The sequence below is a fragment of the Homalodisca vitripennis genome, unplaced genomic scaffold (genome assembly GCF_021130785.1).
Source record: "Homalodisca vitripennis isolate AUS2020 unplaced genomic scaffold, UT_GWSS_2.1 ScUCBcl_3281;HRSCAF=8724, whole genome shotgun sequence".
Lineage (NCBI taxonomy): Eukaryota > Metazoa > Arthropoda > Insecta > Hemiptera > Cicadellidae > Homalodisca > Homalodisca vitripennis.
Window position 1 is genome coordinate 7,165 of NW_025779411.1, and position 72,089 is coordinate 79,253.

General features: G+C 33.6%; 1 protein-coding gene and 1 pseudogene across 2 annotated transcripts; one reads left to right on the forward strand and one right to left on the reverse strand.

Annotated features, from left to right (window-relative positions):
* The first annotated feature begins 14,256 nt into the window (after positions 1-14,256).
* LOC124372459 (NHL repeat-containing protein 2-like) lies at positions 14,257-47,460 on the forward strand. The gene is given in 12 exon segments (XM_046830860.1): positions 14,257-14,574; positions 18,961-19,127; positions 21,402-21,561; positions 22,678-22,955; positions 28,368-28,505; positions 30,715-30,920; positions 33,667-33,892; positions 35,578-35,640; positions 35,642-35,767; positions 36,206-36,313; positions 38,760-38,940; positions 45,389-47,460. Coding segments are annotated over 12 exon segments (2,043 nt in total). The 5' UTR covers positions 14,257-14,423; the 3' UTR covers positions 45,628-47,460.
* A 10,468-nt stretch (positions 47,461-57,928) lies between these two features.
* On the reverse strand, positions 57,929-60,378 carry LOC124372457 (annotated as a pseudogene). The gene is made up of 3 exons (XR_006923335.1): positions 60,144-60,378; positions 59,695-59,998; positions 57,929-58,893 (listed from the first exon to the last, which is right to left on the reverse strand). The product of XR_006923335.1 is annotated as a tubulin alpha-1 chain-like (transcript).
* Between the last annotated feature and the right edge of the window lie 11,711 nt (positions 60,379-72,089).

Here is a 72,089-nt window from a genome sequence, read left to right on the forward strand (position 1 = left end):
TAGATTTACAATGTAGTACACGAAAATGTTTGAGTTGACAAACAAACAACTCCACAGACGCAAGTTTGCAAACGCAATACATCCAGACATTCGATTTGAACATCGCAGCCCGGATCAGACGAAGACAGCATGGGCGCTTTCATCTAGGTACTTTTGCAACGACACTTGCCATGACCATAATGTAAATATCTTCATAAACAATAAATACATAGAAACGATCAGTGCAATAGTCCATGCCAATGTACATAATGTAATACTTTCGCAATACATTACACAAGTTCAACCACACATAATATTTATGAAATCGTCCAATGTTTCAATGACGATGGTTGATTAATTGTAACCTGTTTTCTTTCGTTCTCATACGAGTAGAATTATAGGGTTAAAATTAAGATTATGCAGTCTTTATATACTCTAAATCTTAATTGTAAGTTTCTAATTCATATGAGATTAGGAAATCCATATATTTACCAACTTAATAGTGTTGTAATTCATGGAACAATTATAATTTCTTACGTTAAACAAAATTAACTTTACTGTAATTTCTAAATCAATATGTATAGTTACAATATACATATGAGAGCAATTGGATACCAGTATCTGTTTTATCATAGAGATGATATATTATATTCAATACATATATGTGCTATTACATTTGCAAATCGATTATTAATCACTTTAAAGCATCTTCAATAGCTTGTATTTTTATAAATCTTGTTATCTCATAAATGATTTTTAGTACCGTAATTCCCTTTTGCAATATTATTACCTTGATTGATCCTTAGTGTTAATTTTCCATTCAATACTTTAAGTTATCTATATTTTGGTCATGATAAACTGTTCTGCATATTTTTTTTTTCTCATTTAATAAGTTACACTTATTGTACTCTTATTTAAAAAAAATCTTATAAAAATGGATTGTTGTTACTTCTAAGTGACAAGTAAATTACTGCTATTGTTGTTTCCTGATTATACTCAGACAATTACCGCGTGTCATGTACAGGTGTGAGGGTATTAGGCGTGTGATTAAGTTTTGGAGAGTCTATTGGCATACAGTCAAATCCATCAACTCTGCCAACATACCAGGTGCCTCCTTACGTCTAGTTAAATGCCTGCAGTCTTGTATCAATAACATTTCGCCTTATCCTGGAAGACACAAACAGACGCGAAATCTTCTACAGTCATATTCGTTTCTTAAAACAAGCTTTTGAACATTTGAATACTGTTTTCACTTAATCTTAATAGACTTGTATCGATATGACTTCCACTCTTTTTATATTTATAATCTCGCTACAGTAGCAATAAAAGTGGCAAATACTCAAAAGTGTAATAACAAAAAAAATTCACATCATGAAAACCTGTATTCATGATTGTGTACAAAAATCATACGTTATCTGCGTTCCTCCACGAGCTTTCGATTGCATCTTTGCAGGTGCTATATACAAAGATAATGACTGTTCATTAAAATATAATATCACATTTGTTAATTAAGAATAAATTCTGTTAATCTGACTTGCACAATAAATTATTTAAATCTACAGTATAAATGTAAAACTTATCCTTAGGCACAATTTGTCATCAAATGGTTGGATACTTTACTGATTAACTATCAAGGTATTTTATTAACTATTTTTGTTATTATGAATCACAGCAATATTTATCCTTAAGTACAGTAAAAGAATTGAATTTTATGCCCTGTTTAGAACATATTTTCCGGTCCAATATGAACTGTTTCACCGGTAAAGGTAACTAACAATATGTGAATTACAACTTGTATAATAAGTTTTAATATTTGTTAAATACCTGGTCAATCTTGATTATATGATTGGCATCAATTAGGTGACATATACTAGAATGTGTCTAGTAAATTTATTTCTGATATCAAGTGTCACTGCTCTACCTTAAGCTCAGAATGTTTTGTCAACATGTACAGGTGACATTCATATTTGTTTCCTTGTTCCATTATAGCCCAGTACCACTGTGAGACAGTTTATTTCAGATTCATCTGCAGTGAAGAATATGAATTTCAACCGAAGTCTAACTGACACACAACATTCAACAATGTCATCTTAAATTTTCAAATCATGCAAAGTTTTCTAGATTGCTCCAAATGAATCTCTAGAGTTAAGAATATTTATTACTTTACACACACTAAAATATCAATATCTATGAATATTCCTGACTTTGAAGACCGCGTAATTTCAGTTCAGACGAATTCAAGGGTCAGTCCTTCATGAACTCACGTGCGGCACTCGAACAAAGTTTATCTACATTCGGATTGTGGTTTGAAAAAAATAGCAGTTGATTATAAAATCTTGTGTATGCAAATGCTGTGATATCTTCATCAACAGTGCTCACACCGTACTCCACATTGCCATTACCAAATTTACAGTGGTAGAAGTCCCAAACTTCCTCTTGTCACTCATATGTAGTGATGTTGTATCCTACCGAAACAGACATGAAATGCTATAAATTGTGCAGTAGTTAACCCTAATTTAAACCATTTAGTGTTTCCAAGAAGATGAATCTTTTATACATCTATCTTCTGAATCCATTTTGAAACTCCGCTATGTAGATATCCAACTATGCTCAAAAAAATTAAATTCATTTACAGTATGCAGCTTTGATACAGATTTTACAAGAAGTATTGTTCTGTACTGTTTAAGAATAAAAAACAGTTTGTTACTATAATAAAGTTATGGTATAGACCATCAAAAATGTAATCTTATAGAATCTATACCAATAGAGTATATATTTCTTTTCTAAGACCAGACTACGTAATTTCAACAGTTTAGCCGTTCTATGTACAGTACGATATACATAATTCCAATACAAGATCTAAATTGTTGACTTAGTGAATTGATTTATATCTTCACATGATAAATCTTCATCTTACTGTGGTAAGCTCTGCAAATACTATAATATGAGCAAAATATACTTTCATTAAAGAACAATTCCTTTTATCCAATATATGTGCTAATTACACGGTACGCAGAGGTTTGGCATAAAGAAATCGAGCTTTTGTGACTGTGCCACGGATATGTCATGCAATCTGCATTATATTCAGGCAAGGACTTTTTGGAAGGGGCAATTCAGATCCATTTACCCAAAAAGTTGTGAATGACTTGATGACGACTGCTGCTTATACTGTAAGTATTCCACACTGTTCACCAAACAATTTTTACACTGAAGCCCCCTTGCAAATTTTGTGTTGGCAAGAAAAAACCTTCCTAACTGGCATAAATTAGTAAAGAAAGCAGATTTATTTCAAATCTTGTAAAAGAGTCCCAACATTTCCCAAGTTGGCAAAATCTGTATAAATTTCAGGAAAAACGAAGTGCTTATCGTGAAATATAGCAGCACAAAAAAAGAAAACCTGTCATGCTTATCACTACGGGCCTACCACATGCAAGGATCAGGTGGTGGTAAGTCATTAGTGGTAAGCGCAGGATCAAACCGGTGGTTATATCAGGCTCACGATCAACACATGGGGGGTGTTGATTCCAAAGACAAAACACTAGTTTTTCACTTGAAGTTCCAGCTGCAAAAACTAAGCGGTATTGGAAGAAAAATTGTGTACAATTTTGTTGACATGGCGCTCCTAAATGCTTAAATTTTATTTTTAAGATACCACTCTCAAAAGCCTATGAGAAGATGGGAGTCTTATTTAGAACGACATTGTGACATGTCCTTGTTTCAGTAGCTGGTCCAGTTCCAGGACCTCAGTGTGATACACTTCTATATCAGTGCCCCCCCCATCCCCCTATCCACCCAATCATAACCTTGCAATACTTACCGGTTGGGGTAAAAACAATGTAAATGTGCTGTGTGAGAGTGTGAGAAAACAAAACCACAATCTGGTGTGGTGTGAGTGCAAGTGCAAATTCGCTGTTCTACCTACGAGTGCCAAGACAAATTTGAACACTTCCTCCGCCCGAACAGAGAAGACGTCGAGTGGCCCGCTCGCCCTTCCAGTGAGTCTGTCTAAGTTTTTGGGTTGGAAATGCCATGAACTTTCATGTATGTAAATATGTTTTCTTATAATAATAAATTTTACTATAATTGAAGCATTTTCCAGTCAATATATTGTGTTTTATCAATCTTTTATTTCTTGATAAAAACACTTCTCCGGTCATTTCATTCCAGTTCAACCACACAATAATATCCACCATCTCAGATTTTAATGAAACTTGGCATGGTTGTTCAATTCATTTATGTAACCATGCCAAATTTTTCCTTGTATCTCTTACGGTTTAGATTTTGCAGGGTCTTAAAGTTGAGAAGAATTTTATGATTTTTATTCTTCGGCCTCCAGAATGCAATTGTATATGTATGAAATCTTATTCATATAGATGGATAATTGCATAAATGTTATAATTTAAATTGGCCCCAATAAATAAATACAGATTATCAATTTATCTTATAAATTGGTGATCAGTTTTCAAAGGGTTAAAACTTTATACTATCAAATTTACAAACATTAGTCCCACAAATTATGAGAGATTGGAAAAGTTTTTTTTTTTATTCCATAAGATAACAAATTCTCTTTGATTCAATCTATTATGTGACTATACATCTTGAACTAACTGATATATTTACTTTTGAAAAGACTATATTACAATAATTACTCTGATATCGTAATTCAATTATACAATCAGTATTGTAGAAATGCCTGACGTCCACAACACTGAAATGATTACAGTATCTCAGGGGGTTTTCCTTCTAGGTCAAAGTAAAGCATTCAAATCATTCCTAAAGTGGAATATACATTTTCATAATCACTTTAAAGCCTTCCTGCACGATAAACTGTCCTGTCATGATTTTTTTTTATTTGCTCACTTAATAACAATGGTATCTACACTAATTATTAAACAACAAAGATTTAAAAAAAATAAACTTAACAACTGGAGTTTTTGTTAAAAAGAACTGAAGGAAGAATAAAATACTGCTCATTGATATACACTTTACTGTACTGCAACAACTTTACTACAGGTCAGCTACAACACCGACAAAGTCCGAGAGGCTGTGCAGGGTAGTTTGGCCTGTGATTAAGTTTTGGAGTTCTATGGCAGGGACAGGTCCAACGGCTGTCTTGCCCACCACTGCAGCCAATGGATAGCCAGTCCGCCGAGCCTCCTGTAGCCCGCCGTCCAATAGTTAAATGTGACCTGTCGTCTATGATCACTTCTCCCTCCAGCCCTCTCACCTCCTGCAGACTCCAGTACAGCTCTTCAGAAAGATGCTCAGTGCTATGGCTTTCTTGCTTCCTTCCTGTAAAACATTTGAGTCTGAGTTAGAGATAGCGCAGGTTCGAATCCTGTCTGTGACCCTTGCACTTTTTATCAGTACCATCAACCTTGTACTGTATCGAGACTCTCCCTCTTTTCTATTTGATAAAATCCTCGCACAGACCATAGGGCCCATGAGGACGGGCAGAAAAGGCTTAAAAAGGGGATCGGCTTCTTAAAAAAAATCACTCCTTTCATGAAAACCCAAAAGAATATACCCAATTTATGATGTTTTAAATCAGTGGGCATCATCATATTTATTGGTAACTACTACCACAGTAACTTTTCATGCAATTTCCTGCTGAAACAACAGGAAAGTCACAGGCAAATCCAATACAAAGCACTCCTGAGCTAAGTGACTGTCATTAGAAGATATTCCAATCACAATATTTACTAAATCTAAAACCACATCTGTTTTCTACCAGACAATAAAACAATCCCACTCTACACGAAATAAATGTAAACTAATATAACTTAGCACAGATTAGTTAAAAAACCGGCTCATCACACAAAATAATTATTCAAAACATATTCAATATACTCAAGAGCAACTGTCAATGCTTTTAAGCAAACATTTCACTAGATGTGCGTACAGTAATGTGCTAAGGAAAAACGTTTATTAAGGGATACTTAATACATTGGCTACATCAGACTGAGCAGTGCTGGTCAGGATCAACAGTATGGAGCAACAATGAATATTTCAACTTCCTTCAAACACTTCTGAATAGAAACAAGATAGTGTTATTGTAGTTTACAGATAATTTACCTTGAATGTTCTAAAGCAACAATTTACTTACTTTATAGCTTTTTGAGAGAATATCTTTATTTTTAACTTGGGCTCCAGCTGGAACAACATTTGTTGGTTGAAACAATCTTGATACCTTGTGACAAAAAACCTAACCGTTTAGCCATCTTCAATTCCTGTAAAAAAAAGTAGTACATGTATTTAAAGAAAATGTTAAGCCAATAACCATAATTCTTACAAAACAATAAAATATTATATTTAAATTATAATTCAAATCACTATTTGTACATTAAGAACAGAGATTAAAATAGGGTCACATGGCTTTCATTCTTGCATTCATCCTTTTACTTAGTTCTAACAGTACATTTAATGAAAAAAAACAAAAAAATAACCTAAACCTCACTGCCTTGTAAAATTACTCAAATTTACAACTATTAATAATATTATACATAAAATAAGTTTGGAAAAATGTAGGTAATTCTGAGCAATTATTGGATAATTTTTTGTACATATTTTATTAAAAGGTAAGAGTACGCTACACCACATGTCATGTAACAGGCTTTCGCTGAGGTTACATGTAAATTTTCAGATCTATAGCTCATTTCATTCTCGAGATGGCTCAGCCAAATCCCATCGAGTGACATAAACTATCATCAAAATCAATGTTGTTAATATACATGAAGCTTCAGGTAAAATTTCAAGTCTATTTGTCAGTTAAATTTAGATATCATATGGACAAATAGACATACATACAGAAACAAAATTTGTCTAAGCTCAAAAATCACAGGCTTCACTTTAGCTTAAGCTTTAGCTCAGCCAATGACGATCAGACAGTCCATAGAAAGTGAGAAACGTGAGTTGGTAAACCATGCTTGGTGACACCAAGCAAAAAGGAATCACTGCCTGCGTGCGCAGTGTTACTTCATATCTCGTCCAACCTGAAGAGGAGTTTAGGTGCTCACATGATCTGAGCTCAATTTTTTTATACTATCTAGAAAGATGTTTTTTTCTGCCTGCAATGAGTGACATCAAAAACACCCCCAAAGCAGGTACTGATGGAATTTGGATTTTTTTGGGCCAGAGGAATTTGTGAACGGTGCTTTTCCAGGATCAGATCACGTTGAATGATTTGGCATGAGAAAGTACCAATCACAAATGCTCATAGCTATCAGTGCTTGTGCCTACGCCACTACCCCGTACTGCTTGAGAAAAAATATAATTCCTATAGTCCCTTGATATAGTACCTAAATTATTAGTGCTCCAATCTTGATGTGTATTTAATCAGTGAATTAAATAAGGTAAGGATAACTCTACACTTTTATTCATGTACAATATGTATTTTAGTGTTACCATCATGCACAGGATATGACTGTGTCCCAAATGACTGTTATAATACATGGACTGTGAACCTTTTATTTGGTTGGCAACACAATAATGACTTTCAAACACTTCATTTTCTTATTTTCTAAGGATTGCCTCATTATACTAAAATATGAAAGAAATTAAAGTTAACCCTTTAATGGCTCAGAACTACTAAATTGTATTCAAAACTGAACTGCTTCCTACTCCCATTGATTTGATGTAGTTTGATAGGAAATTCCATCTGAAACATATTCAATGAAGGATTTATTGAATAGGTACTACAGTCCAATAATGACAAGGAACTTATAGTATAAGATTTTGCAAACTCTACTGATACGAATTTTCTACTTTTTGCTGATAACATCAACATTCCTACTTCTTCTTTTGATGATTACAGTTGGCTTTAGAGTACTGTGGACTAGTATACATAAAGTTGCATGAAGATCGTAAATGTCTGGTTAAAACCCTTTATTGATCTGTGCACTTAACCCTCTCCCGGTCACATTAATTTCAGGCACTCACGGCAGAACGAGACCTATTAATTCGCGGCGGCGTGTTACGGTGAGCGCTCAGCGGCCTATAAAATATTCTACGACATCAGAACCAACAGGCAAAGTGTGAGATGGCCCAAAATCACTGTAAAATAAATTTGGTTCTGTGTAAGTTATTGTGCGAGACCAGGGAGGGGGCACACGGCCGCATGTTTGTCGGCGACAACTAGTCGTCGGCTCGCCAGGCTCAAGGTCAGCAACATCGTTTGACTCACCAGCACTCTCCGAATCACTTTTTTCAGTCAGTAATATATTATCACCAACATCATTCAAATCACCAACACTTGATGCATCACTAACATCACTAATATCACTATTACTACTACACACCTCCCGATCAATCTCACTGTTGCGAAGCGAACACCTAAAATCAGCCATATTTACCACTCAACTACTGCCAAAATAATAGATAGACATAGACATAGATATTTATTTGTACAAAACGTTCTTTACATGTTTTTTTACAATAGTGAACTGGTACATTGTCATAATATACAATACATACTAAAGCCTTATAGTAATTTTATTATGTTACAATAAAATTTAGTCAGAAAAATAACAAACACTTGATTTTTATTTAGAATTAACTAAGGAGGTTTAGCTGTAGTTCATCTATTTCATATATAGCTTTGTCAATAAGAACAGTCTTTAATTCATTTTTAAATTTTCCTATGGTCATTGACTTAAATGTTAAGGGTAGGTTATTGTACAATATCAACCCCCGAATACAAAGGGCTTTTTTCATAGAATGTTGAGCGATGGAGGGGTATTCTAAAATTAGCGTTATTTCGAGTGTTATAATTATGTTGAAATCTTAGATCTTCTATTAGTTGGTCTTTGCTTAAATGGATATAAACCAACAACTCATATATGTACAAACTGGTTAAAGTTAATATTTTTTTATTTCTAAACAATGATTTGCAAGGTGCTCGAAAATGAGAATTTGTCATTATTCGGATAATTCTTTTTTGTGATAATAATTCGTTGTAATGGTTTCAATACTAAGAAGTAGGACTCCGTATAGGCTAGAAACTGTAATAGTTCAAATTAATGCCGATGGGAGGCAGCACCAGACGGACACAGTTGGTAATGTAGATCGTGGCGATTCGTGGCGTTTGACCTTCAGTGGCTCGGAGCAGTGCGTGGCGATTCATGGCTTGTGACCGGGAGAGGGTTAAACTTTGACAACCTTTTAAGGTAGTTGGCTGCAGTATAAAAAGCAGCCACCACCACAATCGAATCATCAATATTCATTGTAACAAGTATCAGATAAAACTTTTTTTATCTCTCCAAGGTAAATTTTTTTACACTTGATAGAAAAGTCTTTGATTGGTTTGCATGTTTTTTCTAGTCTTAAAATTATTTAATGTTGACTATTGGCAAAGATAGACAAGAGAATACTTTCTCAAATTATTTTTAAAACGGTTTATTAAATTACAGCATTAAAACTTCAAAATTAAAACTGGCATTCAATAAAGTAATCTTGATCCAAAATGTATTTAGATTTAATCAACAATCGGTTACAGAACTAGTTGTGATCCAAAGGCTTTCTCAAGAAAAGACTTTTATAAAAGAAAATAAATTAAATATTTCTTGACTCAAAAATTAAAAATCAAACTAAAATTAACTTTCTTATAAAATTCAATTAAAATAAAACTTTCTAAAATAATTCAATACAAATCAACTTATTCTCTATTAAAAGCGTAACTAAACAAAGTTGAAATATAAAGTTTGTTGAAAGCTTCTTCGTGCCACGTTAAACTTCCCATTACAGTTGGCACAGATTCAAGTTAAAACTATAATTATTTACTTCAAACCTTGAAATTTTGATGTATTAATTTATTCTTACTGTAGAATATCAAATTTCTATTGCAAACCATATTTAAATTGAAAAATTGAACATAATCTTACTTGAACTGGTTATATCTTGCAATCCTGTGCTAATAATTTAGTTTTACTTTGAATAAATTTGGATCAATATCCTATCAGGTACTTTGGGATTATACCGACCACACCAGTATGAAGAACACAAAAATAGAAATTTATAGAAACAAACATGATAGAACGAAAAAACAACTCTTCAATTACAAAATTACAAACTTACAAGCATTTCCAGGTATTGTGATCGGTATTGTTGTCGCTGTTAGCTTATCTTTCTCGAGAATCCTGATTACGGCAGGCCTCGCGGCATCACGTGATTTGCACGGTACATCATTGCCTTTCCATTACAATTCAATTTATATTTCTGATTAGCCCCTCTAGAATTTGATATTTTACTGATAGGTACTATCTCGAGGGATGTTTTTCTTTCGTCGACATCAGCGCGGGGCAGCACCGAAGGTGCTGCCGAAGCCCACGCTGATGGCCGGAGGCACTCGCATTTTGGGTGGCGGAATGTGATCAAGAATAAAAACAAGTTTTGAGTGTTTTTTTTAATAAAAAGTTTAGTTTGGTAAATGTTTGTTTTTGTTGAATTTTTGTGTTTGGAGAAATGTAGAGGTAAAACACGGAAGTACAACAAAGCGATGCACCAGCTGAACGGGCGGCGAGACTCTGCAATCACGTTATCTACTAGACGCTCGACTTTGACCTCTGTCTGAGGATGGGGAGGTGTTTGCGATAAGACAATTCCTGTTTTATATTGACGAAATATTGTTCTACGCTAATCTAGTAATCAGTAGAAACGAAATGTGAAATAACGATTCATGTCTGGGTGTGGTCGGTATAATCCCAAAGTACCTCCTATCATACTCATATCATATAATATTTTTCATATCATATTCTATACATAAAAAAGAGCGGTCAATAAATTAATTGTAAATATCTATAATTAGAATGTTTTTGTATTTGATAGTTTAAATACGGGTAGGGTACGATAAGCAGACCCAGTTTTTTATATCGAAATTGGCAAACTATATTACTTAATCATGACCATTGATATAATCAATCAATACAGATTAATTATTTTGAACAATTAACTTAAATAAACTATATCAACAGCTCTTAACACTTTCAAATAATACACATAGGGTAATATTTCAATTTTACATAAGTAACATTTGATTATTAAAAATGGCAGTCAATTTATAAAAAACTACACGGCACTGCTTTGAAAGATGATAAGACATATTTTTCGTGGCTTCAACATGTTGAACTCGTACTGAAAAACCCATTATGTGAAATTGGTGTGAAAGAAACAACTGTGTACTGTAAGAGGAGCAAATATGGTCGTCTTCAGTCTTCATAATTTAGGTTATAAGAATAATTTGATCACTGTAAATATTAAATTCATATTTTAATTTAAAACACGATTGTTATTGAGGACTATAGATACTTTTATATCGAGTGATAGTCTAGGATTTGAGATGCGAATATTAGGTATCGATGATTACATTCTTTGATATAAAAAACCGGGTCCGCTTATCGTACCCTACCCTTAAGTACTTCTAATCAATAATTAGTAACCTGATTCCATTGTTGTAGTGGCCACTTATTATTATACTGCAGCTTGACTTTTATAGTAAGGGGGGAGGGGGTTGCATTTATTTGTCTAACCACAATGTTGAAAAACTCTTATGCAATGAATTTAATTCATTACTCTTCAAAATAAAGTGTGGTTTTATCAATATAAAAGACCAACAACAATCAGCTATTAATAAATTATAGAAGTTGAAAAAAATCATAATTGAGTTGATTGTAAGAAACTAACCTGAATTCTATCTCCTACTTGGCATTAAAATTATAAATAAATTAATAACTTTTACAGTATAATTAATTGTGCTTTGTCAAATTGTTAATGCTAACCTCACTTCATCGATACAAGGTTATAACTTAGGCTAATTCAGCTTCCTTTCCTAACCCTAACCTAGCCTGAGGATAATACTAGGTCTCAACCAATCACCAGTTATTATCACTCAGCTGTTCTGTTGGTTTTTTTCATAACTGCTTGACAGCTGACAGCTTAGTAAATCTTGCAGCATACTCAGTTGAGGATTAAGAGCATTGCTCTCTCTTCTCTTCACTTCACTTTAAGATCAAGTACCATCCCAGACAGTGCACTAAACTCTAATTCTAATAAATCTTGTCGAGTATAAGAGCACGGATTGACTAAAATCGTTACTATAAAATTTTATTTTGGAATATATTAAAACAACGGACAGTTTCTGTTACATGTTTTCAGTTATTAATATAAATAAAAATGACTTGGTTGGCTGATTTCAAGATAAGTGATTACCAAGTCAATATTATAGAAAAAAGTCAAATTTTACTGTAACAGATAATCGGAGCTATTTTTAAAAGTATTAGTTTAATGACTTTGATCTTTTTATATTCTGGATCAATCTTATTACATTATAACCACAACACATTTTCAGATGGCGTAAATTTTGATTGATTGAGAGATTAGATTGGGCCATTTAGGAGCAATAACTTCATAACACTATTCAACACTTTCTTTATTGTTGGCATAAGTCTTTTGACTAGATTAAGGATAAGTTCTTCGATGTTTGAACAGAGTAAATCGTCATTTTCACCATTTCTCAATGTTGCAGGTTCGTCGGTAGCCCTGGTAGATCAGTTTGTGTTGCCGCTTGAGCGCAAGACCTCGAATTACTGGAAACCACGCGAGGTTGATTGGGATGTCTTGAAATATTAAGTGATATCCCCTTTAAACTTAGTATAGCCAACGCTGTTTGCACGAGGAGGATCTTTGATATACGACGGAGAGGGTGCGACAAAGGGTTTTATTTAGTTTTTTCTTTGATATTTTTATTGAATTTTCAGGCTTTGTAGTTAGTATGGGTCTCTCGGCAATTGACAGGGTATTGGTCTTTTTGTACAAACACTCCAAGTAATGATGTTGTCCTGTGTATGTGACGCACCTCGAGTCTAGTTTGTAAATGTGTGTTAGGTATACCCAAAACGCTGAAATCAGGTACATCTAAGTATATTCCAAGATTTTCATTTCGTTTCATTACTTGTATCAGTGTAGCACAACCTGGCCAGTGTGTATATTTCACTAGCGTTCTCGTAATTTTCGAAGGAAACCTTGCACAGTGGGATGGATATTTTTATCTTAAACGAGCTACCTTTTTTCTAAGAATCCTAAAGATACTGATTTTGATTGAACGTCTTCGGGATTTGAACCCGTGATTTCTCAGTTAGAGAGCCGTGACTATATCCATTAGTACACGGATCAGCGCTATCTTCCATTCCAACGTTGGCTGTATTTTCATTTATTGTAAGTATAATTATGTTCTGATAAGAAGAATCCATTTTTTCGACATAGTTGATTACAGCCCAGAGCATATTTCTTACGTTGAATAACGGTATTTGAACTTTTCAATTTTTGTTTATTTAGGGAGAACCCTTCCCCTTTACTCTTAGAATCTTAACGTATAATAGGGATGTTTTAGCACCAATAGTATGTTATTTGTTTGCAGTTCCTTGTTGCCATTTTACAGATCACATAAGGTCTAGAGATATGTTTGAACAATGATGGTTGAATACATTTTACAATGATCAAATATATAGAAAAAAGTAAAACAAGCTTTTAGTAATTAAAAAGAATGTCAAAGAATATCAGTATATATTAAAAAAACGAAAAATAACCCAATTACTAATTAAAATTAGTATTTGAATCAGAAAATATATCTTATATATATAAAAACAAACTTTTAGTAAATACTCCTCAGGTGTTACTGTGATTAATGATAACATGGCGTATAATAAAAAGATAAAATGGTCAGTGTGGTTTTTAATTAGTAGTCTTATGATAAAATTTCATTTATCACATACTTTCACAAGAAATCTTGTGGTTAGTTCATTATTAATGACTCTTTTTGTTTGTTTTTCATTTAACCAAGTTTACAACCTACAGCCATAATTCCTATTATATTATACATTTGGAAGATGGAAAGGGGCATTTTCAAAATTGGAGTTTCTAGCTAATATAACAGTACCGTTATCAAATTAATAAATGGATCGATGATTTTAGTAGAGTTTGACATAAAAACCGTAACATTTTTTAACCAAGCAGGTCTTTAGGTTAATCAACAATAGAAAGCAGACATGTACGGTATATAAAATGATGCCAGGGTTTGATTTGATCAAATTATAGGTGCATAGATATTCTTACTATAATTTTATTTTGGATATTGGTTTCCTGGCTGTATATAGTTTATTGAAAGAATTTCTACGAGCTTTAAAACAAACATCAAGCCTACATAATTACAATGTGACGTCATTTTTATTATGTTAACCTAGCCTTGTGTCAAAGTGATATTTATATAATATCGCTTAATAGGCAGGGAACGGCAGCTCTAACTTTATTTCAGTTTGTTTGTATGGTCTGTGGTACCGGGGACGATTCTTCTGCTTTCTGCTATCAGCTCAGCTGCTCTTAGATATCAAACAAAAATATATTTGTTTGTTATTTATTATACATTTGAATTAAATATGATAGTGCAATAAATTATAATGGATTTGGTTGATATTTTTGAAATTAGTTCCATGTTAATTGAAGAACTGTCCACACAAGAACAAACGTTTCACACAGATATTGTTAAGAAGTTTATTGGAGGTAGAATAAACACTAAAGGAATAGTTATTCCACAAGAATTTAAAGCAGGTTAGTACACATGCTCCTTTTATTATTAATGGACAATATTAATATTTTACAGTCAATCCTTTTTTCATCCCCAAAGTAGGGTTCACCAGCAGTCGTATATTGCCAACCCTAGATGGTGCTAAAGCAGGGTAAATAGACTCAGTAGGCACAGGCCTAGGGTGCAAAGAATAGTAGGGTTTTTTTGGAGAACAATCAATAGATTGGTTGGACTGAAACTTAACTAACTACAGTTTTATAAAGTTTTTACCGTACCAGTAAGATTAAACGCCGGGGCGGCAAATCACGAATTTGACGTTACCAACATATTCTGCTCACCCTCCTGAACAAAAAATATATATAGTACTATGGGGTGCAAATGACAAATAACATGATTTTAGGGGGTATATTGATAAGTGGTTAAGTTCCTAATGTTTTAATGTTCAGTTTGTGTGCTGTGTTTGGATAATCTGTTTACTTGAATATTATCTGCGGCCGGGACTGATAGCAGCCTGATAACGTACCTGTTATCTGAGTTCTCTGGGGCATGGGTCAGTTCTACACAAGATATCGTGTTCAGTAGGTCGGATTGAGTGAGTGCGTTTACAATGATGAATCAACCATCCACTAGTTCAACCAACCCTAGTGAATTGTGTGTGTCGGAGTGTTTCGTAGGGCACGTAAAGAGTTTACGTTTTAACCGAAACGAAATTATCTCTTTTTTAATTGAACATGGAATTTTTAAAAATGAGTGTATGTGTTCGTCGTGCGGTCGAGTGGTGTTTTTAAACCGGGAGACTTTGTCGTTTTGTTGTGATAGACGACTTTTTTGTTGCTGCTGCTCAGCTGTATCCGCCAACACACTAATGGTATGTGTTCTCTGATCCATCTATATATTTGAGTTTTTCATGATTTATTTAGTTTTTTAACTTTACATAATTAATTGCCTTTGCATTAACTTACATTTCAATTTATATTTTTGATCAGCCCCTCTAGTATTTTATATTTTACTGATAGGTACTATCTCGAGGGATGTTTTTCTTTTATTGACATCAGCGCGGGGCACGAAGCCCGCGCTGATGGCCGGAGGCACTCGTAATTAATTTTTTTCTCGAAATTAAGAAAAACATTATTTATTTTGATCAAAATTCTGCTCATTTCTGTATTATTTTTCATTTACGTTTGCAAAGATGGTGGCGCAACCGATGACGTCATCACGAGGTTCAATCATTGGCCACAAAAGGTCACGTGACGCTAGACGTGGATGTAGAACATGGAGATATTACTGAAAAGTTATTTAATTTTTCATTTTCTAGAACTTCGTTATTTCTCATTTCCACCCCATCAAACCTTATACTTTTTTGTTCTATATGACGATTCCAATAAGTTTTTAACGCAAAACTCGTATTTTTCCGCCCCGGCCGTTAAAATGATAATTACCGAGCACTTTTTCTACACTTACTGTGAAGTGTTTGAGACAGGTCTTGTCTGTTTATTAGCAATGGTATATTCTGCTTTAGCCTATTTATGTTTTAAAATGCTATTTCACCAAATAGCTAGAATGCAAATCACGTTAGTACAATATTTATATAATTAGCCTATATGCAGTCATGCACAATATTGTAGTGCTGTGTTTACTTTTAATAGGATAGCTATCATTATAGCATTGCTGTGAAAATTTTTAAAACAAAATATAACAATCAAAAATAATAAAAATTATTTTCTTCAAACAGTAAGTGTGATAGTAACGGCCGGAGGGGAAATACGAGTTTCCTACTGTCCTACTGAACAAACAATATAAGGTTTTACTGGATGGAAATAAGAAATAACAAAGTTGTAGAACATAATATATATATAAAACTACTTATCACGGGCGGAGCAATATTTCCATGTTGTACATCCACGTCGGGCGTGACGTGACCTTTTGTGACCGTGGTTAAACCTTGCTGACGTCATCGAATGTGCCGCCATCTTTGGAAACATAAATGAAAAATAACACTAAAATGAGTACAATTTTAACCCAAATGAATGATGTTTTTCTTAATTTCGGGCTAAAAATTAATTAGTTGTTATCAGGTTGAGATGATTGCTTCGGTCATCAGCGCAGGCTCGGCAGCTACCCCACACTTATATAAACGAAAGAAAAACATCCCTCGAGATAGTACCTATCAGTAAAATATAAAATTCTAGAGGGGCTGATCAGAAATATAAATAGAAAATTAATGCAAAGAAATTTATGTAAAGTGTAAAAAACATAATAAATCATGTAAAAACCCAATATTAATATATAAATGGACAGTAATAGAGAACACTTTCCATTAAAAGGAAATAATCTCGTTTTGGTCAAAATTTATACTCCTATCATGTCCAACAAAATACACCAACACGTACAATTCACTACAATTCGTCAAACTAGTGGATGATTGACATGCATTCAATTGATCTGAACAACAGTACTGTACAGATATCTTGTGAAGCATTGGCTACAGCCCCGGAGTGCTCAGATAACAGATACGCTATCAGTCCCGGCCGCAGATAACATTGAAATACACAGATATCGAGACACAGCACACAAACCGAACATTAAAATATTAAAAACTTAACTATTTATGAATATACCCCCTAAAACCATATATATATATATTTCTGTTCAGGAGGACGAGCAGAATACGTTAATAACGTCAAATTCGTGATTTGCCATGTCTGCCTTTAATCTCTTTGATACCTTTCCATCAAGCATGTACATGATGTTAAACTATAAAGTAAGATTGCACAGTACAGTTAGCCTAAACCTAGACATGTTTTTAAAATATATTCTAAAGTCCATACTATTTTTACTATTCTTTACAGAATAGCAGTGTGAAACTGCCCATAGGTTCCACCCTTAGAAAGAATAAAAATTGACATACAACTGATATGAAGTGTTGGAAAATTTTTATTTTAACCACGTTACCTGAAACGATCTAAAACCACTGTTGAAAAATTGTCAAACTAGTATACTTTCGTTTCTAGAAAGAATTTGTAAGTGCTGACAAACCATAAATTGAACAAAAATTATTAATATGTTTGAATTTAGGTTATAACTCAAATAGTACATTGATCTAGGGGATCGAGGTTTCTCTAACTAGTACGTACATTGCAGCATTTGCATGCAGAAGCATGAACATTCAAATTGTTACATGTATAATATTGATGATTACTTTGATTCTCTAAAATTGTAGTCACATGGTAAGTGGCTCAATTTCCTAGATCTGGTCGTCGGATAGCGCTGTAAATAGTGTTTTATTGAGACTTCTGCACTCTATCTTTTCCGTGATTCTGAGTAAACATAAAATATTCATCTTAAAATTGTTTAAACAGTTTTGTGATATCTGATCAATGTAAAGTCTCTGATAATGGTGTTTTCTTGATTTATTATCACAACATTTATTATAAACACTTTTTAATACCAACTGAGCTCTAAAGCTACATTTATACTTGCAAGTAAAGTTACGAGAGAACCTTAATAAATACTCTCACATAATGTGAACAAAGATAATCAATTTTACCCGTGAGAACTGTCCCAGATACTTGTAGCAGCTTTATCGCTGGTTGTTGCGTGAGTCAATACAAGATATGTTCAAACATAACAGTGATATCTTGGCAATATTTATAATTATAATTAAAATTTTAATGCCCAACACTGCTCTCCAGTTGAATTGTCTGATACTGTTCTCCAACTCTTATGTACAACTGTGTAATGCCGGTTGTGACAGGGCTCGTGAAAGCTCTTGTGTGTATTTATAGTAATTTTTACTTGCACAACTTTTTACCACTATAAACACAGTTTTACAATCTAGATGTGCTTTTTATGGATTTTAAATACATCTGACTGTACGGCTCTGCCAAACAGGCTCCCAAAGTTACAATGTTGATCTTATTAAAGTACTTTTTTTAACAGCTGATGAGGTATCTGCTGCAGCAGTCAACATGAAGTACTGTAAAATCTCTATATAGCTACAATGCATGTAGGTAACACCTTCACTGCGGCTCTATAATGAGTGAGAGCGAATAAGGTCAATCTGAATATGCACTTTAAGGCACCACAGTCAATCTACAGTACTTCACATTATGTTCTAGATTTCTTACATGACATTTCATGTGTACGTTACCAATGTCCAATATATTGGAAGTTAAAGACTTTTTATAGTAAAGATAAATATAACAGTACTGGAATAAGTATTTTAAAAAGGAGTTGTTATTAAAATAGTTTGTTTCTGGTTATTTTTGTCTGGTGGGATCCCTACTTTATTTTATTAAACGTTTATACATTTTCTCAGAATATTCAATATAAACTATTTAATTATTATTTTGTAAGCATTAGGTGTTCTGTAGTAAACATTTATCAAATTAATGTTGGTCTGTTTTTAGGTTTGGATTGGATTAATGTTAGTAAGACTTTGACATTCAAAAAGGATCTCAAAGGAAAGGTCATTGTGTTAGATTTCTTCACCTATTGCTGCATCAACTGCATGCACATACTTCCTCAATTGAAATCCCTGGAACACAAATTCACGGTTGAAGATGGATTGGTTGTTGTAAGTACTGCATGATGCAGACTTGTTAGGGATTAACTCATCGGAAGTAATTACAGTTTGTGTTATTGAATCAAAATCATGTATAACACTTGAAATTGTATAGCATTCTGAGAAATACAATAGTTCACATTGTAATCTGTGGTAATGAACATGTTAAATGTCAACACTTCTCTAATTACAATACATAATTGTTACACTTTTATTTTTAAGCTATCTGATAGCAAATATTTTGTGGATTGTTAAAGTCTACTTGCATAAGTTGTGATTGCAAATGTGTTTTTAAAGAATGGCACGAGAGAGGAATTCTCCTAAGCTAAACGTCTTTTGTGCTGTCTTAAAGCAAAAGATTACGGGCCTTTCTTATTTCAAGAAAGTATGGTCAGAGACACATTCTACTCGGCGATGATGTGTAATTGGAATATCCCTTAACCAGAAGAAGACAGGAATTACTACATATTGGTTCAAGATTGAGCTCTGCCACATTGGTACCTTGATGTAAGAGAATACTTCAATGAGAAATTACCGCATTGCAGGAGTGGTCCTACAACTGACAACAATGTGTCATTAATGTGTTGGTCACATCGCAGTCAGTAGTTGATAGATTTTACTTCCCCATTACCGTTGAGCCTCTTGAAATTAGGACAGCTCATAAAAACAGCTAGACCTATTAGAGGTTTGATGTCAATACCCTTAACAGAGTCTGGTCAGAACTTGATTAACGAATTGATGTCTGTCGTGTTCATATAGAACATAAATACATTGAAATATTGTCTGTATAATGCTACTATTTATTAACTGTTTTTGTTAATGAAACCAGTTTTACAATGTTCATTCAAGTTTCGATTTCTGTTTATATGTATATGTGTTTAATAACTTATATGTATATTTTAATACAAGAATCATTTTTTAAGTAGGAACCATTTTGTAACGTAGTGAAAGCATTTTACTCGTAAATGCAAATTGTTTTAGAAACTTAATATGAATTTTTTACCTTATAATGTAGTCACCTTCATATTTCCATATTTGTTAAGCTGTGGCACTAGTTTTTTAATCTTCTCATTAAAAAACTCTGCCGCTTGACCATTGTACCAATTTATTAACAGTTTATTTTACATATCACTTTATCTCCATCTAGAAATTCCTAAGTTTTGAAAAAAGATGAAAGTTTGGGCTCTTTTGTTGCACGGTCTGTAGTTTCCAATGAGTTACCATTTGTCTTAACGCAACGTAGGGCTGAACGTGAAGCAGAACAAAGCCACTAGCAAGCACTCCTCAGTGATATATTTGAATGCTGGCATCTAAGCTTTAATAAGTTTTCACAACATCTCTCAGCATTTATTGTCATTCATCTTGGTAGAAATTATATCAAAAGAATGCTGACCTGGTCTTAAAATGAGAATGCATATTTTTCGTAATGAAGTTTTAAGCTTGAATTTTTATGGTTTCATCAGGAACTTTGAGTCATGCCACTCACTTGATTGATGTTTAGTTTTTGAAATGTAGTAAGCAATCCATGTTTCATTACCGGTCATAATGTGATTCAAGAACTTGTAACCATCCTTGTCAAAATGGCCAACACAGCAAAGAAAGTGCCAGACACTTTGTTTTATGTTCTTAAATGTTTCTATTAACATATTCAATATCTGTCTAATATGCATATTGTGTAGTAAAATTTGACAGTAAGAATTTGAGAAACTATGTTGAAACTTGTGGGAATTTTTTATGAAGCTTCTCAATAGTAATGCATGTATAAGAGAATTTATTCATGAACTGTTTTTGCCAAGTCTTCATTCATGACAATAGGCCATCCAGATCAAGCTGCAACATTAAAATTAGTCCTTGTTACATTGAAAAGTTTGCCGTTAAAGTTAACGGATTGCAAGTGAATTCCAGCAGGACATCTTATTTTTTCAATTAAAGGTTGATTTTCAGAGTGCACTTAACAATTGGTGGGAATATTAATTGATATGGTGACAAATAAAACAGTACAACCAACAGCACCAGTTACATGAAACAGAATGGCAACATTGCGGGGAACTAGCTGAGAGTGGCTGAATTTTAATAGACATTACGTGACTGCTTCATAGGCTTGATGTGCAATCGGTTCTTACTTTAGATGTGGCCTAAATAATTATATATATGCATTTATGCTCCATTTATGCTTATTTATTTATATATATATTTATGCTCCAATATATATATTGGAGCTAATATAATTAAAACTCACAGTTAATCAAAATGACAAGTGATGTAACAAATATGTGTTTGTAATAGATTGGCGTGCATAGTCCCAAATTCTCTAACGAGCGTTCAACCGACAACGTAAGGGCAGCTGTCGAAAGGTATGAGATCACTCATCCAGTTGTCAATGATCATGGTGAGGACCTATGGAGTGCCTTGGGGATATGTTGCTGGCCTACTTTAGTTATTGTTGGTATGATATGTGTTTCTTATTTGTTTCTTAGAAGTTGTATTATTGCATTAGTATAATTTGCTATAAAAAAAAAGAATAAATAGAAACCTCAAACATTCTAATAATTTAATGTATCATGTTTTTATCAATTACCTTGTAACAGTCAGTTATAACATAAATACAGCTCTTTAAGTTTATGAATAGATGTAATAAGTTACTGTTTAATGATGGTATATAATTAGTTAATTATATTGCATAAATCTAACGAATACGCAATTTGAATTTTATTATGTGAATATCATTATTTTATGCCCACCTAGTTTGAATTTATAGTAAGTAAATAAAAAAACTGATGGATATGTGCAGAATTGTGAATTAACTATAGAATTAAGGTTAAAATAATAAAGGTGTTATTAGCCGTGGGCAACTAGTGGTACAACCTGTTGTAATGCTGCAAGGGTTGATGGTGGTGTTGTGCATGTTAAATCAAATTGGAGCTATTAGCCGTGGAAGACTAGCTGCTCAACTCAAAATAGTCGTACAACCAGTTGGCAACAGTGTCTGGACCCTGCAACAGCTCTGTCAACTGTTTGTGTCTCAGCTGGTTCGGGGTCATTGCTGTATAGCAACCTATTAGCCACACACAACCGATGGTGAACTGTTGTACAACAGTGCAGTAGGCTGGAGCATTGAAAAAAAAAACTTTTTCAGTTAAGTGATTATAATTCTCCTCTGTCATTAATTTGCCCAAAATCAATTGTCAAAGTACGTCTACTCAATTAATGTTTTTCTTTAGTTGCAAGGATGAGTTTAAGAGCTATCTGACAGATTGCTAAAGAAGGGGAATCCTACAATTACGAATTACCTCCTTCTTGTGCATTTAAAATTATAAAATCACACAGTCAAAATATAAAATGGTTAGGTAATCTTTTCTTAATCTTAGGTAAAAAAAAAAACATAAAAAGTAAGTGTGGTCGGTACCACATTATTTAAATACTGTCACGATCTTGTTGCGACGCATAGTACAGAACTCCTGGTCTACACCACCAAGGAAATAAATAAAATATTAATTTCATGCTTCAATATTGTGCAAAGTAAAGAGAACTTAATGTGTGAGTAAATTCATATATGTTCCAGGTCCAAATGGGGAACTTTTGTTGTACCTCATGGGGGAAAGCCATGAAAAACTGTTACACTTGTTTGTAAAGGAAGCTCTCACCATTTTCAAGGAGAGAGGTCAGATATCACCTCATCCGATCCCGGAAATCAGTGTCCACAATCAGTACAGACAGCCGAGTTTACTGTACTTCCCAGGGAAGGTGTGCACTGTACAGACTCTCTCAGGATATTTACTAGCTGTAGCAGACACAGGGCATCACCGAATTCTGATAATCGACAGCAGTGGGAATGTTCAGGTAAATTATAGTGTAATGTAGTTATATAATTCACATGCCAAAGATAGAATAATCAAACCTAAAAAATGTCTTTTAACTATACATGTATATATATAGTTAATTAAAAATTGTATTATCGTAATTAAAAAATGCCTTCATTCACAAGCGTATTTCAGCAAACAACTGTTTTTCAAATCAACTCAAGTCAACACTAAATACTAACTAAAACAAACAAAAACTACCTAAATCACAGCTCAGCACTCACAAACTAATTGGTATTGATACAAAACCCTTTCATATTATCTTTAAAAGACGAACAAGATATGATGCTTGTAATATGTTCTGGGAGGCCATTGCAAATGCTGGGACCAAAATAAGAGAAGCCTCTTCTTCGAACTTCCAACATCACTTTCAGAAAGTGAAGCCCTCCATCTTAGCGGGTCTTTTATTGAGAGACCCCCTCTCTCTTTAGGCTTCTTGCTGAGGTACTGTGGTTCTCTAAATTTGAGAACCTTGGACCATGGAAATTTAAGAGTACTTGGTACCACATGTCATAATAATGAATCGAGCTTCTCAAATTAAAAACACATTCGTTCTCCTTAACTACATTAAGCATTGTAAAATAAAAATAAAAGAAAGAATAAGTATACCATTTTTATAAATATGGGTTTACATGAATCTATAAAACTAATATTAAAAATGTTATGCAAAGCTTTCTTTTGACATAAAAAGACATCCATAAGAATGTTTGAACAGCAGAGTATTATACAAAAAATGGCAGTGAAACAGAGTAAAATATCTCTTAACTGAACTAGTGCCAATACAACGTTTCAAAATATAACAAAACACACTCATGATGCATCCATAAAATTAAATTGTAAGCAACAAAGTTTTGTCTTAAATCACAAAACACAAATTTTAATTTTTATAACAATATTATATAAAATTTTATTTTCAAAAGACATTTATTGCCTGATAACATCAGAATCATTGTCACCATAATAAAAAATGTTTCAATAAATACCTTGTCTGTGGATTGACCCTTCTTGTATTGAACTGAGATATCTTTCACAGTTTCTTCAGTCATCAATCAACGTTACTAAGAACAGGAAAGATTACTTCCATTCTATTCCTGCCATTGGGGAAGGATGTTCAATGATGATTTGAGTGAGACTCATTTTGCAGCTTTTATCTTATCAGTGTAGTAGCTTCCTCTGATATTGTGATATGAATTCACAAATGACATGTTGCAAATTACTCTAAAAATTTTTTTAAGTTGTGGGGCTGCCCCTGGTAAAGTGTGATAATATTTCGAATATTAGTATTTGTGATAGTTAATTTATTCTTCATTTTATCCAGTTTCAAAAAATATATAATGGTACCCAGGTTCTATAGAAGAAAAATGATATATATCAGATAATGATAAACCATATCCTTTATATATATCAATATATATAATATATATATATATATATATAATAATTTTCAAAATGACTAGATAAATACGATCTTTCTGCCAAGTTTATGACTGTGACATCACTATTGCCAAAAGAGCAAAACAAATTTCGCCATTGAAATCAGCCCATTTCCATTTATAAATTATAAATAGTGGGCCACCATTTATAAATAGTGGTGGTAGTGTACTAAATGAACTGTCAAAATACATGCGTGTTAGATTGACATTTTAATGTCGATTGAGCCCTATAAATCAATTCAGATCGACATTATAATGTTGAATGCCAGTTCTAAGGGTTAAAAGCATGCTTCCAAGGAAAATATAACTACAGTTAATAATTTCAAGATTGTGATATTTTTGATACAAAATTTAGGTGCTCAGCACAATTTTTTCATTAAATATTTTTTATGTTGAGTATTATCAACACTGGATGTTATATAAATGAGGTCAGATAAGACAATGAGTGAGTCTACTCTATGAGGCCATTTCTATTTTTAGCCTTATTCTTTTGTAACCAAAGTTTATAGATCTGTGTGAAGTACAAGTCCAAATTGTTAATGCTCAAGGTTGAGAATGTACTTGTTTTTTACTTGTTTACAAGTAAGACACCTTCGACTTTGTGGTCACTGTTAATGTGGTAAATGTTTTGCCTCCTGTAATATCAAAATTTATGTATGAATTTTGAAAATTCCTATACATGTCACCTTTATTCTTTTTAGAAGCAAGCCAATCTCATCTAGTGTTATACATTTTTCAGACATTCACATCACTAGGATCGGACGGACAGTTCGGATGGGGTGAGGGGGGGAAGCAAGATCAAAAAGGTCTCACATACATGAACCAATCATTCACTCAACTTCACATATTTAATGGGACTTTCAAAACCCAATTTGTTAAAGCTTCAAATTTCTATTTACCAACTAGCACTCTGGGTCTCCAAGGCAGCCTATCTAGAAGCCTAAGTAGGTGACATGAATTACCTAATTCCCCTACATGTTCTAAGGCAGGGGTGCCCAACCTTTTTTACCCAAGGGCCACATTGTAAAGCCTTTATGGCCAGGCGGGCCAACATCTCAGGGGATTTGGAACCCCAAACAAAACGTATTGCCCGGGGTTTGTTCCAGAAATCTTGTGCAAAATATGAGTTTTAAGGTTATTTGGCCCTTGTTTCCTGATTATTGTAATTTTTTTATTATTTATTAGTTGTTAGGTAAAGGTTTTATAATATATTATGTTTTTAGGTTCTTTTAGTAGAAATAAATATAAACCCAGACTTTTGGATGTTTGCTCTAATTCTGAGGGAACAATAAAAAAGTCACCAATAAATTGAATACATTGATTTTAATTAATCCTACTAGGATACTAGGACATACAAATTACCACCATAAATGACAAAAAGTGAGGTTGTTTTGTTTTACATATTTTAAAATCAAAATACCAGTATTGACAAAAAGTTCAATGAGATCCTTGGAATTGCTTAGTGCTGAGAATATCTTTCCACTTAGGCTCAAACTTAGTGGTCCCAATCATTAATAAAGATTTTAAATGTTCATATGTCAGGGACGACCGAAATTTTGATTTGATAAAGTTCATCTTGGAAAATGCCTGCTCACATACATAAGTCGAACCGAACAACGAAACCATGGTTCGAGCAAACTTCTTTATGTTCTTGAAATCTTCTTCCGGCAAAGCACTATAGAAAGACAACAGATCCGCTCTTTTAAGGCATTCTTGATAATTTTCCTTGTGCGTTTCATTTGTTGTTAGGTCAATAATTTCAAGTTGAAGGGATGGCACAGTATCAATATCACACTTGAATGGATTTTGAAACATGTTGATTCTACCACACTCTTTGTCAAAATCTTCAAATCTTTTGTTAAACTGCTGACTCAATTGGCTGACGACCTTAGCAGCGAACTCAGAAGGGAACGGCACACTAGCTTCAGATACAAATTTTTGACATGTTTCAAAGTGGTCTAAATTCTTATTACTTAGCTGCTTTTCAAAGAGGGCCAGTTTTTTTCTAAAAGCATTTACGTGATGGTATGCATCGGTAACAAGAGAATTAGGTCTCTGTAGTTTTAAGTTTAAACAGTTGATATGCACTGTGATGTCAACTAAAAGTGCTAACTTCCACAACCACACCGGATTAGAAAGTACTGGCTCTTGACGACCTTGTTCTATCATAAAAATATCTATTGCTTCATGAAGTTCAAAAAAACGATGTAAAACTTTACCCCTACTGAGCCATCGGACCTCACAATGGTAGGGCACGTCTGGGTAGTTACTGTCTATTTCTGACAAAAATGCCTTGAACTGGCGGTGTTTTTGGGAGGACGACCGTATGTAGTTTACTGTTTTCACAACAATTTCCATCACTTCTGATATTTCCAAATTTTTTCCACACAAAGCCTGCTGATGGATGATACAATGTAGTATGATGGGTTTCTCTAAACTAGTGCCTTCCACTGCTTTGTATACGTTTCCAACTACACCTGTTTTGGCACCACTCATGTTTTTACCTCCATCTGTAGTCACTCCTTTTAATTTTGTAAAATCAAGTCCGAGACCTAAAATAGTTTCCTTAATTTTAGAAAATATTTCCACACCAGTTACAGTAGTTTTCATTAAATAAACTCCAGCCAGTTCTTCGGTAATTTTAAATTCACTATTTACACCTCTTACAAACAGTAGAATCTGAGCTGCATCAGAGTTATCCGTGGATTCATCCAAAGCAATTGAAAAACATTCAAACTTTTCACAGGCTAACATTAATTGATTGTAGACGTCTTTGCCGATATCTTCGGTTCGGCGAGTCATGGTGTTACGAGACAAACTAATAGAGCCTACCAAAGAAAGTTTGTCAGGACAAAGCTCTTCAACAGCTTTCAAAATACAACTTTTGACTATTTCACCATCACTAAAAGGTTTACCTTCCTTAGCTAAAATGTGAGAAATTTTGTAGCTTGCTCTTACAACAGACTCATTTTCATCATTACGTTTAGTAAATATATTTCTCTGTTATGACAAAGATGCTTTCATAGCATCTACTTTTTCTATTCTAAGTTTACCTGAAAGCTGAGCATATTTACTTTGTCCGTGTTTCGTGTCAAAATGCCTTCTGATGTTGTATTCCTTTAACACCGCTATTGATTTGTTACAAATAAGGCACAAGGCACTGTTTCTGTTATTCACAACAAAATATTGCTCACTCCACTTCTCATTAAAAATACGACATTCATTGTCAATCTTCCTCTTTTTAGTACTACACATTGCGATATAATGTTTTTAAATAATTCACACTATTATTAAAATTCAACTGCTGCAGTATTCAACACGTAAAGACTGACACCACAAACACTCTTGTCTGCATAGAGACACACGGGCAGTAGCACTAGCACTAGGATTGCAGGGGTGGGGTGGGGAGGTAGTGGAAATAAACAAGTCACATGGCAAGTGGTGACCTTGAGTTGGGTAGGGGTTACGTCGCCGCACCTCACGCTGTGCCGTGCTTTACGCGCGCTCTATTCGCCAGCGACTGCCGACAGCCTCCACCGTAGTCAGTGAAATGTCTGCAACTACTTTACTTCTTTCAACACTCATACTCCACCAAATGAATACGGCTCGTTCTACGTGAAATCGGCTGGACTGCTTGGTTCTCAAAATTTGTATTTATTTAATATTTCAAATGCTTTTAAACAAATTTGGTTGTTTTGGCAACAAGGCAGGCCACATAAAACTGACCCGCGGGCCAAATCCAGCCCGCGGGCCGTAGGTTGGGCACCCCTGTTCTAAGGGATAAGTTTTTAAGTAAATTTAGGACTCAGGGTATTGAAGATGAATTCAAGGGTTGTCAGTTTTGTAAAAAGAAAAAGTGCTGTTTCTATCAAAAACCTATATATTTTCCTTTTTATATTTTCCATTTATATTGGTAATGAAAAATCATTGTATTCTGATTTATATTCATAATGTTTCAGCATATCATTGGTGGGAATGGAAGCGGTTTAGAGGATGGAAGTTTTCAAGAGGCCAAGTTTCATTCTCCGCAGGGTCTTGTATTTACGGATCCGTTGACTCTATACGTGGCAGACACTGAAAATCATGCCCTGAGGAAGGTGAGTTTTCTTTATTTTCTGAAATTATATTTTTACGTCTACCCCGAAATTGGTTAAGGCCCGACCGAGTTCAGGCGTTTATGTCTCATTTTTAATAGTAGCATCTAACATCTATTCATTAAATATATATTGAGCTTTGTGTAAATATGCTTTTAAAATATGGCTGAATAGTTAAGTGTCAATATTAATGGTGATGAAAACAAATAACTCATGTAATATTTTACTCTATAAACTGTTTATTTCATTTCCCACTGTCTTACCATCTGCCTCTGATAATTAGAATGCAAAATTTTAATCTTTTTAAAATGGTTTGATTAAATAGTTAACTTATTTTTATTTTGGGAATGAACCTGATTTATGCTTAAACTATACTGTTAAAATTTAACATTTTAATGTACTTTAAAAACAAGATGAAAATTGTATTAATCAGCATGTACTATATGACTATGGCACTGTACAAAAGTGTGATCATAGTTAAGCTTAGCAATAATAATTCTCTGTTATAAATATTTACTTTTTTCTATTGATTCTTTTAGCCTTCAGAAATTTAACCATTTGATTTATACTCGTATTACATTGTTATTGTACTTAACACAGGTATTTTTTCAACTCGTGTTAGTCTGTTGGTTACATATTTCATAGACTGAACACTATATCCCCCTTCATGCAGAGAAAAGTTTGAAATTGATTGTTTGGTAGCTTGAATTTTTACTCCTACATGCATGCATACATACAAATAAATGTTCTAAAGTATAAATTTTCATAAATTTTGGAAATATTTATTAATTTGTAAATATATCTGATGGTATTAAATTCAACAAAGCGAAATATGTTTGTGCAAATACATAAAATGTTAATTCTTTCTTTTATCTCAAAATCAAGATGTATCTTTACAGAATATGAGAGTACTATGAATCTAAGCCTGCATCACATCATGTTATTACTAATTTAAGCTTTACGTGGACTTGCCTGTAAAGTAACGGATATCATTTAAAAAAATATCCAAATAATCCAATTACGAAAGTGAAGATAAATCACAATATTATTTTCTAGGTAGGCCTATCAATTCTCATGTTACATTTTTTTTACCATAGTAGATTTGGTTTCTAACAAAATCATATCAATTATTATAAACATATGTTTGTCATTCACTTTAATCACAGTATTTTGTTATTGTACATAGGATCTGTTCTTTGAATTCCAAAGGAATTAATTATAATCATGGAGCGGTTTATACAAGGTTAATACCTCTGAGATTAAGACCGTAAAACATTGTGATGAGACTCTTTAAGTTTGAATGTCTTCACTTTAATTGATGATGAGTGGCAGTAGACAGACAATCCCATGTAAAGCTCTGCATTTGAGTCATAGTTCGGTAAATTCAGTTTATTGAGATTACTATCATGTTAAATTTACCTTATAATTTTAAAACATTAGATTACATTCTAAACATTTATCGTATAAATCTGACGTTATTAATTGTACATCACATTATTTAATATTCTCCTTGCCAGTATTCAGACTTGTTATCGCAATAGTTTGTTATACAAAAGTTTTTTATACACCAGAAATTGAACTAAATTTTTTAAATCGAAAAAAAAGTTCACTGTTAAGGCTCAGGCTGACGTGTTTCTACTGTATAAACCTGTAAGTATTCTTTAAGTATAGGATTCAAGAGACAATCAGCATTGTATAGGTATACAATGTAGTTTTTTTATCGATAGAGAATTTCCCTTAAGAAAGAAATTGATCATCAGCTATGCTAATTATTACAGTGGGGGTCAAAATGGGAGGACATTAAAAGGATAACTGATATCACATAACTTTTTTATAGATTGTAGTTTTCTTACTCCATATGTTTAAAAACCAACTGCCAAGAAACAAAAATAAAAATTTTAATCATTATCAAGGTCAACTAATTAATTAAAGAACAACTATTTTATTTAAAATTATGACTTTCAGCCTCAATCTCATTGTTTGAAGCTAATAAAGCTATTTAATATAACCTGTGAAAAATTTATCATTGGGTATCCTGACCATTTGATACCCTACTACTTTTACTCTTGCCAAAACTAAAGTGTCAATTCATTTCTTTCTCAGGTAAAGGGAATTTCCTGTATAGATTTCATGAAAAACTAGGTTGTGTCCTTTACTTATACAATGCATACTGGCTGTCTCCTCCTGGACTATAATGATGTGAAAAGGACAGGTGGACCTGGCTGCGGGTACTGTGGAGACAGTGGTGGGTGACGGCCAGCAAGGAGATGACATGGTGGGGGGAGGGGTGGGGAGACACCAACGACTCTCCTCCCCTTGGGACCTAGCAGTCCTCTCCCCAACCACACTGCTGGTAGCTATGGCAGGCTGCCATCAGCTGTGGGCGTACTTTCTCAAAGATACCGTCCTCTGGAAGAAGTGAGTCTTCTAAAAACTAAGAATACACGCTAAATAATCATCGGGATACTGACTTTTCATTCTATAAAATGCCATCAAGTATCTGAATCACAAACTGTTAATACTGTTTTGTTCAAATACTACCCAAGATTTGAATTTGTATAAATTTACAAACATATTGGTGTTTATGTAATTATTTAGTTGTTTTCTCATACTGGATCATATATAAGGAAAGAGGGATTCCTTTGAAGTGTGATCCCACAGAAAATTTATAACATTTGATAGTCCTGAAGAAAAATATTTTATCATTGCTGCATTGGTGAAAAACACATCATCATTGTCTGAACATATAGATATGCTTTGCTGACTGATATAAGTTCTAAATGTTCAGATATTCAGTTGAATTGCCACTTGTAACCAGAACTGTGTCATCAGCATATATTAATTGGTAGATGATATTACCCAGATATTTAGGTAAGCCGGTATTAAAAAGGACAAACAGAATAGGACCCAGTACCAAACCTTGCAGAATGCCTCTCTCTTAAAAGCCAAGGGCCTAGACTTTCCATACTTCTGTACATGTTTATGTCAACTTCTTTACTATATTTACAGTCTGAATTAGAATTAATTATTAGATATAAAATAAACATGTATTACAATTTCTCACTACTTAACTATTCCAAAGTTAAAATCTTTTTGTTTACAATTTAATGGAAAAATACTTTGGCATAAAAATGTTAAAAAGGAGGCTAAAAAATATAGATTGAGTAATCTCATGGAATCATAATAAATAGTTGTAATCATCTATGAGTATGAATTCTATTGTGTATAACGTACTGAAGATCAATCATCTTAAGTTGTTTCTTTTTTTGAGTTTTGATTGCATCCACTTATTTATAGCTTGTACGACACTTCCTCCCATACAGATATAGTTTATGTACTGGCAGGATATAGTTGTTTGCATATCAAGTATTTTGGTTATGGTCATATGCTCCTTGACTGTGCATATTCCTATCCTGCTGACAAACTGGATCTTTACTATCATCATTACAGCGTTCTTGACAACCGTCCAAGGATCCATGGGAGCTCTTATTACTTTCTTTTCGATTAAAAGAATTGTTTGTTGGTAAATGTTGAAATACTCCCCATACAATAATGCCATAAAGGGTAATAAGTTTTCTTTGCAGTGTTAAAGCAACATTAACGGCATTCTTTATATGATATAGAAAACTTGTGTTTAACATCATACGGAAATTGTTAACAAACTATATTCATTGGGAAAAAAAAAATATCAACTGTTTACTGTACAGAAGTGCATATATTTAGTTTTTTCATCATTCGTCTTCAACCCCACTTTCTCTGCCTCACTCATAAATAGTCTAGCTAGTGACCTCAAATCATCTACATTTTCTGCAAATATGACAACATCATCTGCAAAAGCTAGGATGGTTAGTTTAGCTCCAACTCCCACCCCTAAATCCCTCTCTGCTACACTCTGAAGTGCTTTTTCTATGGCAATATTAAATAAGATTGGAGAAAGACCATCTCCTTGCCTGACTCCTGAGTTTATCCCAAAAGGTACACAGTCCCGACCATTAATTCTTACTGAGCCTCTTGACTCTGTGACACTCATCTTAACTAAGTTTATTAATTTTCTCGGGATGCCAAATTTATCTAGTTGTGTCCACAACTCCTTTCTGATTATGCTATCGTATGCTTTTTGAAAGTCAATAAATATTGCAAAAAATTCTTTATTATATTCCCAGTATTTAGCTAATATTTCTTTGAAAATGAAAATCTGATTTGTGGTTGATCTGCCCTTTATGAACCCTGCCTGTTCTTCCCTGATTATTTCATTTGTATAATGTTCAAGTCGGTTTAAAACAATTTTGGATAAAACTTTATATGGGATGCTGAGTAGTGAGATGCCTCTGTAGTTACCACACTCTTCTTTTTCACCCTTCTTGTGTATAGGTATTATTATTGCTTCTTGCCATTCAGCTGGCATTTCTTCTTTCTCCAAAATCGAAGAGGAGGACCCCTACAAATTTATGGGCATGTTTTCGAACAACTGGAGAACTCTAAGTACCTTGGGGTCACAATATCAAATAAAAACACAGATGAACCAGAGATACAAAATAGGATCAACTCAGCAAATAGATGTGTATATGCATGCAATAGGATACTTTCAACCAAATCTCTCTCTCATAAAACTAAAACTAGAATATACAAAACAATTATATGTCCAGTGCTTTTGTACGGATCCGAAACGTGGAGGCTAAATAAGAAGGATGAGAAAAAGCTTCTAGTTTTCGAGAATAGAATTTTATGGGTAAAATTTATGGGCCATCATATGAACAAGGGGTATGGAGAAGAAAACATAATAGAGAAATCAGGGAGCTCTACAATAGTACGGATGTAATAGGAGAAATAAAGTGCAGAAGACTCCGTTGGGCAGGCCATGTTTTGAGAAGAGAAGAGGAATGCAAACTGAGGAGGGTAATGTACGGTAACCCAGAAGGAAGACGACCCCGTGGGAGACCGAAAGTGAGATGGTGGAACCAGGTGAAGGCTGATATGGAGAAGGTGGGCGCTTCAGAGGAAGATGCAGAGGACCGTTCAAGATGGAGGAGCTTTGTTGGTGTGGCTAAATATCACCTCCGATATAAATGGCCCTGGGAGTAAGAGTAAGTAAGTAAATACTGTACAGAAACAATATTTTTCTTACCCTGTGTGTTTCTAATATCATTTTTAACAATATCAACAGAGCATACGCAAGTGGTGTGTGTGCTGCGGTGGCAGGCAGTGGGCGCGAGGAGAATCGTAATAATTCGTACCCGCAGCGTGCTGGTTTTGCGCAGCCGTCGGGACTCACCATAACTGCAGATGGACAGCAGATCTACGTAGCCGATAGTGAAAGTTCTACTATCCGAGCAGTGAGCTGTGACGAGGGCAAGGTCACTGCTGTGGTCGGCGGTATGGTTGATCCTCAGGTGAGTGGAAGATTTCTGTCTGGTATGAACACAACGGATCAATCAATCCAGAAGTTGAATCCATCTTTTTGATGGTTTACAGTTCTGAGTAAAGATGTATGTGGCGTACAAAGTTTAGCTTTTTGTATATATATTATTACCAGCTGCACAAGTTGGAAGGAAATTTGTTATCGTAAACGTATAAAGTAGCATATTAAACTTCAGAACAACCTTGAAGAAGTAAACATGAACAGTTTAAAAGGCTTACACATACATACACCTAGCCTTAATCACTACTTTCCTTAGTATCTCATCACTTTAATGCCATGTTAAGGACCAAGTGGATTTGAATCCTCTCTTAATTTGATTCCTTAGTAATGGTATATTTTTACTCAATGACAGTAAAAGCTAATTTTAAAAGGCACTGTGGTGTTACTAATTAATGAAAAAAAAATTAAATTGATGCAAATGATATCATTTACTTAATCTATAACTAATAAACAAATGTGCAATTTTAATATTAACTCAACATATAGACATACCTTCAAAATATACTGTCATCAATATTATGTTCAATGAGCATAACTACTACTGTATGTAAAATGACTGTTAATAATCTATTTACAAAATATTGGGTCTTGGAAGTTAAATATAAATATCTCTTGGTTTTCTACTTACACTGCATTGTAAATTGCTAGCACAATTCAAATTTTGACCACCCAGCAAAGACAATTTTTTTTATTTATACCAAGTCATACTGCAATAAACTGATACAACAGATTATCGAAGTACTCAACAGATTGTAACAAAAAAGGTAGCACACAGACTGTGTACCAAATTTCAAGCCTCTAAGACCTTTTTATTAGGAGTTATCACATAGATGAACAGACGGGCTGACAAATGTATGGACGGACAGACCTGTCGGTCAATAGGGTTCTTTCTTGGACCACAAGGAACATATGTACCAAGTTTCAAATTTGTAAGATCTTTTCATCAAAAGCTTCATGCAAAATTTCAAGCCCATACGTCACTTCATGCTTGATATACTGTGCGGACAGTCAGAAGAGAAATTCAGCCAGTCCCCTGAGCAATAGGCTTCGCTAACGCTCAGTCAAAAGCAAATACAGTCAAAACTATTCAACTTTTCAAAATAAAGACAAAAGGAATAAAATAATTAAACTTTCACAAATTAAATTCAAAAGTGAAACTTAAATCACATATAGTTGAAGAAAAATAATATTCTATAAATTCTACAAATTTAATTGACATTTATTAACCCTTATGACATGGTTTCAAACACCGTTCGACATTGCCGTTTTACTCACGTCATCATAGCCACCATCACTATTTGTTGTTGGACCTAGGGCTTAAAATGCTTATGCCTGGATAAAAACCTAAGTGAATTAATGTTCGTATTTAATTTAATTAAATATGAAATTCATATTGTTTATTTCAATCATATTATTTAATATATAATATAGGCCTAGGCTATCATCAATATCACTGTCTGTTACATTTCCAGTGTTTACTACATACCTTGTTTACAACTCTGCAGAATCATAGAATTTTGTGGTAACTTTGAACAGAGAGGTGAGAACTAGTTGGACGCCTTATACTGAAGTCCCATAAGGATTGATGGCAAGATTTTGTGACAGACGTATCAGGTGGAAGTATAATTTAGGTTATTTAATTGCTTATTGTTGTAGAACCTGTTTGCGTTCGGAGACAAGGATGGATGCGGACTGGAGGTGAAACTTCAGCACCCTCTGGCGGGTGGCGTGGAGTGAACACAAGCAACTGCTGTATGTTTGCGACTCATACAATCACAAGGTGAAGGCGGTGAATACTGGCTCCCATCACTGTTCAACCGTAACACTCCAGGGTGATTCTGTAACGGTAAGGGTTATGTTATACATCTTTATTCGTAGAATTTTTGGAAATCCGAGTATGTTCTACTTTGATTAATCTTGTTATTTCAATAACATCCTGGGTTTTAATGCATTGTGTTATAACAAGAGTTCTTCAGGGTTTTAAGTACCTAGTTTACATTTCTGCTAGATTTTTTGGATAAAAATCACATATATATATAAAAAAATTTAACTTAAAGTACAACAAAAATGTAAATATTTTGTATTATTTTAATTCTTAGGCATACACAGCTGGTGTCTACTGTGTCAATTAATTAGGAAGCTAAATTTATTTGTGCAAGCGATGTTTCAATTCAGTATGAACTAGAAAAACTGAGATGTAATTTATTATAAGTATACAAGAAAACTGGAATTCATGATCATAATGTAGTTTATAATATTTATTTTTTGTTGTTTCATGGTGCAGTTCAACGAGCCAGGAGGTTTGTGTGCAATAGATAATCTTCTGTATGTGGCCGACACCAATAACCACTGCATTAAAATTATCAATGTGGACAATTATTATGTAAAAGTTGTGAGTATTTAATGTTATATGTGTTACAATGATTTTTCTTATTGAATAAAACATATTATTGCTGAGCATTTCTTTCAGGGATTTAATAAGCATCTATGTTCAGTGAACTATCATATAAAATAATACAAAGTAGGATTTAACATAAAATTAATAATAATGGCATTGATTATTATATATAAAATTCTCATGAAAGTTGCTGGGATCATTCAAATCACCTTATAGTATAGGAGCTAGCAACGTTTTCGAGAGAGAATTTCAGGTCAGCTGAAATTTTGATATGCTGTCTTTCTTGCTCTTTTGGTTGGAGTCCGGGCTATCTGGCTGGCGGTTAGTGGTTGCGTTTATTAATGCGCATCTTACCTGCACAGGTAAAAATCCTGGAGCGCTTCGGCAAATGGACAACATGGCGTAAGTCTAAAGTCATATGTTTGTTTTGTGTTTGTGTTATTTGTGATGTTTATTTATTAATTTCGCTACAATCGCCAGTGGTAAAATGAAATGTGTTTCTGTAATAAAAAAAAGCATTTCAAACTGTCTCTCTCCAACCACCTGTCTCATTTATTTCAGTAGGCAGTTAATGTCACGGTACTTTAATCTATATTTTAAACGTATATTCAAAACTTCCTGGCACTTCTTCAGTTTATCAACCACGAAAAGAATGATTTTATCTTTATGTCATTTACAGAAACAAATTTCATTTTACCACTGGCGATTGTAGCGAAATTAATAAATAAACATCACAAATAACACAAACACAAAACAAACATGTGACTTTAGACTGACGCCATGTTGTCCATTTGCCGAAGCGCTCCAGGATTTTTACCTGTGCAGGTAAGATGCGCATTAATAAACGCAACCACTACCGCCAGCCAGATAGCCCGGACTCCAACCGAAAGAGCAAGAAAGACAGCATATCAAAATTTCAGCTGACCTGAAATTCTTGTTTTAGAAACGTTGCTAGCTCCCGTACTATTACTTATAAGGTAGATGAAATTTTGAAAGCATGATAAAATTTTGGAAATGTCTTTCCCTAGGTTAGTGGTGTTTATGTTTATGTCACTCAGCAAAGTCAATCAATGCTGTTCAGCATAGTAGGGATGAGATTTTATAAATTTTGATTTAATAATTTTTAAAATCAAACCGTAATAAAATATTCCTTATTTGGGTCACTTTTCATTCCAAGTTGACGATAATGTAAGAAAAATGAGGATAATAAACTTCAAGCTTATAGCTATCAAACTTTGAGACAAGCGCAGTTGTAATTTTTTCACAGTTCAGCTCTCCTGGCATTTAATCATCATGTAATATAAATCCTAACTTATTACACATTAACTTTATTACACAGTATGGTAAAATTGCTGTTGGTTTTGTAACACTGATATGAAATGAAAGTTTTAGTAAATAATATAAGTTTATTAATTTATTTTTTCCATATGCTAATAAAATAAGCATATGGAAAGAATGGAATGTTTGGTATGAAAGAACCTATCTAACATTCACTGTAGTTTTAAATATTTAATCTAAATATCCATAAATATTAAACTGTTCTATCTTAACCTTCTATGTGGGGTTCTTGTCTTATATGTATTGCTTATCTGTTTTGGTTTTTTACCAAAAAAACCAAAAGAGTCTTCATTGAAGGAGGAGCTCTTCTTATTGGAATACACTACTTTGTAATAATTGATGAACGAATAATTGATACGTGATGTAATAATTGATAAAGTCACAATTCTCCAATAATTGTATTTTTATACACAAGGCCTTTCAGCATCATTGTTGTTTCACACCTGACGATGGCATTTTTTATGCTGAAAGGCCTAGTGTATAAAAAATACAATTATTGGAGAATTGTGACTTTTCATTCATCAATTATTACAAAGAACAGTCTTGTTTTTAGTCTACGTTGTGCTATTAATTAGATTTATATAATTTTAAACTATTTACGTAAGTGGTTGGAATTGTGCAATAATGATCCCTGAACTGTATTTAAACCGGGAGCAGAGTAGTAATCTTTCAGTATCAGATTCAAGAACATTGCCAGACAGGGTGTTTGTAAGGACCATAGTTATGTAAAAATGATGCAAAAAAGTGCAATCTTCTTAAAATACTGTATACATACTAAAACAACAAAAAATATCAAGTGCTGGGGATCAACATGCAGTTTGAATTTTGTTTCTATTTTTAATGGTATTTTATTTGTTTAGTTGATTACACTAATCATTTTTAAGGAAATATTGCCCCAGTTTATTTGCAACCTTAATCCTTCCTGGAAATCGAACCCGTGATTTTTCTGTTAGAGAGTTACAATCCTATCACTGCAGTATAGTGGAGATGTAATATGGTCTTAGAAAAAAGTCTATAAAAAAAGAAACAAGTTGTTTTCTATCTTGTATAACTTATGTAAGCTTAGTAACTAGTACTAAATCATTTGTAATGCAATTTCCAGATGCCATTAACATTTAAAAGTGGCAGTCAGAAAGAAACAAAGGAGCTGAAACCTGTGAAGGAGGTCCAAGTAACACTGAACACTACGGGAGGTGTGTTGGAGCTGAGATTGAGTGTGAGTGTGTCATCCAACATCAAACCTCTCCCTGAGTCTCCAGCTGTGTGGAATCTTGCATTGCCAGGTACATGGTTCATTCTTTAAATAAGTCATGATTTAGGTGTTTACAAATAAACCTAAACATTTTTACATAAAGAATACTTTATTTGTGAACAGCCAAAAATTGTCTCATAACACATTTTTTTGAAAGTTCAATGAAAACTTATATTCTAATCTATAATACATTTTCTTAACCACTTATTTTGCATCAAAACCCATTAGTTGCATTCATCTAGTTATTTTGCCCCTTTGAGCAAAGATTTATCCCTATAGTGGAATCTGCACATGTTTTGTCCTGCCCTTACAATTTTGTTCATTAAGTTAAGTTGGTCTCTCTATTTTTTAAACCCTCCGAGTGCCACATACCCACTCCCTTAGTGCCACAGCTTTTTAAGCGTTTTTACAGTTCTCTTTTTAAAAAACCGTATAAAATACAATTTTGTAATTAAATTGTTCATCTTATATATCAATGTATTCACAAAGCAATAAGGAATGAAAGAAGTATAACAGTATTGTACTTACCCTCTGTCTGTTCACTTATGTAGCCCTCCGAAGTAAAAAAAGTTTCAAAGTGCTGTCATGTCTTAACATCCACTACTCAAGATTTCCTTATGTATACAAAAACACAGTTTCAAAATAGCCATATTATTCCAAATTTAATAAGTTTTACAAATATGTACACTTTGTTTATATTTAAACTAAAAACCAAACTATAACATTGAATAAATCACAAATATATACACAATTTTTTCCCCGTGTTTTACTCAGAGTCACTGCTTTGGTGATGCCTTTCTTTTTCTTTCAGGCCTAAGGGGTCTCCAGAAATGTTCTAATAAGTGGAGACATTCCCTGTGCACACCTGTATTACAGCCAGGGCAACAAAATCTGCTTCTGCCTTTTTAGGCTTTAGCAAACTGTGCACTGGCGTAATTTGACCCTAGCTTGAAAGTTCATTAGGATCCGGTTCGTACTCTTCACCACTGCCACTTGCCAAAAACCACAAAGTGAAATGTCTGAAGGTATATCAGGAGCTTCAATGTCACTTGCATCGTTTTCACTAGATACATATTAACCCTTTGAGTGCCAAGGGCTGATTTAATCGGTCTAGCAACGTTTCCGCATAGTGCCAAGGGCCGATCTAATCGGCCCGATGGTATTGACGAAAATTGCCAAGGGCCGACTAGATCGGCCTTTTCAATATTGGCCATCCTGTTGCTAAATATTGACGTATGATATCGTAAAACGTATCAAATTAAAGCCCAAGAAATGTACGACATAATTCACGTAGTGATAGTTTGTATATATAGTATACAATATTTTTGTGTAGCTGATATCTAGAGGGCTGTAGCGCGAACCGCCTGTTGTCACGCTGCAGTCGTTTTGTTTACGTTCAGTTGATTCTGTTAGCTGTCTAGTGTGGCTGTGTTGACATTTTGATCAGTGTTTTAAAAGTTTCCTACTTTTATTACTTCAGGTCAATTTCATTATTGAATAAGGTTAGTTTGCCGAAATGAGTAAAAGGAACAGATCGCCCTTAAGCGAAAATAGGTCAGATTCCGTTATATGCCCCCAATGCTTAAACTTTTTTCAATGAACTTAGAACGTTATAAAACGATGTAGTTGAGTAATAGAACTAACATTATGCCCCCAACGCTAATTTTTCATTTACGTATGATTATAATGAATTACAATTGGTTACTAGCTAATCATGTGATGCGCGCGGCTTGCCGTAATCGAGATTCTCGAGAAAGATAAGATAACAGCGACAACATACCAATCACAATACCTGGAAATGCTTGTTGATTGATGGAATGTTAGTTCTGTTACTCAACTACATCGTTTTATAACGTTCTAAGTTAATTGAAAAAGGTTTAAGCGTTGGGGGCATATATTGGAATCTGACCACGAAAATACATTAATTCATTCTTAGACTATATGATAAAAACACTAAATCAGTTATTTCATCTGAAGGATTTAGTATAATAGGCCTAATGAAATAAGCCCAAAGTAATTAATTTAAGTCTGTTCATAATAAATAAATAACAGTTACCTTGATTTAATTTCATAAAACTAGTAAAATATATTTTACATGAACAAGAGTAAGCGTACATGTTGTTGCAGGTTTTCAGCATTTTTGCAAGGAATATATAAAAAAATATCGAAAACTCAGTTATATATAAATGTATATATTTTATGAAACTTTGTGAACATTTTAAGTTCCAAATAACATGGGGAACATAAAAATTGGCCCACATAACACTAATAAAACAAAAATACAATAAATACTTTTTTGGTATCTTAAACAAAACAAATGTTTTGTTTTTGTTTTTTGTATTTTTGTTTACACATATATCAAATCATATATATTTTAATTTTATCTGGTCAAAATATATATATATATTTTATAGTAATATACAGGGGGGTGCAAAAAGTAGGTTATACAATAATTAAATATGGTATAACGAGAAATAAGTATGTTTATTTCTACAAAAACTAAACTTTTACAATCTATATTTTTAAGAGCGTTAAGAAACAAGAAATTAACTCTTTAAAAGTGTTTTGTACTTTCAACCAATACACTTACTATCCTTTGTGTTTCAAATTGTTTGCCTTCACAGTCAACACACTGCTGTAACCTTGAAGTTACGCATAAAAACAACAACTTTTCGGCAAAAGTGTTCTTTATTTATCATCTATGGTTTTGGGCAAGCTTGGCGAAATGAAATTCAACCATCTGATTAAGATTCACGAGGTTTTTTTTTTCGAAAAAACCTTGTCTTTTGACCAAACTTCCCAAAAAAAAAATTCATCGGTGTCAGAATCGGGAGATCTTGCTGGCCATTCAACCTGATTCCTCTTCCGAAAGAACCGGATCCACGAATTTTAGTAAAGCTCCCGATTTAGTATGGGTCACGCTAACCGATTGTGCGCATAGTGGGCAGGAGGCTCCATTCTTGTTTGGAAGTAGAATTCCCCTCAATACCCAGCTGAGGATTTTGATTTGGTGGTAAACGTAACGACAGTCAGCATGTGTTTCCCTGTAATGCATGTTGGACTACAGTGTTTATGAAAAATTGAACAGGTCCCAATGACACCTTTACATGAAAAATCGCTAGCCCAAACTGTTACTTCCCAGGTTGATTCAGCCCTGTTCTTCGAATGTCAAGGTGGATTATTCAAAACATAATAGTAAATAGACACACAGTTGTGTCTCTAATTGAAAACTGCACCTGATAAAGCTTAAATTAATCCTCATCGCTCCAAACAATTTTTTTTGAAATAATTTCACCGCACCCTTGAAGTTCGGAGAACCTATCGTTACTATCGTTTAACACTTATCTCGCAAGAACTGCAGTTCGATATCAGGGTCCGTCCTCTATTCAGCCATGAATAAGTCGTCGGAATGTACAGCTTTCAAAACCTAACCGTTTCATTAAGGCGTCCTAACGATACTGCCGTTTATCAATGCCCAGTATACAAATTGTGGAAGCCCTTTTTCTTGACTTTTTTGGGCTTTGAACATAGTCTGGCGCGACAATCATTCGTTTTCAGGAGTAGTGACAGTGATTGGTCGTCCATTCCTTTGGACCATTGGAGCAGATAGATTCCTGGTAAGGTTAAACTTATCTCTTAGGTCTATATAATACTTAATCCTGGTTGGTGGTGGTGTATCAAACTCTTCTCTCCCATCCCTCTCACGAACTCTTTCACACAGTTTTCCTGTCTTCCAATATTTCATTCCAAAACCCACTTTCGATGATCGTTAACCCATGTGAACCAGCCATGATGACTGAAGTTGTTAAATAATACAACAGTAAACAATGAGAAAACATTGCCAGCTGTTATTCAGGCAAACGTATTAAGACACAAGCTGATCAGGTGGCTAAACATTTTCTATCTTTCGGGTATCTTTTCGAGCCAACCATCCTATAAACTAAGTTTTTGGAGGTATTACCAACCACAAAATAACACTGTATACCTACATTTGCACCCCTCTGTATCTACCAATTTTGTAACCCTGTATCCTTGCCCTAAATAAGACAGGCAAAAATGTGTCGCATTATGTTAATTTTTAAGGAAGAAGTGTTAATTTTTTTAGTAAAATACTGTAAGGTAACATAAAAATAGTGGCTTGGCACTGAGTGGGAATGGGCCTGGTCTCAAATGGATTGGGCAAACTGGCTGCAAAGAACCTTCCCACGCACCTCTTCGCGGGACTCAAAGGGGTTAATCTAAAACATGCCCGCATATTCACTGTAATGTTTCCAAAGTATCAAGATGCATGTTTTTGTAAAATCACACAACAACGCATTCAGCCTGTCAGCAGTACGCAGTTGTAATGTATCGTCAAAACTAAATAAGACGTAATGCATTGGCCTCCACAATTTATGCATTGTTCCGCGATTTATATGTACTATAACAATATTTTTCTTTCTTTTCAAATGATACCGAATTTGACGTATTATTGCTTGCCAATTATAATAATGATATTTAATACAATATGGCGGTTAAATAGTCGCGGGTGCGACTTTGCCCGTTATAATGATGCATTAATTTGTCGCGGGCCGCGACGAAAAGCGCTCTGAGAGTTAAGCTGTAGCCTACTCCTGTTAAGAATATTATTTCCCACTTATTGCCTCATAACTTATTCCTCATCCATTGGATTGTATGAAATGAAATACCCCTTGAGTTTATCACTTTTTAGCAATCCCACAAAATTGTAAAAATAACTAACCAGGTCTTTCGCTGAGGAAACTCCATAATGTCTGTTGAAAGTGTCTTAAGATAGAACAGACACATGCCAACTAACACTGAGTATACAAATTTAAAGTATTGCTACATTTTTTTTGCTCATTGCCGGTTAGTGAAATATTTAATAAAAACATTCACTCCGTATCCCCTCTCCCCTTATACATGAGATATTCCATACCACTATTCGAGGAGATAGACAACCTAGATCTAGGGGAATCAGATGTTAAATTTATGTGGAAGGTGAACAAAGAACAACACTTACTCTTATAAAACCTGGCAGTATCCTCCATTTTCTCATTCAGTGTAACATCCAATTTAAACTACCTCTAAAGATACATCCTAACAGACTCCCACAGAAGAAGTTTTTGGGCCATTACCGAGCAATATTTAAGCGGATTATGTTTTCTTGCATTGTTTACCAAAGGGACGCAGATGTGAATATCCTACATCAATCCAGAAACAAAAACATTGATGCAGTGGCGACACTCAAAACAAAACTCAATACATACAGTCCAAAATCCTATCTAAAACTATTTGGGTAGATATTCTGAAAATTAAACTGGCGTAATTCTCCTTCATGATAACGCCGCATCCCCTCACTGCTGCCAAACACCAAGGAAAAAATTCTAGATTTTTGTTGGAAACTCTGTTGAGCACAAAATTTAATGCTAAACCTAACTTCTTGCGTAACAATCGTGTGTAATAAACCTCCTTAAAATTTCGAGGAAAAGCTAAAGTTAGAGGTTTTGTTTTTGTGAATCAATCAAGACGGTCCTTCTTTAATCTCCTTCCAAAATCGACTTTAGAGACAGTTTCATCAGTCACAATTGCTTGGCTGTCCATATTGTTTCATCCATCATGAGCAACATTAGTTTCCAGCCCTTTTATAAACCCCTAGATGCAGCACCACTGACGTTACTCCCCATCCTTCAGTAATCACATAATTGTCCTAAAACTAACAACAGGGTTGAAAATAAATCTCAATTAGGTTTATTATGCTTAGCTAAACCCAAAGAACCGTAATAACAGGCTGCAATTTCACAACTTGCGGGATTTTAAAAATGTGATCACACCATTAAAAAACTGCTATTATAAAACAACAATGAGCAAGCAGTAACCTCTCACTAGCACTGCTAGGATAGCCACTGCACGTAGATAATGCCCTGACATCAAAATGGCTGCGATAAGTTAATGGCTAACAGAAGCAAAATGTAATCTTTTTTTCTGGATAGCCATTGTATAAATGTTTATTCTTCTTATTAAGAGATACACTATTACCAAATATTTAATCCTAACAGTGAGCCACGGGCAGATGTTAGTATACCATCAGAATATATTTTTTTTTTTTTTTTTTCTCATTTTAAATATATTGTATAAATTTAGTAGGTTAATTTGTCTCTATCACTCAAAGGGCTAAGCCTTAAGAGTGTGTGTAATGCATTTCCAGATATAAAATTATTCTATTCAATTTCTTCTTAAAAGATAGGAATTTTTCATGCCTAACCTTTTACAAAAAGGTTAATTTCAATACTTACTACATTTTGTAAGTTCAAAAATGTACCTAATGTTCCATTGTTGCATGTTACGATTTAACTCATATCAGCCCAGTATGAACATAGAGTGTGATAGAAAACTTAACTAATGATGACTAATTGATAATGTTTGCTTGTGCATTCTGCTTAGATAATAAAACTGATACTGTGTGAAACGGTTGGTTGTAGAGGGGTGGAAGGAGACCAGATCGGAGACAGGGGAGCAGGGGCTGGAGAGACGTCTGACATTAACAGTACCATCTGGTGACTTGAAGCAGGGTTGGCAACTTAGGCCGCAATGCCGTCTGTTCTATTGCCATGACAACCTGTGTTCTGCCAAGGTCCTGTCATTTCTTGTCTCTGTGGACTACAGTGACTCGGCTCCCTCTCTGGCTGAGTGTGACATTGAGTACCTGTTTAGCTTATAACGAATACAAACACAAGCTGTTATATACTGGCTTCGAGTGAGATTTTCTACATAACAAAGTCAATAACTTTATTAACACTTAATTGTAATTGTGGAGAATTCACTCTTTTTAATGCTTAAAAACATATATATAAATATTATTTATTTACTAACAGTAATATTTTAATGTAAAATTTTTACATTGCAGACTGTCAATAAACTTCGAATAAATTTGCAGTAGAAAATGAGGTAGCTAATTTTAAATAATACAGTATTAAGTACGAAAAGTGATCATTTTATGTATTGGTAGCAGCAATACACAAGGATACAAATAACAAAAACTAATTTATCCTTATAGGCAGGGATATGACAAGTGTTGATATGTGTACAACTGTACGAAATAGATCGGTTGTAAGTTTTGCTCTGTATTTATTCAGTACAAAATTAGATATTTTTTGTTAACTCTACATGTAACTGTGTTACTTTCTAGTGGCAATTCACCAGTAAGAATAAAATCTTTGGGAACAATTCTGGAATAAAATGTTTATCAGAAAATACTATGAGTTTGACTCAGCAATACGTTGCATTGAGAATATTCCTGGTGTTAATTTAACCATTGTCGTAATATCTGTTGTTTTTATCAATGAAAAAAGTATTAATGCACCATTGTAGAGACTGGTGAGTTGAACCCATCCAAAACTCACATGACATTGCTTGCTTTTCCAACCTTATTTCACTTTACATAGTGTCAGAGAATCTAAATTAAATAGGTCCAAACCCCTTTTTGGTTGTAAGCATTATATTACCATTCAAGGTAATACAACTCAAAAGACACTTGTTTACATAAGTGGGAAGGATAAATAAAATATTTATAGTTTAATTTTGACTTCTCAGTAGTTGAAAGTGTCCGACTTGAGTAAAGATGACAGAATGACTGTGTAATCTTTGTAATCTCTGTAAGTTTTCCTCGCAACTCTGTATTTCTAGGGTATGGTGAGTTGTATCGTCATCCATAGTAACACTTTAAACTAATATACACTCTATTGTTTTGTCCCATTAAATCCATATTGATTATTGGTGCTCTACTGTACTTCAATGAGATGCTTATTAGGTCATTAGAGACTTCCGTCAAACTGGGCAACTCTGATGGCAAATTACTTATCTTCTGCCTTCTTGATAGCTATTTGCTTTATAAACTACTTCTTGGCAAGTTTTTTGCATTCATCCAGATCGCAGAAAATATTGTATGACTCATAGCCGGGGGAGTGGAACAAACTTTGAAGTTACAAATTTATTGTGAGAACAAATTTGTTAATGTCAGATATCAATTCAGTACAACCTTACCTTAAATGTATAATAGTATTCTCTCCTTTATTTAAACCATTTATTAAAATGAGGTTTTTAAATTTGATGCAACATTCAAATTATTTTTACTTCAGGCTATACAAAAACTCAAAAGTGTTAAAATACAAACTGTATTAATATCAAGAGTTAACTAAGATAACTGAAAACTGCACTAATGTTTGTAAGGATAAGCACAACTGACAAGTTGTCAAGTGAGCCACTTGTTTTAACTCATCAATCCACGACTTGCCAACCATGACTTCCTGTACCCTGTGTGAAACCGAGTGCCCCCCCCTCCCCCAAGTAAGAGCATGAGCTGTGTCCGTTTCCAATAACTGAGTAATGCTCATGCTGTTTCACTCTTGCTGGTTATTAATGCTTTAACTATTTCTCTATTAAGCTTATCAATGGGAAGCCTCATTTTGAAGTCAAACACTCTGATAGACTTTGTTTTACGGTAGCTTTTAACGTTCGTATGACTTTTAAAATGATCCATTGGCTATAATCTTGTCTTTGTTAAAAAAAAGATATTTTTATTTGATACAAAGAATGGTTACTTTATTTACTTCAATATAGTTCACCTACTACAAATCCTTCTTATTTTGTACTGCCATCGTACATAATCATTGAAACTATTTGCAACTCGCCATAGCTGATGTTTTACTCAGAATATAAATTCAGAATCCCATTCAATTATTAATTTTACTCAACATAAAAGTTAGTTTTAAATGGAAATAAAATCAATATTTCATTTGCCTAAATCTTTTAATTCTAATGAAATGAATAACAGTACAGTATCAGGAAACATTAAATGAGGTTTACCACGATGTACGACTTGTTAGAATAAAATTTCAAAACTACAAATGCAAATCAGTGTTCTCATGTGGGGGAGTGGCAGAATTAATTCAATCCAGAAGTGCCCGGGAAGGTAACAAAATATAGTTCATATTAGTTTTAATAATCATTTTTTTAATTTAGATAATTTTAATGGAGTCACAATTCATATGCTGTAAGGGACAAGTAACAAACAAACAATCCATTACAATTGTTTCATTGTGCAAGTCATATGATTGACCAGAAATCAATTCAAATATTAATTTATGAAAATCTCAGAAAAAAACTTGTCACATATAGCATTTTTCTTAAAAATAGTTTTACACACTTAAAACTGTCTGCAATATTGGCAAATTTATAGGTTATTGTGACTAACTTTATTATAATTATAACAAGCATTACTACTTACATGCTCAAGTATCGTGTGTTTAGCTTTATTAGTAGGAAAGAAAATACGCTTCTTGTTATTTGCATTGTTAATTTTATTATTCTAAATAATATAAACTATTTACTTAATGCAATGTTATGAAGAATGTCAGAAAATAATAACTCATGCAGTCTTGTATAAATAATTGTGTTATATAAATTTTATATATCACATTATGATAAAAATAAGCATTTAACATTTATATCATGTTATTATTTTATACTGATATTTTTGTAAATTAAGAGTGCCTTTTACAACTTAACTTTGTAAACTGTTTCATTGGAATTATTTCCTGGCTTGAGTTTTATGTATATTTATGAAATAAATTATTTTGTTAATTTTCATGTTTGCTTGTTATTTTGTTTGTAGTTACACTTGAAATGAGTTTATTTATACCCAATAAACCCTTACTCTGTTACTTACAAGCTTAGTATGGAACATCTTGTGTGGCATTTAAAAGGCTGATAATCCTTTTTCCCTAGAGAGCTTATCAATATGAAAATAACGCATTAAGGTACATGGCCTAAAAATGGCTGCATTAAGGATTTTATTTTCAATTTATTTTTATCCTTATAATTATTTTTAATTTATTTTTTACTATAAAATTGTTTAATAATGTTGTGCAATTTAAATTTTTTTAAATACGTACACATATTGTATAACACAAATATGTAGCTATACAATATGTAAAATGGCAAATAATGTAATAAAGCGGAAGTATCTAGTTTACAGTTATTTGAAAAAAATACTTGATAGTTAGGAGTTTATACATATTATATACTTATGATAATTAAGTAATATTTTACAAATAAATCAGTAGTATAAATTTATTTTGTTTAGGTATTATGATAGGAGTGTAATATCCTCTTTTCATCTAAACAAACTCATAAATTGAGGCATTATTTTGCTGTCAATGAAACAAGAAGAAGTTGTCTCATATTCTTTTTCAATGTCCTGACAAGAGTTAATTTATGGTTATGCAAGATTTGCTTACAGAAAGAGATAAAACCAGTGGTGTAGTGGGGCCGGAGCGGTGCTCCGGCACAGCTTTAAGAAGCGGAGCGTCGCTCCGGCATAGCATATAGAGCCGGAGCTGTGAACTGGAGCGCCACCCGCCTACCACTTTTTACAAGGTGACGAGTCGCTGGATAATAAAAAGGCCAGAACAAACCCGCATGACTTATATGTCCGTTGAGTGGTATCAAGGTAATTGTAGGCGCTGTGCAATAGACAACTCTTGTAACTCACAACTAGCGACTTCATAAAAATCAGGATGCTCTCTCACTCTCCCTCTCCTCCTCCCATGACAGATGTGCCACACCGCCACACCCGTCCATCTCCTACTAACTGCAGGAAGTGTATACTTACACAGACAGGTCGAGACTTGTTATTCGCTTTCCCGGTCTCTATGTTGTTGTGAATGCTTGTATTAAGCTGTTATCGTCGAAAGTCTTAGTCGTAGTGGTTGAGTTCAAACAGCGTACCGTATAATACTGTTAGTTTGTTTGAGTTGAGTCCTCTATAATACATTTGTGAAAGCCTATTACTAATTTTTTAATTATTAATTTGTGAATTTTGTGAAGTGATGGAACCAAAGCCTAAACAAAAATATATAACGTAATTTTTTAGTGCCCCTAATATGACTGACTCAAATCCAGTTCCTGGAACATCAAATCCAAAAGCTAAAATTAAAATAGTAACCTCGCTGAGCCTGAGCCTAATGAAAAGGAAGTTTGAGCAGATGACCCCCCCCCCCCCCCCAACAGAACACAGTGGCCTGAAATTTGGACAGAAGATATGTGGGAGAGAAAGAAGGCGGCTTTTCCTTGGATAGACTCAAAGGAAGGTAAATTAGGCTATAAAATTTGTTTTGAAGTCGGTAATTTGGGAGCCTACAAAAAAGAACATGTTTAGCTTTCTTATGATTGGCGTTCATACAAAAGTTGTTTTTTATGGCTAAAATAGAACAAATCAACTCAAATCTTTGAGGAAAAAGGATTATTGTACATAAACAGTTGAAAGCTCACCAAATCGCTCAAACCATTATAGACAAATCAAACAAACATTCGATGCCACAAGTAATTGATCAAATGAATCAAGCTCAGCTCGATTCAACTAAGGCTGTGTTTAGATCGGCATATTTTATTGCTCAAAACGACCGTCCGTACAGCGACCATTTCGAATTGCTTGAGCTACAAAAAGTAAATGGGGTAGATATCGCCGTAGGCCTTCATACAAGGTATAGCGCGGTCGAAATAATAGATCATATTTCAAAGGAAATGAAAATGCGCATTTTGAATCAAGTAAAGGAAATTTCTGGAAAACTGTCAATAATCATTGATGAATCCACAAGCATTAGTTCTAAATCCCTCCTCATTGTATATTTAAAATGTAAATTTAGCAAGGATAAAACCACCAAGTACTTTATTTTTGGACTTAGTCGAGCTTTCTGATCAAAAAGCTGAGACAGTTTTTAACAGTGTTCACCAGTGCCTTGAAGGATATGGTTTTAATGGCGAGTACTTAAAAACAAACTTGGTTTCCTTTACAAGCGACGGGGTGAACGCCATGTTGGGAAAGCACTCAGGTGTAGCAAGGAGATTTTTATCGGTTTACCCTAATATTATCATATGGCACTGTATGAATCACAGACTGGAACTGGCTATTGGGGATGCCATAAGTGAAGTAGCCGGGGTTAACCATTTCCAGTCATTCATGGATAAATCTTATTCATTGTACAGCACATCTCCAAAGAATAGGCGAGAGTTAAAAGAATGTGCACAGGAGCTCGATATTCAAATGAATAAAATCGGCAGAACTGGCTATTGGGGATGCCATAAGTGAAGTAGCCGGGGTTAACCATTTCCAGTCATTCATGGATAAATTTTATTCATTGTACAGCACATCTCCAAAGAATAAGCGAGAGTTAAAAGAATGTGCACAGGAGCTCGATATTCAAATGAATAAAATCGGCAGAATTTTCAGCACAAGGTGGGTAGCAAGCAGTTTTTGTACTGTTTCAGCCGTGTGGTTTGGTTATCAAGCCTTAGCCAGCCACTTCTCTAATGCAATGGATGATCCTGAGAGAACATCCACTGATAGATGCAAATATAATGGTTTATTGAAGAAGCTGACTGCCCATAAGTTTTTGTTAAACTTAGCATTTATGTATGACATTCTTGCTGAATTGGCTTTGTTATCTGAAAGTCTGGAAAACAGAAGCACGTCCCTTGTATTTGCAGACAAACTGATTCATAGATCAATCAGATATCTGGAATCTTTGAAAGAAAAACCTGGGACAAAAGTTCTGGAGGCACAAGTCGCCATGAGGGAAGGCTGTTTTGCTTCTGTAAAGTTAAATGAAAACCCTAAAATCGTATCATTTAATGGTGAGCAGTTGATTTTTAGTGTAATCAGCAACTTAAAGAAGAGAATGTTTACCGCTAGCTTAGGCGAAGAAATTGTCAAGAACGAGGAGTTTGTAGAGCAACTAAAAGTTTTGGAACCCGAATACTGGCCTATTGATATTCAACCTGGGTTTGGCCAAACTCAAGTGGAGCAGCTATGCAAACACTTCAAGTTGAACATCAACAGAGCTGTGACTGCTTACAGGGATTACTTGGACAACAGCAGGCGGGTACCTGATGGACTGCAAGAGCTTATAAACTGTACTAAAATAATACCCTGTAGTTCCGCTGACTGTGAAAGAGGGTTCAGCAGTATGAATAACATCCTCACACCATTAAGGAACTCATTGACAGTAAAGCGGCCCATACACTAGACCGTGCATTGCACGCCGTGCAGTTTTTTATACTGGCACGCCGTGCTTGGCATGGCACTTTGTGCCCCACACACTGACGGTTTAGTCAGTCCCGTGACGTGCTAGAAGTTGGTTGTGGTACTGTGATATTGTCTAGTATTGTCGTGCTACATAATGCATACATGCACATAATCAACTGTACAATCAGGCACCACAGTTTTGTACAGTTCCACAAGGTCTAAATACGCATTTTGTTTTAAACTTTTATTTGAGTACTCTATACACTTCACTCGCCACAAACAATGATAATTTCTGTACGAATCTAAAAATAATGGTAAGAAATTAGGAGAGAGAAAAATTTGTGTGTCAGCAGTCGACATGGTAAATATAGGAGAGTATTTGCCGCGAGAGAACGATAAAATAATCTCAAAAGACACTCCACTCTCAGCACGTGGCGCGGGGACTGGTCCACACACTTGCAGGATGGCACGGCACGCCGAAAATCAAACCTATCTTGATTGCCATCGTTGCCATGCAATGCACGGCGTGCTTAGCATGGAGACCTCCACACACTGGCACGTTTCTTCCAATTTTGGCACGTCGTGCTTGCACGGCGTGCATTGCACGTCTAGTGTATGGGCCGCTTAAGTCATGTCTCAGCCCTACTGTTTTTAAAACTCCAAGGTCCCCCGCTCTGCAGATGGAAGCCTGACCCCTATGTCATGACATGGCTAAGAAGACATCGTTCAGCAGCCGACACCCAAACAAGAATAGCAGAACCTCCAAAGAAAGGAAATGGGAATGGAATGGAAAAGGAGAGGAATTTTGGGACATACTTTAGAGGTTATCGCACAATATTCATGTTCGTGTTACCGTTGAAAATATGTAAAAATATTACTTTTACAATATTTAATAGTTTTTACAATGCATTTTTACGGTATTATTTTTCAGGCTACAATAAAGTATTAGCACGACAGCACAGTAATTTTCCAAAGTATGTCTAAAATCATAGCTTATCTGTTTGTCATTACAAATTGTGTTAGCCTAGTTTACGAAATAAAATGTCTTTTATTAATAATCAAAAAGATTTTTATTGCTATACCCAGCAACTCACCGCTCCCATGGTGTAAGTATAATATATTTATATTACAGTTTTCACCATTAAATACTGTTATAAAGTATATTTAATAATGAACCAGAATATATAAAATTTATTACAATCGCTCTAGTTTAAGTGGAAGTCTGCAAATGTAATGCCGCCGTTGCAACGCCAAGCTGACGACACGTGCCCGACCTGTGCGAGGGGAATCTGCGCGGTAGCACATCTATTATCCTTACACCATGGTCGCTCCGGCACAGCTGAATTCGGCACTACACCACTGGATAAAACCATACTAATTGTCAATAGTAAGATGACGACCAGTACCAGAGACAGTAGCAATCATTTTAGGAGTCACATCAAGAGGGTTGTTGCTAATTTGAAATGGCCCAGGAAGTTGCTTTCCAGTGTATATTTAATTTAAAACGTTGTGAAATTACACAATGTGAATAGCTTGATACAATACTTCGCTGTGACGGAATGTACTGCCGGAAAGAGATACGTCAACTAAAGAACTCTTAACATTTTATCAAGTGTTAATACAAGCACTATGAGTTTAATTAATAACTCATCCAATGATCAACAAAGCCCTCAAAGACTTCATGAATAGGACTCTGTTTATTTTCTTTGCTTCCTCGTCCTGATATCGTCAAATCTTTTGCATTGAAGAAAAATTTAAATCACTTAAAGGACATAGTATCCCTGAAGAATTCAAATCTTCTATATTAGTCCGGGACATCAATGCTGTTAGAAATAATAAGAAAAAAACTGCATTTATTTCCTTTTGGTTAACATATTTTGCGACCCTTTCCCTAACAAAGCTGCTCCGGCTTTTGTTGATCCAAATACTAATAAATTCAACAGTTTTATCTACTTCATTTGGAAAAAAAACAGCTTCTATTACAGTTTTTACATTCCTAGCTGCTCACTTAGAACATGTGTACATGGCAATTGTACACTAATCCGCTCTCCTCTAACTATATTGACATTGAATACATTCTCGGATATTATCTCGTATATGAATTTTCCATTTGTTCTCATTGTCTTTACCAACACATTCAGTAAAACATTTGTGGCTGTTAAATTCCTCTATTGTATTCTTCATTGTTTTCATAGAACACACTTCAATGCGTTCATTTATGCATGGACACTCTTAACTTGTTCAGATATCTATCCTATATCTACTAGGGAAATTTTGAACTTACTGTCACTACAGTTTGCATTCTCTGACTGTCTAAAACAACTCTTCTACATAGTCTTCTAATCTTCATCTTGTCCATCTTTCACTTTTATCTCCTCGAAAAACAACATTCACTGCAATCTTTCCCTTTCTCTATCTGCTATCTCCGTTTCATCCTGTACCTTATTCTCTACACTTGGTATGTAGATTTTGTATTATAACTTGAAATACAAAATACAGAACTCGTAAAAGTTGAGCTATTTATTCAATACAAAGGATTATTTGGGCTAAAAAGGACTGCATGCAGCGTGGCGTAAAAATTATTTCACTACTCACTCGTTGAAATACTGGAACGAACTAAGTACAGATACTAACTACCGTACTCAAAACAGCAACCGGTGCCTCTCATGCTGTCATTTTTACGTGTGCCATCTCTAGAATTAAACGCACAATGTATTTGTTATTAAAGATCATCCACCACTGAGTAATTCTACCATTTTAGTGGGTTTTGAGATATTCTTTGAAAATTTTAATTACTGTTTATTACTTAAGAGTAAATAATTAAAAACAATGTTTGAAAACACTTTAAATGCTAATTAGTAGTTGACAAATTTTTTTATTTAATAAAACTCACAGCACACAGCTGTCAACAAGTACACTAAGAATAAGCACAGTAAAATAGCAAGTATAAACAACGAAAAACCCATAAGATACACAATACAATATAATTAATATTCACAGATTACAGCACTAAATGGACACATTTTCCTACAAGTTTCCAGCCAAACAGAGCCCCAAATAACACAGTACAAAAGCACACCAAACGAATAAAACAATTGATATGAACCAATTTTTCAAAACAAGGAGACTCATGCTTAGCGGTTATTTACTGAAGTAGTAATATGCGACGTCTTGATTGTTGATTAAAAAGTAAAATAAAACAAGTGTATTCCCTTATGTATACTCTTATTTTGTTCATAAATACATATCACAGGGTTTAAGTATCCTTTTGATTGATGGAACCAATTTTTTTACTGAACCAATTCAAAAAGTGTTTTAAAATGTATACTTGCAACTTGCAGAAAATCAGGTAAGACTAGTGGGCTGGCACCTCATCGTGCTTAAACCACATTTCTTGGATAGTTTGTTCAGGTATATTGAACAATAAATTAGGCAAGTAATCAATGAGAAAGTTGTACAAAAATATATATTTTTGTCTTTTGAAAAAGACTGGCCAACAATTTGGTTACCATTATCACCCAACCAAGTATTGAGGGTCCAGTACCTTTTGCATCCACTGAGGATTCTCAAAAGTCCTGAACCTCATGGTTTGACTTCTCTATTGCTCCGGAAGGCTGCTTCGCCGCACCATAAAACCTAGTGAAAAATATTCATCTTGGTGTGGATTTTATAATTTCACAACAAAAGTTCATTTTTAGAAGGTAATCATCTCTATGCAGTTCTTTTAGTGAAATCCAGTATGGGAGCATTGTGTTATACTTAAAAGATCTTAGGTACTGATAGTTGTCTAAATCCTGCATCCATAGCCACTCTTCTAGATGAGTCACGTTGATTGAACTGAAAACATTAGATGCCTTATCATCCCTTACAGGTCTATTGAGCTGTTTCCCTTTGTTGTAATCCGACAATACGTTTCCAGTTTTACGGACACAACTAGCGAGTCTTTAGAAAACCTTTCGTAAATGATGTTCACGGGTAACGTTTAGCGTACAGAGTAGCAGCAACTGTGTAGTTCTGTTCATTCACTTAACACCATCAACATAAAGAAAGCCTCCTCATTTATTCTCAAATGGCATATTTGATTAGATTACAATACATGTTTTCAAGGACGCACAAATCTTAATAAAAGAAATAAAAACCTGATGGCATAATTATCATACCTTACCATTTCTCTCAAACTTGTTAAAAAGGTTCAGCAATTGTTGGAAATAAGCTTGTCCATACCAGTAAAAATCAACATTTAAATTTCATAAGAATTTACAATTTTAGTTTATAATACCCCTCATTATACAGAGTATTTTAAAAACAAGTGAGGTGTGGCTGGAGTTACTTTATATTCAAAAATCTTTCACAAATGAACCCTCCCCTTAAAGCCCCACTTTAGGGTATTGTTTGAGTGTTAACAATTATTTCCCCGAATTCTTTGGGGTTGAGATATGAGGGTTTTTATCAAAGGAAGAGGGTAGATTTCTCAGTTCAGCTGCTATTCATTGTGGACAGGTTGTCTGCCATACCCTATATACAGCCAAAATGTAACTTGACTCACTCACATATATAATACTAACATACCTCTTGAAGTGCTAGAAACTTTAAATTTGGCATGTAGGTACCTTTTGCCGTGTAACCACCGGGATGAGTCTGAAAACTGGGAATTCTTAAATTTTACTCCTGAAAAAAAAAAAATCAAAATGACAGGCTTATTTTTATCAGTGAAGCCCAATAGCGGTTAAACAATAGGAATTATCTTGACACTGATGAAAAATCGTTAGTGGGGAATTTTTTTATTAACTCTCATCCCAAAACCTCCTGGTATGGCCAGATAATCTCCTTTGTAAATTAAACCCTCTGATCTACTTACTCTACTGACAAAGATTACCCTCTATTATCATAGGAGACATAATACCCTCCAGAATAGAACATCATGATATTTTTAACACCCAGTTAACATTTATTTCCTTCCTGGGAATAACCATCACAACATTATGTAGACATCAGAGCTGTTGTAAAAGATGTCCCTTATGCCATTGCTCAGATTTCTCCAATTCTATAAAAAAATATTCAGAACCATGAAATATAAAGTAGAAAAAACTGCATTAATTTCTTTGTCCGAAATTGGTTAACTGTAAACTTGAGCCGAAATTGCAGTGCAGACCTACGGTATGGGCAATTTTATTGGTATCAGTTAGCCGATATTTAACTAATAATTACCATTACGTTTCTATTTTTATGTATTCAGAATTTCTACAAGATTCACGAATACAAAAAGAATTCTACAGATCATCATGAAAAACCATTCAATGGTCTAGCCAAAACTTCATGCCAATTGAATAATTAGCATACATTAGATTTTAAATCCCTAGTTTTGTAAATATATTTCAGTTAAAGTTCCTTATAGTTGGTCGTAAAATAGGTTTCGAGTACCACATTAGGGAAATTAATTTATATAAAATGGAATCACCTCTGCAAATTCCCCTTCAAATAGTTAAGAAATTTAACTTGTTCAACATTAAAATTATAATTCAGAAAACCATTAAAAATGGTAAGAAACTAGTTTTGACCAACTGGACATTTGTTAGGAATTTGCTATCAACTTTGCAGGTTTTTTTATTATAAAATATTTTAATAAAATGTTAATTGTTTAAAAAAAAAAAAAACTGTGTTTGGATGTGTATCATGAATATACCCCTAAATATGACATCTCCACAACTCTACAACTAAAAATAAGGACAAAATTTTAACAGTTCTTTTTAAGTCTAAATAAAATTTGCCACAAAAACGCAGGCTGGCTCTCTTAAATACTTTAACTGTAACTGTTACATTTTCTATTGCATATGCATTGTGTTGTTGCTAATAACATTCTCAAACTAAATGTTAATGTTTTAGATGAAAAATAAGAATACTCTAAATTAAAATTAGTAGGCAAATAAAATAAACAAGATTTATCTGCTGCTGCTCAAATTATTTTAATTGTAAACTGAATACTTTGGTAAAAAAAACTTGTATAAAAATATAGAAAAAATACTGGAAAAAGATGTGAGCACAAATGTGGAGCAGTTCTGTTGACAGTGTGTGGAGAGCTTAATATTCTTCAGCACCTTCGCCTTCTCCCTCAACGGAGTCCATGCCGACCTCTTCGTAGTCTTTCTCGAGAGCAGCCAAGTCCTCACGGGCCTCGCTGAACTCTCCTTCCTCCATACCCTCTCCGACGTACCAGTGGACGAAAGCTCGCTTGGCATACATCAGATCAAATTTATGGTCAAGACGAGCCCATGCCTCAGCAATTGCTGTGGTGTTGGACAACATGCACACGGCACGCTGAACTTTAGCCAGATCACCACCAGGGACAACAGTAGGAGGCTGGTAGTTGATGCCGACCTTGAAACCAGTAGGACACCAGTCCACGAACTGGATGGTCCTCTTGGTCTTGATGGTGGCGATGGCAGCGTTGACATCCTTAGGGACCACATCACCTCGATACAGCATGCAGCAAGCCATGTATTTGCCGTGACGGGGGTCGCACTTAACCATCTGGTTGGCCGGTTCGAAGCACGCGTTGGTAATCTCAGCGACGGAAAGCTGCTCGTGGTAAGCCTTCTCGGCGGAAATCACGGGAGCGTAGGTCACCAGAGGGAAGTGAATGCGAGGGTAAGGCACCAAGTTGGTTTGGAATTCAGTAAGATCGACATTGAGGGCACCGTCAAACCTCAGGGAAGCTGTGATGGAAGATACGATCTGGCCAATGAGACGGTTCAGATTGGTGTAGGTGGGGCGTTCGATGTCCAGATTACGGCGGCAGATGTCGTAGATGGCTTCGTTGTCAACCATGAAGGCACAGTCAGAGTGTTCCAGTGTGGTGTGGGTGGTAAGAATGGAGTTGTAAGGCTCAACAACAGCAGTAGATACCTGTAAGCAGTCATTTTTTATTAGCTAAATTAATAACAATACAATTATCCATATACTTCCTATTGCCAAAAAGAAAAATGAGGATTAATCACAGCAAGAACTTATAAGTAGCAATACTGCGGCTTGCCAAGAAGCACCAGATCAGTCTTGTTTCTTTCTTTCCTTTAGAGACTCACTAGTTACTTGTATGTAAATATGATTGTAGTAAAATTTCAATGTTCTCCAATGACGATGAAGAAATTTATTTTATATGTATTAAATAAATTTACAACAGTTTAGGAAGTCTTAAAATATTGAGTTTTTGTACTTGAAAGATTTTATATCAAATTCATAGGTATTAACTTACTCAAAAATCAAATCAGGCAAAATAGTCAACAACAAGTGTTTTTGTGTGTTTTTTTTTTGTTTTTTTTTTTATAACATACCTTTTTCTGGCAGTTGTGTAAAAAAATCTAGATCCTAATTAGTGGTTAATTTAATATCTTTATATAACTTACACATATTTATTAGAATAAACAGTTGATTTTAAAAAATTAAAAATCTGTTCAAATAAGTATAAAAGGATTGCAGAAACGTAGAAAATAACTAAGTGTCATAAAGACAGGATGTCAATATTTTTCTTATGTAATGTCCTATTCCATGGAGAAGAAGTTAAAATTGTTTAAAGTTGATTGCAGGCTTTCTGTATATAGTGGAAGATGTGTCACGAGTTTAATGAATTATGAAATCATTATTAATGTCACAAAATTTGTGTTTACTTGTTATCAACAAAAACAGATTGATATTCGTCTTTATTCTAACCTGAGGGGCAGGGTAAATGGCGAATTCGAGCTTGCTCTTCTTTCCGTAGTCAACAGACAGTCTTTCCATGAGCAGTGATGTGAATCCTGAGCCAGTGCCACCACCAAAAGAGTGAAAGATTAGGAAACCCTGAAGTCCTGTGCATTGGTCGGCCAACTTTCCTGATCCTGTCCAGTACTAAATCGACAATTTCCTTTCCAATGGTGTAGTGGGCCTCGAGCGTAGTTGTTTGCCGCATCTTCCTTGCCAGTAATAAGCTGTTCAGGGTGGAACAGCTGTCTGTATGTGCCAGTTCGTACCTCATCTGTGAACAAGAAAAACAATTTAGACTGTGGTAGAAAATCACTTATTTAAATAATAATAGAGCTACAAATATATTTACTTGTTAGATAGTAATTTGACAGCAACCAGAGTGTAATATTAAAAATAGAGAAACTCAATGTACTCACCCACTACTGTGGGCTCCAAGTCAACAAAGACTGCCCTAGGAACGTGTTTGCCGGCACCAGTCTCACTGAAGAAGGTGTTGAAACTGTCATCACCACCGCCGATGGTCTTGTCAGATGGCATCTGACCATCGGGCTGGATTCCATGTTCCAGGCAGTAAAGTTCCCAACAGGCATTACCGATCTGGACTCCAGCTTGGCCAACGTGGATAGAGATGCACTCACGCTGAAAAATACATTAATTTTTTAATTCATTGCATGATTTGTACTCGATACTACACAAAACAAAGTTTTCAAACCAAGGTTATATTATTTTTATAATTGTATAAATTAAGCTGTATCAAATTCCAGAAGACAGCCTATAGCTTACTTATAAAGTATATTGTGTTCTTATCAGTTTTTTTTTTAATTACTGATATTTCATTAACCCTCCTTCACTTGTTTGAAAGTCCTACAATACACAGAGAATAATACTCTATATACTATTGTGTTTACTAGCTTTCTGTTAGGAATTTATAACATACATACAAAGGCTATAAATAGTAAACACCAACCCCTTAGTGTGTGTTGTCTATTAAACTTGAGGGGTTGGTTGAAAGTAAAAATAGGGTTTTATAACAAACAAATATAATAAGTTTAGATGGCCTAAAAGTCAGCTACGAGCTTGCACCTCAAATTTAGGGGTTTTTAATGGATAGGAAGCGGTTCATAAATAAAAAAGCTCATATATAGGCCTATAGAGCCGATAAATTTCGGAACAAGGGGTGATTTAGAACTCTAGGAGTCATTGTTAAAAGAAGTTATATACATAATTTTGCCCAAAGAGCTACTATTGGGACAATTTAAAATGGGCTGAATTTGAATACAGCCTAGGAATATGTAATTAGAATGGATAGTAATGAGATTACTATTTTTAAAATACCAGCCTATAAACCATAATATAATTTTACATGAAAGAAATATCACTTATTTTATTCAAAAGTATTTGCCTGAATTATGCTAAGCACCTTTCTAATATAAATTTGCCTTCTCTAAACCACGCTTATCTGGATATGTAATACAGAAAGCATATTGGCTAGTGATGCACAATTGCAAGTTGTTTACAGTTGTTTACATATACATATCAGTCCTGAAATTTTGTTTTCACTTACAAAACGTAACTGACCGTTCTTAATTCGGCTATGAATAGTGAAAAAATACTTTAATTACTAAAAGTTAGGATTAAAAAACATTGACCACTTGCATCAACAAAATCTATTGAAAAATTCCAGTTATTTTTTTTTTTTTTAGAAACTAGGTCCAATTCTAGAGCAATTATGGTCTATCAATTGTTTTTAAGGAAGAGTTTCTGTTTCAATGTAATAGAATGCACTTTGATATTATACAGGAGTCATTTTAGTCCTTATCTACTATATGATATAGGTAGGTTAAGATTAGGTGATCATAATTGATACTAGCCTAGTAGGAACAAAGTTAAATTATCTGAGCTAGAATTGGGCTCATGAGGAATGGTTTTCTTTTTAATCAACAGTACAGGGTGGCACCCACCGAAGCCCGCACTGATGGCCAGGCAGATTTTCAATCAGTACTTTCCCAACCTTATAACACATGCCAGATTGTCCGAACTTCTGACAAAAGAAGAAAAATATCCCTATAGATAGGTTAATACCTAAATTCAATCTCAGATTATGTGAGCTCTCGTTAAGATTGACTTTTGATTTTTTATACTTAAATAATATGTACGTATAGGCTACATTTACCTACTAATATCACATACTAACAGGTAGTAAACAGGGACAGAGTGGCCTAATCCAAATAATGGTGTGTACACAGATAACATGTACAAACATTTGTAAATTCAAAACATTTTTTTCATAATTATTCGGCTAACTACTTTAGCTCTAAAATGACCTGTGAAGAGATAATTTTCACAATTCCAGCAGATTTTAGAAAAAGTATATCAATGATGACTTTCTTTTTGATTTTTATATTTCTTCATCATGTATCATTGATAAAATATGTATATGTTCAATTTTATATTTTGTAATAGCCTACTGTTCTGTTTGGAATAATATAGGTAAACAAATACATTTACTTTTCCTTTTCAGCAGTAGCCTAAGTTTATTACAAAATGTAACTTTTCAGCACTTTGAGCTAAATATATATTTTTTGATGCGTTTAACACATTTTAATTGCAATTTATCCTAAATTTTACAGTAATGTAGTAAAAATCCAAACAATGATACCTAGTAATTCGTCTTCATTGTTTCCTACATAACAATTTTGTATACACGATTCAAGATTTTTGTCTTTAACCAACCCTTTTTACTGCCGACGTGCGCGATTGTGCACGCTGCCGTTTGTGCGAATAATCGCCAACGTGCGCTATAAAAGCCGTCTCCGTATTTGTTTTATTACTGGTTTTCAATGTTGTCCAAATGCATCGAAATTCAGCTGTGTTATTCATTACTATATGGACAACACACAGAAAACAGGTTTTATAAATCTATGGAAGCCATTTTTGTTACTGAACTTCTTTGGTTATAACTCGAGTTTGGTTTGATGAGGGTTATGGTCGATCTCATTAGTTGTGAGTTCCACTTGTGTTGTTTCGTGTTTTACACTTTATTTGACATTTATATTTGTAAATCTTCATATTTTTACAATTAATAAAATGAGTACTGGAGGGAAGAGGAAGAGAACCAGGGACTGTCTGCAAAAAACTGTAAAAAAAGGTGTTCATCCCACAAGTTTTTGGGGAAACACAAGTGCTAATCAGCAGGCCTATGAACCTAAAAATGTATATATATTTTTGTAAATATTGATCAAAGTGTCTTTTAACTTTAATTTTCTATTATGTATTATATTTTCATATCAACTGGACAGTGATTTATGTATTATAAAGTGATTTATGTATTATAAAGCGATATAGTGTAAAGTTATGTATCAATAAACGTGTTATCTTGAAATTCCGAGGATATTGCACCAATTTCAAAAATTCATCACAGCTTCAGTATTTTCGAAGGTATGTTCCTAAAAACTTTTTGGGAATGTTTATTATATAATTACTATACAATAAAAAATTATAATTATGGTGGTGGTTTAATATTTAAATATAGTTGTTTTAAAGTGCAAAACTCAAAAAATAATTTTTATTTATTTAAAATTTTTGTTTCATGACATAATATATATATTTTTTTAAGGGACAGAAAATGTTTAAATTATTTTTTGTAGCAAATTACAACTTATAAAGGGAAAAAAAACAAGATAAAGTTTATCAATTTATGATAAAAAAATAATGAATCCATGATTTTTTTTAAAAAAATCATTACAATTTTAGTCAATTTCAGCCCGGCATTTTTTCAACAAACTAAAAAAAAAGGTGTCCGGCAGTAAAAAGGGTTTAAAAAGGGTTAACTGAATATTCATTTATCAAGAAACGTTGTATACTAGCTTGCAATTTTAAAGGCTAGTAGAATATTCTTCAAGTTAAAAATATACCGTAATGAAATTTATAAACTTAAACTTACTGGTGCTTAAAATAACATAATAAAATTCAGCATTATCATAAAACTTATATTAATTTGATTTAAAACATGTACTTAAAAAAATATGCATGGTTTTTACCAAAATTATAGATTTAATCTTAGTTTCAAAACTAGATTAGGAAAACCAATTTGATCTCTTTAACCCTTTTACTGCCGACGTCCGGACATATCGGACGTCGGCTATTTTTGCCGAAAAACGCCAACGTCCGATATGTCGGACGTCTGTTTTTTTTATCGTTACTGGCTACTGTTATGTTCAAATGCCAAAATATTCGGTATTTTGGTTGTTTTAGGAGCATAAGGATAATTAAAGAAGGCCATTTGAAGAACTTTGGATTTCTATTTTTTGTCGTCTTTGACTAGAATTGACGAACTACCTAGACAGCTGTCAAAACCAGATGATCGGATTATTGTTACTGAAATCTTCGTTCATTGTTGTTGTTTACAATGTTATCGAAAGTTTTTTGAAGTGTTACTTTTGTTGATCAAGGATAAAATGAGTATAAAGAGTTTACATCTAACTCTCCCTGTGAGTGAGGGAACAATAAGTAAGTGCAAGACGAACTTAAGTGACGATTTCCTTCAGAATTTGTCAGATTCCAGATGCCGAGAACGAATCTGATATTGTTAGGGCTATTGTTGACAATCAAAGTGATGTGGATGACACTGATGACGATCCTGACTGTATACTTACCATCAGATTAATGAGGAGTTTATTTAGATCATGAGGGGGATGGCACAGATAAGTTTACCTTCAATTCCACTGGTAGGCCTAGAGGAGGTGCCTCTACTGTTTTGGGAAAATCCTCATAGTACAGTTATGTTTCAAGGTAAGCACCTTCAAATTTTGGTATATGTTCTACAGCAATTGCTCTAGTTTATAATGATATCATGCTCATAATTTTAGTATAATTTTAAAAATAAATTATCAGATGCCAAACACAATTTTTATTTTTTTATTTATTTTTTTATTTATATCATTTTTAAAAGTAAATAATGTGTTTGTTTCAAATTAAAATGTCTTTTTTATTTATTTAAAAAACAGCATTAAATACGAGTAAATAAAATAAAAAATTCATGCCAAATCTAATGAAAAATAAAAAAGATACAGCATTTTTTGTAAATGAATGCACAACACAGTGTGATTTTCCTCCTTGGCAATTTTGACTGGGTACAATAAAAAAAAATGGCCGGCAGTAAAAGGGTTTTAAAAATATGTTTGACCTTCATAATTAACCTGGTTAATGAAAAATATTGGCTTTGCTAGAATGGAAGTACAATGTATGTAGCTATAATTGTATGATTATTTGCAATATAAAGTGTTTTTCTATTAAATACAATGTGGTCAAGTTTGAACTTGAAATCAATGTTCTTATTTTCAATAAATAGAACATTTTGCGAGCAGCAGTAGTATGTCCACAAACAACTTAATTCATTTGAGAAATATAACATCTAGAAAACTTCCAACATCGGCAGTATGTTAAATAAATAAATAAGTATGCTTAATATCTTCTTAACAACTTTATAACCAAAATACACGGTTAATTATTTAAATTTTTTCCTTTTTTCCCTTAATTTAAAATTTTATTTAAAAAAAACCTTTTTTAATTTTTTTTTTATTTTTTTCACAAAACTTAAATTTTTTTAAATTTTTTTTTTTAAAAATTATTTTTTTAAATTTTTTAAAAAAATTTTTTTTTTTTTAAAATTTCCCGTTTTTTACAAATTTTGGAAAAATAATTTTTTTTTTCTTAATTTATTTTTTTTAAAATTTTTTATATTTTAAAAATTTTTTTTATTTTTTTTTATATTTTTAAAAAAAATTTTAATATTTAAAAATTTTTAAAAAAATTTGTTTAAGTTAATTTTTTTTTAACGGAAAAACAAAATTTTTTTTTTAAAAAGTTTAAAAATTTTTATTTTTTTCCCTTAAATTTTTAAAGGGTTTTTCCTTTTTTTTACCCCTTTTTATTTTAAAATTTTCAAATTTTAACTTTTCCCCTTTTCAAAGTACCCTCATTAAAATTTTATTCCCTTTTTATTTTTTTTTTAAATTAATTTTTTTTTTAAAATTAATTTTTTTTCAAAAAAATTTTAAAAAATAAAAAAAATTTTCAAAAACAAAAAAAATGAAAAAAATAAAATTTCAAAAACAAGAAAAAACCCTTTAAAAAAACCCCCATTAAAAAAAAATCTAAATTTTTAAACCCAAATTCCCAAAAAAAAAAAATTCTGTCCGAACTTTTCAAAAAAATAACCCAAAAACCCCCGGGGAACAACACTTAAAAACCCCCATTTTTCCACAAAAACTTCCAAAACCCAACCCCTTTCAAAAAAAAAAAAAATTCAAAAAAAAACAAACAAAAAAAAAACCAACAAACCCCCAAAAAAAACAAAAAATAAAAAAACAAAAGGCAAAAAACAAACCAAAAAACCCAAATTAAAAAAACCCAAAAAAAACACAAAAAAAAAATTTAAAATTTTAAAAATAAAAAACAAAACAATGGGTTCAACCAAAAAAAAAAACAAATTTTAAACAAAACCCCCAAAATAAAAAGAAAAAAAAAATTTTCCCCCCCAAAAAAAATTCCCCCAAAATTTTCCCCAAAAAAAAAAACAAAGAAAAAACTCAACCCCAAAAACAAAAAAAAATTTAGAAAAAAAAAAAACACCACAAATAAACCCAAAAATAAAAAAAAAAAACCCAAAAAAAAAACCCTCACCCACCCCCAAAAAACCTAAAAAAACAAAAATAAGGGGAAAACACCAATTTAAAAAAAAAATTTAAAAAAACTTCAAAAACAAAAAGCTTCAAAAACCCCCCAACCCCAAAACCCCCCAAAAATTTTCAAGCCAAAAGCAAAAAGGAAAAAAACCATAAACAAAAAAAAATAAAAAAAATTTTTTTAAAAAAAACAAAACGCCAAAACCAAACAAAAAAGAAAAACCAACCAAAAAAAAACTAAAAAAAAAAAAACCAACCAAAAAACAAACAAAAAACAAAAAACAAAAACCCAAAACAAAAAAAACAACCCCTTTTTAATAGGAACCCCCCAAAAAACCAAAAAAAGGCCAAAAAAAAAAAAAAATAAAAAAACAAAAAATCCCAAACCAAAACCCAAAAACCCAAAAAAACCCCCAAAAAAACAAACCAAAGCCAAACCAAAAACCCCCCAAAACAAGACCCCCAAAAAAAAAACCCCCCCCCCAACAACAAAAAAAAAAAAAAAACTAAACCCCCCCCCCCCAACCCCCTCAAAACCCAAAAAAACTAAAAAACAGTAAACACCAAAAACAAAAAAAATCAACAAAATAAAAGGGTTCCCACCCTAACTTAAGGAAGTTCGGAATCCAAAACCCCCCCTTAAAACCCTTGGAATTACCCTAACCCCCCCCTGACAAAAAAACCAGTAAAACCTTTTTTAAACCCAAAATTTGGGGGAAAACCAAAAAAAAACAAAGAAAACCCCAAACCCCGTTGCCGAAAGGGGGGAAACCCCAAACCCAAACTAATTTTAAAATTAAAATTAAGGTTTTCAATCACCCATTAAAAAAAAAAATTTTAAAAAAATATTTTGATTAATTTTTAAAATTCCAAAAACCCAAAGGTTTTTTAAAAATATGGCGGCCCTTTTTTTTTTAAACCAATTTAAAACCCTTAACCAAAAGTTCCGGTTTTTAAATATTCGGGGGAAAAATGGGAGGGGTGGGGGGAGGTGGGGGGTCCTGGGGAACCCGGAAATTTATTTTCTTAAAAGTGCCGGTTTAAAAAATTTTTTATAAAAAAATTTATTTTCCCTTATTTTTAAAAAAATTTTTAAAACAAAATTTTTTTAATTTTTTCTTCCCCAATTTTATAACAAATTTCAAACCTTGTATTTTAAAAATGGGATAGTAAAACAAATTGAGTTTTTCAATTTTAAAAATAATTTTTTTAATTTTTATTTATATATAATAAAAATATATTTAATACTTTATTGTAATATTATCTTAAAAAAAGGAAAATTAAAAAAATTTTTTCCCTGGGAAATTTGGTAAAAGTAAAACCCAACAAATTTTATAAGTTGGGTTTTAAAAAAAAATTCGTTTCCCTTATTGGAAAATTTTTTTGGTTGTTCAAACAAAATAAGATTAGGAAAAAAAAGGGGTTTCTCTAAATTTAAAAATTTTTTTGAAAACAGGGTTAATTTTTTGTTAAAATTTTTTCCCCCTTTCCCCTTGAATTTCTCAAAATAATGAAAACAAACAAGGTTCAAAAAATTTTAATTTTTAAAAAAAAATGGAAAATTCCAAATAAAAAAATTTTGTTCCTTTTTCCCCAAAAACAAAATATTAAAAAAAGGGGATTTTAAAAGGGTTAAAAATTTGTTTTTCCCTTTAAAAGGGTTTGGGGGGATTTACCCAAAAAACTGTTTAACCCAAAACCCCTCTTAAAACCCAAATTCCCCTTTCTTAATTTTTGCCAAAAAACCCCTTGTTTTAACCCAAAAAAAAAAGTCAAAAAACCTTACTAAAAATAGAATTAAAAATTTTTGGAATTAAAATTTAAAAACAGTCCGGGAAGAAAAATAAGGGGGTTTAAATATTTTAAATGTTTTCCCAAATAAATTTAAAATTTTTTAAAAAAAAATTAAACGGTAAAAAAAGGTTTAAAAAATTTTCCCCTTTTTATCCCCTTTTCTTAAATTTTTTTTGTACTTTTTTGAAAGTTTTATCGTAATTCCCCCCCTTACAAAATGGATATTTGTTCCCTTTTGCCTAATTTACCAATCTTAAAGGTAAAACCCGGGGTTTCCATAAAAATAAAAATAATGTTTGGGGAAAAAAATTTGAAAAAATTCAGAGTTTTTTTACCCCTTTTATTGGGTAAAAGAGAAAACCCCCCCTTTTAAAAAAAAAATTTCCCTAAAAATACCTAAATTTAAAATTTATGGGGGCCCAAGGGGGAAACTTTTGAAACGAAAAAACAAAAAGGGGAAGGAAAACTGACTAAATTGAATTTTTAAAAATTAAAAGAAAATTTTTGAATGTTTTGGAAAATTTTTTTCCTTTTAAAGTTAAAAACTTTTAAATTTAATTTAAAACTTAAAAAGCCTTTTTTGGTAGAAAAGGTTTTGGGGGGCTTAAATGAAATAAAAAGTGCTTATTTATTTTTCACTTTTTTTTGGGGTTAATTTAAAAAACTTTTTAATTTAAAAAAATTTTTCCTTTCCCCTAAAAAAAAATAATTAAATTAAATTATAATAAAAATATTGAAAAAAAACAAAAATTTTTATAAAAAAAAATAATTGGTTAATTTGGTTTTTGGATTTCAGTTTCCAAAAATTGAGGAAAAACCTTTAACCTTTTGTTTTTTTTTTTTTTTTCAGTAAAAAACCTCTTTAAAACCAAAAAATTTTACAAAAACCCTCTTGCTGGAATTTGTTTTTGTTTGGGTTTCCCTTTTATTTTAACCGGTAGAAAAATTCTATGAAACCCCAAATCCCCCGATAATTAATTGTGAAAGGAGAAAAAAGGGGGGAAGGGGGTTAGCCCAATCTTCCCTTCCCCCCCCACCAATTCCCCCTTTCTCCTTTCTTCCAACCCATGGGGGGGTTTTTAGTTGCAGCCGCCTCAAAAAGAAAAGGGCCTCCCAAGCGATTTTTTTGGACGGGTTTTTAAAAAGGCAAAAAAATGATGGAAACCTTTTTATAAATTTTTGTTCTTGCCTTTGTGTGGGGTCAACCCCAAAGGTATTTTTAAAAAAGGTTTTTGCCCCTAAAACTTGTGGGTTCCCTTTTAAAAAGTTTTTAAAAAGAAAAATTCAAGTATTTTTTATTTTTGTAAATGGTGCCCCTTTTAAAATTTCCCCAAAAAACTTAATGTTTCCGCTTTGTTTAGGCAAAAAGGGGGAAACGCCTCTTTTAAAAAAAAGAAAGGGAAATTCAAAAGTTAAATAAAAAAAATTTAAAAAATTTATTTGGTAGTGGTTTTTGCTTAAAAATCCCAATTTTCCTTTTAAATTTAAGGGTTTTTGGGGAAAATTTACCCAAAAAAAAATTATTTAAAAATGTAAAAAATAAAACAAAAATTTTATTAAAAAAAATCTGTTTTTCTGTAGGTACCGTTTAAAGTTTAAATTTGCCATTTTTCCCCTTAAAAACCCAAAATTAAATTCATTTTAGGCTAATTTTTTTTTTTATTTTTTAAAAAAAAGGCCCCCTTTTTTTAATGAAAGGGAAGAGGGGAAACCCCCCCACTTTATTTTTTTTTCCCCTAAATAATTAAACAAATACAAAGGTACCTTTAAACCCCTTTGGGGACAATTATTATTTTCCTTTTTAAAAAAAGAGAAAGAAAAAGGGGGAGGGATTTTTAAACGACATCTGCTCTTTTCAAAAGTAAAAACGAAAACTAGTATACCTTTCGAAAATTTATTTTTTTACTTGTTTCTTCAAAAAACCCCTACTTTTTCCCAAACTAATTAAAAAGGGGAAAGGAAAAATTTTACAAAAATACAATAGTTTTTTAAAATTTTTAAATTTCTTTTTTAAGTTACAACCCTTTTCGGGAGGCTTTTTTTTTTTATTAAAAAATTTAAAAAAGCAAAAAATACAACCAAAAAAAAACAAAAAAAACCCTTGCGTTTTTTGTTAAAAGAACAGTAATTAATTTACACGAGTTAAATGTGTTTTTGATTGTTACAAAAAAACCAAGATCGATTACAACTTTTTTCCCCCCCCTACCCCAACCCGAACAAAATTTTTTTACCCCAAAACCCGGGCCCCCTTTTTCCTATTCCCTTCAAAGTCCCCCCCAGAAAAAATGGGGGGGTATCCCCTTTTTATCGGGAAAAAAGGGGGGAAATTTTTATCCCTTGGGAACGGAAAAAATTTGGGGTTGTCCCCTGTAAACGAACTCCGCCCAAGATGCGGGTTTTGTCCCGGGAAAGGGGGGGTTTTAAGTGTAACCCCCCCTATTTCGGTTGGGGGTTTTTTCCCGCTAAAATGAGGAAAAGGGTTTTTCCCATCCCCCCCTTTTGCCCCCCCCAAAGGCCCCCGCGCTTTGAGGTGGGAGATTCGTACCCCCCTTTGATGCCGAAACGTTTTTTTAACACCCCCTGTGGGGGGGGTATTTTTTAATGAAAGATATGCTCCCCGGCAAAAAAGGGGCATTTCCCCTTTTAATTTGGAGCAACCCTCGGAGGGCTTTTTTGAAAACATTTTAAAAATTTTTTCCCCCCTTTTTGGGGGTTGAAGGTTTTTTGATTTTTTTGAAAACCCCCCTTTTTTTTTTCCCCGTTTAAACCCCAAAACCGTTCCCCCCCCAACCCCCCTTCCCATGTTTCTTTTTTAGCCCCCCCTAGGTTTTTCAGCGTTTTTCCCTTTTCCGGGGAAAATGCCCCGGGAAAGGGGTTTTTTAAAATTTTTTTTTTGGTTGTTTCTCTTTTCCTATTTCCCCAGAAGGGGGGCCGGATATAAACGCTTTTTGTGGAGCTCCGGCACTTTATGGGGGTGTTCGGATAAGTTTAAAAAAAACGTTGCCCCCTTTTTAAAATTTCACCCCCCCTGTAAAAATTTTTTTCCCCTTTTTTTTTTTTGTTTTTTTGGGAAACCCCCCTGTCTTTTACGGAAGGGGTCCCCGAGGGGCCGGGGAAAGGCAACGAAAAAGGGGGGTCGATCCCCAAGGGGGGAGACCCTTTTTGTAAAGTTTTTGGGCCCGTTTTCCCCACAAGAAATAGTTTTTTTTTTTGGGGGGAAAACCCCCCACGGCTTTTTTTTTTCCCCCTTTTTGGGTTGGGGGGGTAGTTTTCATGGGGGCCCCCCCCTTTTTCTCCCAAATTTTTAAAACCCCCCCCCATAATTCCCCCCTTTTTGGGGGTAGGAAAGGGGGTGTCTTTGGGGGGTTTCCCCCAAAGATTTCCCAAAACCCTTTTGGGGGGGGTTTGGGGGCAAACTTTGGGGGCGTTTTTTGCAAAACCCCCCCCCCCCCTCCCCCATACCAAAAAGTCCCCGGGAAAGGGGGCTTTTTGGAGGCCCCCCAAAAAAAGGGGTTTGCCCTAATTTTTTTTTGGGGGGGAAAAACTAAATAAAATTTGGGGTAGCCAAAAACCCTTTTTGGGATTTTCCCGGGGTTTCCCAAAATTTTTAAAAACTTTTTCCCCAAAAAATTTAAAAACCCTTAAATGAAAAAGGGGAAAAGTTTTTACAAAAAAAACTTTTTGTGAAATAAAGTTAAAAAAAAAACTCATTAAAAAAAATTTTTAAAAGCCCCCTTATTATAAAAAAAGTTCCCAAAAAACCAAAAAATATCTTCTGAAACCCCCGAACAGCATTTTGGTTTTTTTTTCCCCCGTTCAAATAGATTCAATAACCCCCTTTTTAAAGGGGTTTGGGGACATACGATTTTACCCTTTTTTTGT